Source organism: Anguilla rostrata, chromosome 16 (genome assembly GCF_018555375.3).
Source record: "Anguilla rostrata isolate EN2019 chromosome 16, ASM1855537v3, whole genome shotgun sequence".
Classification (NCBI taxonomy): Eukaryota; Metazoa; Chordata; class Actinopteri; order Anguilliformes; family Anguillidae; genus Anguilla; species Anguilla rostrata.
This window is the reverse complement of record NC_057948.1, coordinates 644,128-716,216: the sequence shown is the minus strand read 5'-3', so window position 1 is coordinate 716,216 and position 72,089 is coordinate 644,128. Positions and strand designations below refer to the sequence as shown.

At 44.2% G+C, this 72,089-nt stretch overlaps 2 protein-coding genes across 2 annotated transcripts in view; one reads left to right on the top strand and one right to left on the bottom strand.

The window, feature by feature from the left end:
* Positions 1-17,616: 17,616 nt before the first annotated feature.
* Positions 17,617-58,073, top strand: LOC135242329 (muscarinic acetylcholine receptor M4-like). The gene is made up of 2 exons (XM_064313359.1): positions 17,617-17,972; positions 55,228-58,073. Exons 1-2 carry the CDS (start codon positions 17,918-17,920, stop codon positions 56,718-56,720), a joined length of 1,548 nt encoding a protein of 515 aa, XP_064169429.1. The 5' UTR covers positions 17,617-17,917; the 3' UTR covers positions 56,721-58,073.
* An 8,744-nt stretch (positions 58,074-66,817) lies between these two features.
* The window catches only part of LOC135242111 (midkine-B-like), a 17,837-nt gene continuing 12,565 nt past the window's right edge, over positions 66,818-72,089 (bottom strand). Inside the window, exons 2-5 of the mRNA XM_064313029.1 lie at positions 71,489-71,571; positions 69,899-70,120; positions 69,193-69,354; positions 66,818-67,480 (exon numbers count right to left, since the gene is read on the bottom strand). Of these exons, the coding sequence (XP_064169099.1) occupies positions 67,452-67,480; positions 69,193-69,354; positions 69,899-70,120; positions 71,489-71,570 (495 nt within the window). The 5' untranslated portion in view covers position 71,571 and the 3' untranslated portion in view covers positions 66,818-67,451. The remainder of the gene's footprint in view (positions 67,481-69,192; positions 69,355-69,898; positions 70,121-71,488; positions 71,572-72,089) is intronic.

The window sequence follows — 72,089 nt, the reverse complement described above, 5'->3', positions numbered from 1 at the left end:
CTCCTCCGTTTTTAGGACCACATACCTGATCACACGTGATCATACCCCATCACCCTTCATCACCTCATTCCATTGCCCACCTCCACCTGTCTGTAATAAAGTTATTGGAATTGGAATCCTGGTCAATGCTTGTTCTTACCGACACCCCGTGGCGATGTGACACAATGTGACAGTAAACCTAGGGATCCGAGGAGCAGGTGCTGTCTGGATAACATAAATTATTATTTTTCCTTACATTGCTGCTGTGGGGGTTTAGGCCAGGGTTGTCTGTAAAGCATATTGTGACAACTGCTGTAAAACATGCTATACAAATAAAATTTGATTGATTAATTGATACCAAATACACTCATATTAAAAATGATCCAATTGAAAGTACTGCAATGGCAGCTTTGTTTAATGCAGCTAATATTCCCAATAACATTATCATGAATGACTATCCACAAAATAAGGCAATCACATACTAAGGCTATTCCTGCTCTGTTCTTTCTGATTTAAAATACTTTTAATATACATTAAGAATTAAATTCAATTAAAGTTCCTTTTACAGAGACACCATCAAAGATATGTCCAGAAAAATGGGAGAACAGGACAATAGAAAAACACTAGGAAAGGCTGGGCCTGAACCACCAAAAATCAGCAAGACGCGCTAAAAGTGAGAAGAGAAGAAACTCACACCATGAAGACGGTGTTAAGGTGCAGTGCAATTCCAACACAAACAATGTGTGTACATTACTCATACACCACAATTGTCTAAATCCGTTATTACATTAAGAGCAATGTATTACTGGCCATGTAACAATGCTGTCTGTGCGCTCAGGACATTCCTAAAATGCTCAAATTCCCAAGTCATAAGTCTGCCCAGTTTCCTTGTCCCTTTAACCTTAGAATTCTGTTCAGCTTCACTTCCAGGACATTCCGCAATCATTATTGGCCAGCTATTGATAACTATTGGGTAATATTATCAGGAACAGCGTTACCATTTCTCTATGGCCTTGACATAACTTTTTTTTTAACAGTACTTTTTTAAAACACTATTTGGGTAACATTGTTGACATAAAGTATTCCCAAAGCAGAACAAGAATCAACCTGGAACAACCAATGTTCCAAAAATCTATATATATATATATATATATATATATATATATATATATATATCCTTTAATGAAGGAACTGAGGACAGAATAAATTTTAATATTTTGATTTCACAAATATATCGAGCAAGACTGTATTAGATTGGATGCATAACCACAAGGAAATTTTTAATGCATTTATCACCTCTCAGAGGTTATGGATTGTTTTATTCCTCATCCACGTATTTCAGCACAGCTTTAGGAAAAAAATGAATAGTGAAAACTCAGTGTGTAACTCTGTTTTTTTTTTTTAGTTTTTTTTTTTTTTTTTACGAACAGCTAAAACCCCATTTATAAAAGGCAGATATCTAGGGTTTCTAGTTTTATACTGTGTCATTTTTTAAATGTCAATGAAAAATATTGGAATGAAATAGAAATAATCTAGATGTTGAAGAGACGGAACTGGGGTTCATAAAGAGGCTGGAATTCTTAAGCAGTCGGCTGCAGGAACATACAAAGCAGTTCTTATTCTGAACATCTTTTGCACAATGTACACTAGTCCTGTTCTCTTTCTCACACAGTGTACACTGGTCCTGGTCCATCCTTCACACAGTGTACACTGGTCCTGGTCCATCCTTCACACAGTGTACACTGGTCCTGGTCCATCTTTCACACAGTGTACACTGGTCTTGTTCTATCCTTCACACAGTGTACACTGGTCCTGTTCTATCCTTCACACAGTGTACACTGGTCCTGGTCCATCCTTCACACAGTGTACACTGGTCCTGGTCCATCTTTCGCACAGTGTACACTGGTCTTGTTCTATCCTTCACACAGTGTACACTGGTCCTGTTCTCTCTCTCACACAGTGTACACTGGTCCTGTTCTCTCTCTTACACAGCATACACGGGCCCTGGTCCATCTTTCACACAGTGTACACTGCTCCTGTTCTATCCTTCACACAGTGTGCACTGCTCCTCTTCTATCCTTCACACAGTGTACACTGCTCCTGTTCTATCCTTCACACAGTGTACACTGGTCCTGTTCTATCCTTCACACAGCGTACACTGGTCCTGTTCTCTCTCTCACACAGTGTACACTGGTCCTGTTCTCTCTCTCACACAGTGTACACTGGTCCTGTTCTCTTTCTCACACAGTGTACACTGGACCTGTTCTATCCTTCACACTGTGTACACTGGTCCTATTCTATCATTCACACAGTGCACACTGGTCCTATTCTATCATTCACACAGTGCACACTGGTCCTGTTCATCACATTACATGGGTCATAGTTTGGAATCGAAACTCATAATTCACGATCACAAGCCAAAAATGACTTTTTGCAGGGAGGGAATAACTCTCTGAATTATACATGATGGATGTGTCATCAGCTTCCCCTTCAGAAGCTGTCAGCACTTGTTTCCAAAAAGGTGCTTAATATCTTTTTTTGGTTAATGGATATGGATATCTCTGCTGCGATCTGGGGGTGTTATTGCGATTCTGTCACGCTGTGGGAATCGTTTAAAAACACTTCAGCCTTGGGCTGGAGGGAGAGGAAAAGCGGACAGCCCCTGATGAGTTTTTGGAGTGGTGAAGACCGCCTTTTAGAAGTGCTTTTCATGTTGAGGTGATACTGACTGGACATACATGGACTTCCTGTTGAATATGGTGAGCACAAAGGGCCAAACTTACTGCATGTGCATTACAGATACTGAAACTGACATTTCACTCAGAATTCAGAATTCACAGTACAGTGTACAGAGTACAGTGGCAAGGACACCAAAATTGCGAATAGTCAACTTTCAGCATAATACTTTAGCTACTATTACTAGATGACCGTCTACTCTAGACTGTACATGCTGAACTTATAAATGGACCCCCACAGACCCCTGTGGATGCCTATGGCTGAATGTCTGAATGAGCTCATTTTGGCAGTTTCCTGCAGGCTCCCAGTGGTTTTCCTCATTGCTTTCCATAATTATCTTTGGTGGCTCATTTTAAACGGCAAATTTTCTAAGCAGTGGTACTTTGGAAGAGTAATACTACATATTGAAAGGCAATAGATTTAGGTTGAACTATGGGTTAGGGTTAGGTTGAGAGTACAAATGAGGTCCTCTGCTGCCAGATTCACATGTATATGACCGATACAAGCAGGACGCTGTGCGCAGACTGGATCAGTCCCATTCACAAGGCTCATGGTTCACAAGGATGCTTAACACACCAGGAAACTGAAATCCTTTACTGATGTGTTGTTTGAATTCACAAATGGACAAGAAATGTTTTTAAATGATTCTTGCAACAACAAAAAAAATGCCTGTGCTGAAATTGGCTTGCTTTCCGCCTTTGTTTAACGGCAGGTGGGCGGGGTTAACTGGGTGTAAATTATGTAACAAAAACCTTAAGTCCAGTGTCATTTTTGCCACATTTGCATGGGTAAGTCAAGCTAAGCTGAAAATGCCCCTTATCTGGATGCAGAGAAAGCAATATGCTTTTTTCATTTCACTAAAATCAAGAGACCTACAGGAAATGGGTTTCATTTTTTCACTGCAATATTACAATAATCCATACAGTATTTGCAGTGCCCATTTTCACCCAGAATGTGTGCAGAACGCATCGGTAAGTAGGCGTACTATTAGCTAGTGGCAATTCAAAAGTTTTCAAGCTTAAACATGCGGAATCAAAGACTTTCTTTATTTGGGTATAATGTCCACAGTTTGAGACTGCTGTTAGCGTGCAGCAGCTCAGTGTTAAAACATTGTTACACATTGAATGATCTTCAGGTTTAACTATATGATGGTAAAGCCAATTTTTTGTTGCTTTATTTTTTTTTGTGTGGTAGTGTAAGGTGTTCTGCTTTAGATATGTATTCCTGCCTCTCACCCAGTACACGCTAGGATAGTCTCCAGCACCCCCATGGATGGATGAATGGATGGTAGTGTAAGGGTACTGCACTGAAATGGTTTAGATGACTGTCATACGGATATGAATGTTAATGAGCGCAGGATACAAGCCCACACTGCCCTTGTGTCCTGAACAGGTCACGATAATCCAATAGTGTTTATTACAATTTAGTGGTTATAATTTGGTTAAAAAGAGAATTATTAAAAAGACAATCAATGTAAAGTCAAACCAATGATCTTCAGCAGTTCCTTCAAAAACCGGAATGGGATTTGTATGATTGGTGCATGACAAGGAAGGAATCGAAATATGGCTTTTATGTGGAAGCAATTATAGCCTGTGCAACATGCAGAATTTAATTTAATAGGATAGTATGAGATATTACCAAATATATCATAAGTGGCGTGCTGTGTAGATTACAATCAGTTTATTGCCTCTGTGTACCTGTCAGCCTTTTAAAGATGAGACGATGGTGGTGCGGTGTGGTGCGGTGAGATCATGTGATCCTCATCATCTCTGATTATTGCCAGACATCATTTCTTCAGCTGATCCTTTAGTTATGCACAGCGCCTTTATTTCAGGCACAACTGGATTCCAAACCCTCATGATACATATAGTGCAGGTGCAATTCTCTTTTCCTAATTTGACTCAGGAAACATTTATTTTTCTTGTGTGATTTCGCGACTCAGGCAAGGTGGCACACCGTGCACATTGCTCTGTAATACACACGTTGTTAGCGGTAACAATAGGGTGATTCTTTGGAGAGTAATTACCTTCTATCCATAAGTCTTAGGAAATTGCTCATTAGCATCATGCTGACTGCAAGCGTACTGAACTGACAATTTCTTGCTGGGTAAATCTGGGCTTTGTTGAGCTGTTTCAAACGCCCTATCACTGGGATGACACTGATGGGCCATCACACTCAAACGCCCGATCACTGGGATGACACTGACGGGCCATCACACTCAAACGCCCTATCACTGGGATGACACTGACGGGCCATCACACTCAAACGCAGTCTCTGAGAATGATGGTCCATATGTATCTAAACTAAAGGTCATTAGTGGTGTTCCAAGCGCTCAGTTGAGACAAAGGCACCTTTTCGCGGCTGAAACCCAAAATGTGGGGGTGTCGCCATTTTGTGGGTGTTGAATGTCAGTCGGCCAGAAGAGCCCTAAGTGCCTGCATTTGCAGATGAAGCGCAGTCCCAAAACAGCTGATCCTCTCTGCTCAGAATGACATTTCTCTCGGGTATGACACCCCCGTCACCTGCATGGAAACATATGAAAGCCCTGTAACCAACACCAAGCTATGGAAAAAACATTACAAGCAAGTGCTTGTGAGAAATGGTCCATATTGCCAGTGTCTCAGAGTCAGCGTACTGACCTAGGATCAGTCCTGCCTGTCAACTCTCAGAGGATAAGCAGGGAATATGGAAGGGGAAGCCTGATCCTGGATCAGCTCTCCTGCTCAGAATACTGCACGCGCCCCGACTGCAGATGCAAGGGGGAGGCAGACATGGACACATGCGATCAGTTGCTTCATGTGTTTTCTGGATGATCGCCTGCATTCCACAGTGCTGTACCTGTCTCCACCTGTTCCACAGTTCTGTACCTGTCTCCACCTGCTCCACAGTGCTGCACCTGTCTCCACCTGTTCCACAGTGCTGTTCCTGTCTCCACCTGTTCCACAGTGCTGTACCTGTTTCCACCTGCTCCGCAGTGCTATACCTGTCTCCACCTGTTCCAAAGTGCTGTATTTGTCTCCACCTGTTCCACACTGCTGTACCTGTCTCTCCCTGTTCCACAGTGATGTACCTGTCTCCACCTGTTCCACAGTGCTGTACCTGTTTCTCCCTGTTCCACAGTGCTGTACCTGTCTCCACCTTTTCTGCAGTGCTGTATCTGTCTCCACCTGTTCCGCAGTGCTGTACCTGTCTCTCCCTGTATCCACAGTGCTGATACAGTGCTGTATCTGTCTCCACCTGTTCCACAGTGCTGTACCTGTCTCCACCTGTTCCACAGTGATGTACCTGTCTCCACCTGTTCCACAGTGCTGTACCTGTTTCTCCCTGTTCCACAGTGCTGTACCTGTCTCTCCCTGTTCCACAGTGCTGTATATGTCCCCACCTGTTCCACAGTGCTGTACCTGTCTCCACCTGTTCCACAGTGCTGTACCTGTCTCTACCTGCTCCACAGTGCTGTACCTGTCTCTCCCTGTTCCACAGTGCTGTACCTGTCTCCACCTGTTCCACAGTGCTGCACCTGTCTCCACCTGTTCCACAGTGCTGTACCTGTCTCCGCCTGTTCCACAGTGCTGTACCTGTCTCCACCTGTTCCAAAGTACTGTACCTGTTTCCACCTGCTCCGCAGTGTTGTACCTGTCTCCATCTGTTCCACAGTGCTGCACCTGTCTCCACCTGTTCCACAGTGTTGTACCTGTCTCCACCTGTTCCACAGTGCTCTACCTGTCTCCACCGGTTCTACAGTGTGGTACCTGTCTCCACCTGTTCCACAGTGCTGTTCCTGTCTCCACCTGTTCCACAGTGCTGTACCTGTCTCCACCTGTTCCACAGTGCTGTACCTGTCTCCACCGGTTCCACAGTGTGGTACCTGTCTCCACCTGTTCCACAGTGCTGTACCTGTCTCCACCTGTTCCACAGTGCTGTACCTGTCTCCACCTGTTCCACAGTGCTGTTCCTGTCTCCACCTGTTCCACAGTGCTGTAGCTGTTTCCACCTGCTTCACAGTGCTGCATCTGTCTCTACCTGTTCCACTGTGCTGTACCTGTCTCCACCTGCTCCACAGTGCTGTACCTGTCTCCACCTGTTCCACAGTGCTGTACCTGTCTGTCTCCACCTTTTCCACAGTGCTGTACCTATCTCCACCTGATCCACAGTGCTGTACCTGTCTCCACCTGTTCCACAGTACTGTACCTGTCTCCACCTGTTCCACAGTGCTGTACCTGTCTCTACCTGTTTCACAGTGGTCTACCTGTCTCTACCTGTTCCACAGTGGTCTACCTGTCTCCACCTGTTCCACAGTGCTGTACCTGTCTCCACCTGTTCCACAGTGCTGTACCTGTCTCCACATGTTCCACAGTGCTGTGCCTGTCTCCACCTGTTCCACAGTGCTGTACCTGTCTCCACTTGTTCCACAGTGATGTACCTGTTTGTCTCCACCTTTTCCACAGTGCTGTACCTGTTTCTACCTGTTCCACAGTGCTGTACCTGTCTGTCTCCACCTTTTCCACAGTGCTGTACCTGTTTCTACCTGTTCCACAGTGTTGTACCTGTCTCTACCTGCTCCACAGTGCTGTACCTGTCTCCACCTGTTCCACAGTGCTGTATTTGTCTCCACCTGTTCCACAGTGGTCTACCTGTCTCTACCTGTTCCACAGTGCTGTATTTGTCTCCACTTGTTCCACAGTGCTATACCTGTCTCCACAGTTCCACTGGAGCCTATCACAGCATGCAGCTGGTGAGAGGCAGGAATACACCCTGGACAGTTCACCAATCCATCACGGGGCACACACATATCCTTCACTCACACATTCACACCCAAATGAATTTAGACTCTCCAATTAGCCTGCAGTGTGGGAGGAAACTCTCACAGACACGCGGAGAACATGCAAACTGCACACAGAAAGGCCTCGGCCGGGATTCTACTGTAACGCAGTACCTTCTTGCTATGAGGTGACAGTGCTATTCGCTGCATCACCAGGTCGCCCGTATACATAATGAAACCTTATATACAGTGCAGTTTGTAAGCATTTAGACAGTGGCACAGTTTTTAGTTGTTTTGACTTTGTATTTCAGCTGATTTGATTATGTTTCATGTAGGAATTGCAACCCTTTTAATAGTCTCCCCATTTCGGGGGTTCGGAAGGAATTGGACATTTGGCTGCTTAGCAGTTTCTTGGCTTTTTGCTGTTCATTCACAAGAAAGCTAACAACAGGTTCAGGGTTGACTTTAGGTGTGGAAATTGCATTTGGAGTCTGCTGCTGTTGTCTCCCAACCAATCAAGTGTCAGCTCCAATAAAGCAGTCCATGAAGTGGCTGAAAAAAAAACTGAATAAATTGATCAGAGACATAGCCAAATCATTGGGTGTGTCAAAATCAGCTGTTTGGTTCACTGTTAGGAAGTAAGGACACTGGTGAGTGTTCTGACCAGGGAGTCAATGTTCTGACTGGGGAGTCAGTGTTCTGACCAGGGTGGCAGTGTTTTGAATGGGGTGGTATTGTTCTGATGGGGGTGGCAGTGTTCTGACCGGGGTGGCAGTGTTCTGACCGGGGTTGCAGTGTTCTGACTGGGGTTGCAGTTTTCTGACCGGGGTGGCAGTGTTCTGACTGGGGTTGCAGTGTTCTGACCGGGGTTGCAGTGCTCTGACCGGGGTTGCAGTATTCTGACCGGGGGGGGGGGGCCATGTTCTGATGGGGGTGGCAGTGTTCTGACTGGGATGGCAGTGTTCGATGGGTGCAGTGTCGACCGGGGGGGGGGGGTAGTGTTGATGGGTGGCAGTGTTCTGACCGGTCGTGTTGATGGGGGTTGCAGTGTTCTGACCGGGGTGGCAGTGTTTTGATGGGGGTGGCAGTGTTCTGACCGGGGTTGCAGTGTTCTAACTGGGGAGGCTGCTTAGTCTTCAGGCTGCAGTCTCTAAAGAGAAAAAGCAGGATGTTCTCAGGGTACTGGGCTATAGTGTGCTCGGCATTAATTGAATCATGCTGGGTCATTAGCTTCAGTAATTCTTTGGGGACAATTAGCAACACACCCCCAATGTTTCCTCCTTGTGACTTCAACCAGGCCCTAGGCTGCATCTCAAAGGACATATCCAATCCTGAGATCCCCACTTCCCTTGGACCTATGAACCAAAAGAAACGGTTTTGAAACACCATTTCTGTTATTATTACCCTGTTTGAGGTCACAGAAATGTATTTCAACACATTTCCATGATTCAAAATATGGTAAAACTAACCCACATAATATAATGTCTCAATGGCCTTACAAAGGTTTTTTCAAAGGCTTTGAACTTACTGTTTCAGACCCCCTGTATTGGCGGTAGCTTGGCTGCCAGCACTTTCGGGGTTTGAGAATATTTTATTTGGAGTGCGTGGAGGTCCAGGCTGACTGCAGGGGACGGCCGTCGCTGGGCTCTGATCTCCCGCCTTTGAAGTCGCAGTAATGGGACTGAACAGACTCTGGCCTGGGCTCTGCTTCAGTGTGGCTTCTGCCCCTTTCAGATCTCTCATTCCACCAGCATTCTGATTCAGCCTGATCAGAGTCACTCATTCTGAATCAGTCTGATCAGAGTCACTCATTCTGATTCAGTCTGATCAGAGTCACTCATTCTGAATCAGCCTGATCAGAGTCACTCATTCTGAATCAGCCTGATCAGGGTCACTCATTCTGAATCAGTCTGATCAGAGTCACTCATTCTGAATCAGTCTGATCAGAGTCACTCATTCTGATTCAGTCTGATCAGAGTCACTCATTCTGAATCAGCCTGATCAGAGTCACTCATTCTGAATCAGTCTGATCAGAGTCACTCATTCTGATTCAGTCTGATCAGAGTCACTCATTCTGATTCAGTCTAATCAGAGTCACTCATTCTGAATCAGCCTGATCAGAGTCACTCATTCTGAATCAGTCTGATCAGAGTCAGTCATTCTGAATCAGTCTGATCAGAGTCAGTCATTCTGAATCAGTCTGATCAGAGTCAGTCATTCTGAATCAGTCTGATCAGAGTCACTCATTCTGATTCAGTCTGACCAGAGTCACTCATTCTGATTCAGTCTGATCAGAGTCACTCATTCCACCACCATTCTGAATCAGTCTGATCCCAGTCACTCATTCTGAATCCAGGACACCTTCAGAAGCGTTTTCAGCACATCCCAATGGTTTCACCACAAGCATTCTTTAGTGCGGCACTGTAACAAACCCAAAGGAAGAACAGTGATACAAACAGTACAATCCAGGATTCCTCGGTCCCAGCGTTCTCAGCCGAGACCCACAGCCAGCTAGCCGCTGTGTGATGAGTGCGCTTGGTGTATTTCAGAGGTGAACTGGGCTGCAGCTTTTTTCCTGAGGATTTTAGTGTGCTGCCACTGAACAGATGGGAAGTCGATTGGCACCAGTCTCTGTATCTGTGAGTTACACGCCCACCTCCCCCACCTGACAACCTGAAACATGTCCATGCCCTGATTGGACAATGATATCGCTTACGAGCTTTTGTGCAAACCTGTGGGGGTGAGAATCTCACTCACACCGTACTGCGGTCCTTCTCCCAGCTCAGTGAGAATCTCACACGGTACTGCGGTCCTTCTCCCAGCTCAGTGAGAATCTCACTCACACAGTACTGCGGTCCTTCTCCCAGCTCAGTGAGAATCTCACTCACACCGTACTGCGGTCCTTCTCCCAGCTCAGTGAGAATCTCACACCGTACTGCGGTCCTTCTCCCAGCTCAGTGAGAATCTCACTCACACCGTACTGCGGTCCTTCTCCCAGCTCAGTGAGAATTTCACATACACTGTACTGCGGTCCTTCTCCCAGCTCAGTGAGAATCTCACTCACACCGTACTGCAGTCCTTCTCCCAGCTCAGTGAGAATTTCACATACACTGTACTGCGGTTCTTCTCCCAGCTCAGTGAGAATCTCACTCACACTGTACTGCGGTCCTTCTCACAGCTCCACACCCACTTTGGCAGCGCCTCATCGTATCATAGCAACCACAAATGAGATGTCAAGTAAAAAAAAAATACGGTGGGTATAAATGGTTTTAATAGAAGTGCGGACAACAAAACCCAGTCTTGCTACGGAAAATTCCCAAATGAAATCCGAGTGTGAAAAAAACAAAATTCTCAAATTGTGGCAATACAAAAATAAAAATGTGGAAGACCAGAAAGTCACGGTGGCAGTGAATGCTGTCAATTTATAGGTGGATACATTACAAGAAATAAAAAAGTGGTCAACTGATTGTCACAGTTATTACGGACTTTGATATATACAATTGCCAAATAAGTATTTGATCACACATGAAGGTAGTCCAGGGTGCCAGCATAATTATTTGTCTGTATTGTGGAGATACTGATTTGCAATAATTTAATAACTGTGCCATACAGAGAAGAAAATGTTAATTAAATGTGGACAATTAATACAGATGAATGGTAATTTCACTGTGCTTTAATGGAGTCAAACATTAAGCCATCTAGTATCAATGTACACATGAATTGGCATTAACTAATGAAACTTGAATTAATGATGTACAAATACATTAAGAATCAAATTGAGTTAGTAGTTAACAAATACATTAACTAATGTATTAGGTATATGATTATTTATACATTAGAAAAGCATAGTTAGGAAAATGGTGAGCATTGTTGGGCTGAATGGCCTGTTCTCATTATTATTATGTTATATTATGTCATCGGATAAACTTACAATTATTTTACCATTAACAAATACATAAACTGTTTTTTTTATCCCATTATGAATTGGCATTGACTAATGTTGTTGTTAAAATAAATTAATTATGTAAAATACATTAACAGAGCTGTAAATATTAACTTTTCAGTAGTTAGTAGTTAACAACTACATCAGTTAATGCCAATTCATGTCAAATCAAATCAAATCAAATTTATTCATAAAGCACGTTTAAATACAACCCATGTTGACCAAAGTGCTGTACAGGCAGGTAAAATCACAAAGTAAGAACAAATCACAATAAAAACAGAAACACTGACTAAAAATCACAGAGTAAAAAGCATAAAAACACACGTATAGGCACAAATCTACAAATCACAGGCATAGGCGCACTGAAATCATATCAGGAAGATCCAAACACTACAGAACAAAAGTATGTTTTCAGCCTGGACTTGAAGGAATCAATGGAGGGGGCAGATCTAATTGAGTGGGGGATGCTGTTCCATAGTCTAGGGGCAGCAGCAGCAAAGGCGCGGTCACCCCTGAGCTTAAGTTTTGCTCGCGGGACAGCCAGGAGCCCCAAGTCAGACGACCTGAGGGACCTGGAGGTGGAGTAAGGGGTTAAAGGATCTGAGATGTATGAGGGAGCCTGCCAATTTAGGGCTTTAAAAACAAACAGGAGAACCTTAAAATCAACTCTAAAACGGACTAGTAGCCAGTGGAGAGAGGCCAGAATAGGGCTAATATGGTCCCTCTTCCGGGTACCTGTCAGGAGCCTGGCTGCGGCGTTCTGGACCAGTTGCAAGCGGGACAGGGACGACTGACTAATCCCAGTATACAGGGAATTACAGTAATCTAAGCGGGAGGATATGAAGGCATGGATGATTTTCTCAAGATCTTTGAATGACAGAAAAGACTTTTGGCAATGGAACGAAGCTGAAAGAAACTGGCTTTAACTACTGCATTGACCTGCTTGTCAAATTTAAAGGCGGAGTCTAATATCACGCCAAGGTTTTTGACATAGGGTTTGACAAAGGTGGACAGGTTGCCTAGGCTGCTAGTAATCAGTTTGATGGAGTCAGGGGGGCCAAATAGGATCAGTTCAGTCTTGCTCTCATTCAGCTGCAGGAAGTTTTGAGCCATCCAGCACTCAATGTCCTCAAGACAGTCCATGAGACTGTTGAGTTTGCACTGGTCGTTTGGTTTCAGGGGGAGATAAAACTGTGTGTCATCTGTATAAAGATGAAAGAAAATGTACTTTTGAAAAAATTGACCAAGGGGAAGCATGTAAATAGAGAATAGAATGGGACCTAGGATGGAACCCTGTGGGACCCCGCAGGAGGGGCAGGCTGGAGGAGAGGAAGAATTTCTTATGTTGACAGAGAAACTTCTATTGCTGAGGTAGGATATGAACCAGCTCAGGGCAGTGCCACTAACACTAACCCCACATTGGAGACGGTCAATTAAAATGTCATGATCCACTGTATCGAACGCTGCGCTGAGGTCAAGAAGAATCAGGACGGCACAGTCACCGGAGTCAACAGAGAGGAGCAGGTCATTAGCCACTTTCAGCAAGGCAGACACTGTGCTATGGTGAGCCCTAAAACCTGACTGAAGTCTTTCCAGGATGTTATTTTGGTGTAAGTGGGGCAGCAATTGACCGAGAATGACCTTCTCAAGGACCTTAGACAGGAACGGAAGTTTAGAAATCGGTCTGTAGTTACTCGACAAGGCAGGGTCTAACTTTGGTTTTTTCAGGAGGGGCTGGACCACTGCATGCTTGCAGTAGGTTGGAACGATACCTGTGGCTAGAGAGTTGATTATAGATAGGATGATGGGACTGGCTATGTCAAAGACCTCCTGGGGGCAGGTTGCAGAATTCATGGAAGAAACAATCTCTGTAAGGGAGGGTAGCGTAATGGGTTGGAAACAGTTGAATTCAGATGAACAGGCCAGAGAGATAGCTAGGTCATGAGTGGAGGTGGAAATGTTCATTTTGATGTCCTCAACTTTGCTAATGAAAAATGTTTAAAATTCTTCACACTTAATTGGAGGCACATCTAAGCTGGTACTGGGGGCAGGACAGATAACAGAGTTAATGGTACTGAATAGGACTTTGGGATTATGAGAGTTATTAGAGATGAGGTCAGAAAAGTATTTTGTTCTCACAGCCTTAACTGTTTCCTGATATTTGAGAAGATTGTCCCTCAAAATGTCAAAGGAAATATGAAGTTTATCACGCTTCCACTTCCGCTCTGCTTTTCTGCACTCCCTCCTTAGGGCTCTGGTGGTGCCATTAAGTCAAGGGAAACCTTTAGGCTTGGGCTTTTCCAATTTAAGGGAGGAAACAGAATCCAGAATAGAAAAGCAGGTGGTGTTAAATAAAGAGATAAGTTCCTCATATGACATTATGTAAAGTGTTACCGGCCGTCACACAGAATGGAAACAGTGAAATAATCATATTTCTAATTCTTGATTCTAAAGCCAAAGATTTTTTTGTTGATAGTATGAGTCGGCAAACAGGCTACAAAATCAGCTCAGTCTTGCTGGATTTCTGTGCTCACCAGCTGCATTGGATGTGGAGATTAGACACCTTCTCAGGTCAAGATTTTTTTCTGAAACCACAATCTCTGCGTAGAAAGCTGCTCAACATCCTTTTTAATGCACAGGCATCCTTCATACATACGGTGTTGGCATATTTGCCAAACAACCTGCAGGCCTGGCATTGGCATAGCTTTACCTTTCTCTTTTTTCAGGCCTGCGTTTTTGTAGTTCTAGCTTTTTGGGAGGATAATGTTAAAACTATGCTGACCTTCAGTCCCTTTCCAAAAGGTCCAAGAAAGTGCTTTTCAATTTTTAATAGCACTATGTTATAAATTATCCTTCAGGATGAACATTTTTTTGTCACATTTATCAAAATTGTGTGCCTTCATTTTATTTAACTGAAAGAATAAAAGTGTACTGTATGTAATGTGTGTTTTTCAACATGACTGTGGTCATGTTTTTGCTCAAATAAAATGTACCTGCACTAGGTATGTCTCTTGTTTCAGTGGTTAACCGTCTTATGGACATAACAGCAATTGTTGGTTGGTCAAATTCTGACATGCAGTTCAACATTTAAAATAGTAAAATATATCTGAATATAATCAAACGTATGTGTTTTATAAGAGGGAATATTCAAACATAATTTTTGGCCCTAGTATGAACACTCATCACTCATAGAAATTGGGGGTGGTCCTGGATGACCAACTGGACCTCAATGAGCACATCAAGGCAACATCATGGTCCTGCAGATTTCTTCTGTACAACATCAGAAGGATTCGACCATACCTGACTACGTACTCTACCCAGCTGCTCGTCCAGGCTACGGTGACCTCCCGCCTTGATTACTGCAACTCTCTCCTTGCAAGCCTGCCAGCTTGTGCCATACAGCCACTACAGATGATTCAGAATGCCACTGCCGGACTCATCTACAACCTTCCCAAATTGTAGTTTATGAATCCTGTATTGATGCTTATTGCAGTCTATGAATCCTGTATGAATGCTAATTGAAGTCTGCGACCTCTGTATGAATGCTAATTGAAGTCTGCGACCTCTGTATGAATGCTAATTGCAGTCTATGAGCCTTGTATGAATGCTTATTGCAGAGGGAGAGAGAGAGAGAGAGAGAGAGAGAGAGAGAGAGGAAATACTTCATAAAATACTTTTGCACTGGGATCTTCTACATTTTAGAAATGGCCCTTTAAGAATTTAGACATATTGTGAAATCTTAGGGCACACATTTGCTCCATTCCTGTCAACATGAATGATTTTATGTCCAAATACTCGTACAGATTATATGCTTGTTAGTGCAAAGCTAGTTAGACAGCTCATTAATTATTAACTATAGTGGCAAATGATGATGTGGACTAGCAAGTGGAAATTAAACCGCAGTTTTGAAAGTAGAATCTGTAACTATTTAAGTATTTGATTCCCTAGCACAGCAGTAAAGCAGCGGAGTATAGCCTTCATATTGACTTCAAAAACCTCCTGCAACACAAACTATTTTACTTAATAAAACCCAAATGCCATTTTCCTTCAAAACTGTTTGTCTTGTCATTTTATTTTATTTTACCTGTTTGTTTTTGAGGTAAAATAAAATAAAATGAAAAAACCCATGCTTTTGTTCAGTTATGCACACGGTGCTATCTGAACTCTAGCCCTGGAACCCATTCCCTTAGATTAAAACTGAGTTTAAATCTTTTAGAAAGATGTGTTGTTAAGACGTTTAACAGCAGACCTTCTGTACTAGTAAACATGGAAATTCTTTAGTCGTACATTTTGGCGAAGCAAGGGTGCTGTGGCGCCAAGACGTGCCTTGACGTAGAAACCCAGTTCTTTGGGAAGCTTTTCATATTCTTAGCCATAGGTTGCCTATAAGTAGATGGTGACTTTTCAGTATCAGTTCACATGAGTTCACTGGGGCAACTGGCGAATTCACAGTGCTCATAAGAAGCGCGGCCCTGGACACTGTTCTAAAATAGAGCAACTTTGAATCCAGAGTTTTACAGTTGAGCACAGGATCATTTGAAGGGGTGTTAAGAGAAAACGTCATTACTACTTTCTTAACCATTGTTCATTTTGAAGAATAATTTTATGTGTTTTCCGCCATAGTGCCTCACGATTATATGAGCGAAAACGTGGTTCACGGAGCACGCGGCTTTAGAAAGAAATTGCTCGCGAGCGGTGAAGTGGAGCTGTCCATTAGGGGTGCTGAAAACAGTTCTGAAGAAACGGTTCCTCGGACAGCCCGCGAAGATCTTACTTGTGAGTGAACAGCGTGTTTGAAATTATGAGCCAGAAACAGAATTTCGAGCTTTTTGTTTTAAATGCACAATTATCTTCCCGATATTTTCTTTCTGAATTCTTTAGACAGTAGTTGCAATATAGCCGTAGAATTTCAATCTACTGCTATAGGTTTACTCGAATGCAGTCAATCGTTACGTAGCCTAATGATTTTTGTTTTATATCACAATATAGTGACTACTTCTGAATTTTGCATAACCAGGTAGCCTATGTGAGTGTGTAGCATAAGGTTACTACTGTAAAATTCAGAAGTGACGTTCGTTTGGTAAAATGAGTAACCCTACGAACAAAATGTGGTTGTGTCGACGTACTATTAACGTCCTCTATTGGTCTCGTCTCAATTTACGTAGTATTAACGTAAAAACGTTGTGGATACGTAACAGTTACGTCCTTACAACTTTATGTTTGACAATGTAATGGAATAACCTTACCCCGACGTTGTGATTACGTCGCCAGGCAGTCATCCGTCGTAATGTTATAGATGTACGTCGCTGACATGTTGTTTAAACTTCTTTATTACGTTATTTACCTTTCCACAACGTTGCGGATTGCTAAACCCTGACCATACATTTAGATTAAGCAAGTACGTTAATTAATATTATCTATGCGATCCTCCCTCTGCTTTCAACAGCCATGCAAAAGATAACGTTTGGGCTCCATGCCCAGGGATTGGTCTGACTTAAATGTTTCAAATAAGTTTACGTTACCAATGTAGAAAGCAGTCCACACATCGAACGTAGATATAAAAAGTTAGCTACTGTACTGCTCTAATCACTGTCCCACAGCCCACAGAATGGGCTTCTGCTAATATTTCCACTGCGTTGTTGTGTTGCTTGGCAACCATTCAGTAATGTTATAGAGCTATATTAGCCTACTTGGCAGAAGAATGTTATTGTATTTTTTTTTTATTTATTAATAAATGATCACATGTATTGAAAATGTATGACTTTTTTCGGCTATAAGATAAATTATATTTCCACCGTTTTATAAGAGCAACAAGGCATTTGAGGCCGTGCTACATTCTGAATTTAGTCACGAAGGGGTTGCAGACACTCAGCTTTGCGTCGTGTCTAACAAAGTTAGAGCTTCAGCTTTCATGGAAATTATGAATTTTCCTTGAAAGCAACACGCGGTATCGTTCTCTGATACGATGATGAATACACCTGATTGACAAGCTATTTGCTAGCAAGATCATCATAACAAAAAATAATAATAATATATATAATTTTTTTTTTTTAAACAATATTTAATCCTGTTTGGAATATTAGCCCGGATACAATGCCTGTGTGTTCAGAAATTCTGAGCTAGAGGGATCCCGACTGATTGGTCGGATTTACATGACATCACCGGCACTCTGCAGCCTCCGCGCCTGTAAACTGTTTTTAATCAGATACTCGCTGAAGAGGGCACATGCAGCCACATCTGGCTGAATCCAACGCGCCTCCTCCTCCAAAGAAGTTGGTACACCCGCTCCAGGCGTTTCGGTCACCAGTGAATTGAGATGGTCACCTTTTTCACAAAGAATGAATTTATGGTAGATGGCGGTCTACACCAAAACACCAAATAATATGTAAGACTGAGACAAATATCCGGTAAAATGAAGAAAACTGGAAGATCTACGTCTTAGAATAATATTTTTGAAAGGGATTTTTTTACTTGGCTAAGCACCTGGAAAATCATGAAATATGACCGGCACTAACAGTACGGGAGTTGACGGGCTCGCGCCCTGGAACTTCAGTGGTAAGTTACTTTAGATGTTTTCCTTTCACCATTACTCTCATATTGTTTTATACAGTATCTGCCAAATACGTCCCACTGAAAAGGTCTGTTATTTTAATCAAATCCATCGTGCTGAAAATCCGCATAATGTTGTTTTTAGTGCAATTCTCTTTTATTTGTTTCGCGCTTCTTACAGAGGCACTGTCACACACAAAAATGGAAATATGAAATACAAGTGAAAGTGTACTTTAGTCAATGTAGCCGACTTTCAGTTTCATTCATCCATAATTTATCTTAAAAATAGACTTGAATCTAGTGTATTAAACAGGTGCTACCCGTGTAAAGCAAGCTAACAAACAGTAACGAGGTCAATCACCATTATAGAGTGGAACCGGTTGCGCTGTAAGCACACAGAACTGTGAAAGACGGCGTCTATTAAATTTCACCTGCAACGCTGTGGAGAATTGTTTATTATATCAGACAATGTCCAAGGGGCATTTTCGAAAGTACGAATCTTTGGATCACCCCAAATTGAATCCTTAAATATATGATCTGATAATTTTCTATATGTCTCCAGACACATTTCCCCAAGTTCACAACCTATAATATTATTTCACGTGTTTAAGGCCATCCCAATGGATGATTCTGTGGTGATAAAATAAATTGACTATATGTATTCATACTGAAAAAGAACAGCCCGGATTGAACGAAAACATTTTCATTTAAACAATTTCCTCGGAGAATACTTATTTCGCTTACAATGAGTTAATAATACTCCCGCACTTTTACCATATTCGCCCGGCGCTAGTTATAACCTCCTAATAAACGAAAATACACTTTCAAAATTATTCAAAAATAGTTGCACAAGGAGTTTATAATGACCTTATATAGCGATACATTTGCATGCGAAAAGAAAAACAAATTGAATATCTATAATGACCTGCTGCCTATTCTCTGCAGTTTCATCTCTCTAATTGAATTAACCTATTTGCAGGGACACGCAGTAACTTACCTGGATAGCGCCTGGCTGTAAACTGTCAAAAAGCCTGAACTGCTTATAGGCGATTTACTTTATAGCGTGTGGGATGACTATACGTGTAGTGACAAATTGGCATTGTAGAGGTGATTTGATGACCTGCATTGAGTAAGGAGAACGGAACGTCAGCGTACACCCTTCTTATTCCTATCAATATAGATGTTTTAGCCTCAATCGCCTTCTACTATGAACGTGCCTACACTTTCACATGCCTGTAAACTCGTTCTGTCCCTGGAATCATATGATCGGGACACTCACGGAGCGTAAGGAAATGTACAACTACGATTCAAGCCCATTCTGCTGTGTAGGCTATGGAAATGTTTTCACATAAATAAAAAATATATATAAATTAATAAATAAATAAATACATAAATACATAAATAAATACATAAATAAAACAGGAAGACGGGCGAGTCTTTGAAATAGCACCCGGGGACTGATTAAACAACTAAAATATAATTGTATGATTGATGTTCCTCCTGTTAACGGGGCATTTTCTGCTAATAGGCTGGCCACTGCGATTTCACACTTTTTGTCACCGCATATTAATGATTTTATCTTCAAACACATATTAGATTCAACATAAACCTGCAGTTTGTAACCATTTTAATGAATAGCTTGGGGAGCACATCACTGCCTCCTCGTCAAACGTGGTTTACCGCGCGCCAAAAAGCTGGCAAGAACCGTTTCAGTTACTAGTCCCGACAGTTTCCCGCGACACCCCCACATAACAGCGGAGGCTTGTTTTATAGTCCCTCATAAATATTTCTGGTGAAAATGCTTCAAGTTAGGCAGTGTTCACAAAATCACCTTTGAATAGGAATTTGAAGTCAGTTTTTAATGTTTTTAGTTTTACCCTTCAAAACCCTAAAAAGAAACTTCAGAGTGTCCTCCTTTTGGATACAAATCATATCGAATATATATATATATATATATATATATATATATATTATGCATATGACCTAGTAATGAATTTAAACGATGTGTCGTTTGAAAAGCAAATTATGTAATCTAATCTTAAATTCCCGACAACCACCCAACGTTCCCAAAACATTTTTAATGTTGATGACCGAATGCTTCCGGCATCAGGTCGTTTCTACTTGAAACAAAAATGGCAACTGTGCAATTTCATTTCTTTCATTTGATCTTTGTTCAATTCCACACATTTCCTGGCACGTAAACACAAAGCTGTTTTCGTGTCAACAGTTGTTTTGCATTACCTTCCTCTCCAGCCTGACTTAAATTCTGCTGTTGGGGCAGATATCACGCACGGCTGACTGCGCTTGCATGGTGCAATGTCCATTCTTAGCATATCACTGACATATTGTTCAAAATATGAACGTTTCGGCTATTTTGTATGTAACAAAATGAAGTCCACATTGTTATCCAGCCTCTCTATTTCATATTTTTTTTAACTGTCCGATGGCCACTTTCATTGCGTCATGAATCCAGTCCAAGGAATCCGGCGGCTTTTTCACCTCAGGGGACAGAGGCACATTAAGAAGGTTCCGTTTCCTAACTGCAGCTTTGAAAGCAGAGCATTTTCAGCTCATTGAAATGCAAAGCTCTCCCCGCGGAGGCACAATCCCCAGAAACCGAGATGCCTCCTCCGGGATTTCGGTCCGCTGCGTGCCGTCGGGCTCGAAACTGTGCAGAATTAGGGACCCTGAACTAATTACTGCACATAATTGAGTGGGACAGCTCCCAGTGACTGCAGCCCGCCCCTGTAACGGCTCAGTCCCATGGGGCTCTGAGAGGGCCGGGGCTGGGATTGGAACCACGAGCCGCGTGTTCGCCTGTTAGCGGCTGATTAGTAAAACCAGGGGCATGGCGGGAGCTGGGCTCGTTCGCCTGTTAGCGGCTGATTAGTAAAACCAGGGGCATGGCGGGAGCTGGGCTCATTCGCCTGTTAGCGGCTGATTAGTAAAACCAGGGGCATGGCGGGAGCTGGGCTCATTCGCCTGTTAGCGGCTGATTAGTAAAACCAGGGGCATGACGGGAGCTGGGCTCATTCGCCTGTTAGCGGCTGATTAGTAAAACCAGGGGCATGACGGGAGCTGGGCTCGTTCGCCTGTTAGCGGCTGATTAGTAAAACCAGGGGCATGGCGGGAGCTGGGCTCATTCGCCTGTTAGCGGCTGATTAGTAAAACCAGGGGCATGACGGGAGCTGGGCTCGTTCGCCTGTTAGCGGCTGATTAGTAAAACCAGGGGCATGACGGAGCTGGGCTTGTTCGCCTGTAGCGGCCGATTAGTAAAACCAGGGCTTGGCGGAGCTGGGCTCGTTCGCCTGTTAGCGGCTGATTAGTAAAACCAGGGGCATGGCGGGAGCTGGGCTCATTCGCCTGTTAGCGGCTGATTAGTAAAACCAGGGGCATGGCGGGGGCTGGGCTCGTTTGCCTGTTAGCGGCTGATTAGTAAAACCAGGGGCATGGCGGGGGCTGGACTCGTTCGCCTGTTAGCGGCTGATTAGTAAAACCAGGGGCATGGTGGGGGGCCCGTCTCCCCGACAGCATCCTGAGGTAATTGGATGGTGGAGCAGCAAGCTTTGGTCCCCCTCCTGAGTGGTTGCACAATAGACCTGAGAAACCCATCATCCGTCACCGCGTCTCCCGTGCTACAGAGAGCCAGAGCAGAATCAAATGTGACTGAGCTACCGGTGAATAGATGCAGGATGGAGAGCACATATCTGAAAAGGGCTCACAGAAAACTGCTGGGTTTTTAAAATCGGAATCACATGAACTGGTAAAGATGCAAGACGTAGACGCCCCCTCCCCCACCATGCTCAAGACCTGCTTCCCTCTCCACATATACTAAAGGATGCCTTTTGATCTTTGCCCGTTGCCGCAAAGCATTAAGATATTTCGCAGGAAGGAATTAACATAATTCTGCTGAAGCCGGGCTGTTGAAATGAAGTGGAGCGGGTCGCCCTGCGGAGCTGCGATACAGAAACACTGAGAGGGCGGCTCTTAGTGCTGAATGCCGTTACGTAAAGGCTTACAGGAGTGGAGACGGAGCCTGCTTCCCGCTGGCTTCTCGTGTGCTTCCACACAACGTCTCATTGGTTAGGCAGCGTCTCATTGGATAGGCTGCATCTCATTGGATAGGCAGCGTCTCATTGGATAGGCAGCATCTCTTTGGATAGCCAGCATCTCACTGAACAGGGAAAAGTGCAGCCATACTAACCCTGCTGCTTATGCTAAAACTCAGTGCCACGCACGCACACATATATACGCTCACGAACGCACGCACACATATGTACACACGCACGCACACACATGCTTGCATATGTACATACAAACACACAAATACACACACACGCACGCAAGCACACACATCCATATGAGAGGCCGTTTAGGCCATAAATCATACTTCGTCTCACACACACCATAATACTCTCTCACTAACACCACTATACCCTCTTACACACATCATTAAACTCTGTCAGAACATACCATCATAGAGAATAGTAGTGTGTGAGAGACAATGATTGTATGTGTGAGAGACTATAGTAGTATGTGTGAAAGAGCATGATTGTATGTGAGAGAGTTTGATAGTCTATATGACAGAATACTAGTATGTGTGAGAGAGTTTGGTTGTCTGTGTGTGAGAGAATACTAGTATGTGTGAGAGAGAATACTAGTATGCGTATGAGATTATTGTAGTGTGTGTGAGAGAGTATGATTGTATGTGTGAGAGAGAATATTAGTATCTGCATTTATGCTATTGTTGTCTGACTCCAGCTGTATAATAACAGAAGCCCTGTGCTTTGTGGTTTATTGTAATGCTGTTTTATGCTATCATTCCCTTTATGATAGTCAATACCTTTCAGCCCAGGGCTTTGAAAGGTACAGGCAGAGTGCCCTAACGTACACTGAGAGAATGTGTGTCTTCTGCAGCTCCAAGTGGAAGTTTTTAAAAAATAGATAATGCATTATAATAACAGGAGAGAGTAATTGAGTAAATTAGTGGTAGTCTAGTGGTTTGGTATTCAGAGGATGAATCCCAGGTAGGGGACTGTCATTGCATCCTTGAGCAAGGAACTTAGGAGGAACTTGTTTCTGTAAAGACCAAGCTGTATATGGTATGTGTCAGCTCCTCTGTATAAAAGCATCTGCCAGGAAAATAAACGCTGCATGCAAAGCAACATGGTACATACGGGTAGAGGTTTGGTAGCATGGTACATAAGTGTAGAGGTTTGGTGGCATAGTACATAAGGGTAGATGTTTGGTAGCATGGTACATAAGGCTAGAGGTGTGGTAGCATGGTACATAAGGGTAGAGGTTTGGTAGTATGGTACATAACGGTAGAGGTTTGGTAGCATGGCACATAAGTGTAGAGGTTTGGTAGCATGGTACATAAGGTTGGAGGTTTGGTAGCATGGTACATAAGGGTAGAGGTTTGGTAGCATGGTACATAAGGGTAGAGGTTTGGTAGCATGGTACATAAGGGTAGAGGTTTGGTAGCATGGTACATAAGGGTAGAGGTTTGGTAGCATGGTACATAAGGGTAGAGGTTTGGTAGCATGGTACATAAGGGTGAGGTTTTTAGCATGGTACATAGGGTAGAGGTTTCTGTTAGTAGCATGGTACATAAGGTAGAGGTTTGGTAGCATGGTACATAAGTAGAGGTTTGTAGCATGGACATATGGGTAGAGGTTTGGTACATGGCACATATGGGTAGAGGTTTGGTAGCATGGTCATAAGTGGGTGTAGGCAGGTGTTTGGTAGCATTTTGGTACATAAAGATTGGTAGAGGTTGGTAGCATGGTACATATAAGTGGAGAGGTTTGGTAGCATGGTACATAAGGGTAGAGGTTTGGTAGCATGGTACATACGGGTAGAGGTTTGGTAGCATGGTACATAAGGCTAGAGGGTTGGTAGCATGGTACATAAGTGGAGAGGTTTGGTAGAATGGCACATATGGGTAGAGGTTTGGTAGCATGGCACATATGGGTAGAGGTTTGGTAGCATGGCACAGATGGGTAGAGGTTTGGTAGCATGGCACATATGGGTAGAGGTTTGGTAGCATGGCACATATGGGTAGAGGTTTGGTAGCGTGGTACATATGAGTAGAGGTTTGTCCAGCCGCATGTTCATTCCTGTTTGACTGCCTCTCTCGGAGCGCAGGCCTGCCGATGTATCCTTGCCTGAAAGTTGGTCTCGACACATGGTGCGCTGGGTGCTTATCAGTCTAATTCATTATATTTTATGTGCATATAGAAAATTTGGGCACTCACAATAATCACCAACTATAAGACTTGGGGAAAAGCGAGGGACAATGGGCTTCCTGATGCTGTTCTCTGTCTGAAATTGCCTGGAAGAGTAGCCTGCTGCAGCTGCTCAACGGGCTGCTCGATGCTGCTCTCTGTCTGAAATGGCCTGGGAGAGTAGCCTACTGCAGCTGCTCAACGGGCTGCTCGATGCTGCTCTCTGTCTGAAATGGCCTGGGAGAGTAGCCTACTGCAGCTGCTCAACGGGCTGCTCGATGCTGCTCTCTGTCTGAAATGGCCTGGGAGAGTAGCCTGCTGCAGCTGCTCAACGGGCTGCTCGATGCTGCTCTCTGTCTGAAATGGCCTGGGAGAGTAGCCTGCTGCAGCTGCTCCCCATTGTTCTGACTCCTACATTAGACAGGAAGCCTTTGGCTGCAGCTGTGCTGTGGCTAAATGCAGGAGAGTTATGCCCTTGTGATGCCCACGCATTCACAAAAATAACGCACTCAGAATGCACTCCTCACCAGCGCAGCACGATTTATGGCGGGCGTGTGCATGGTGCCACTGGGCTCAATCAATCAATCAATCAATCAATCAATACATGTATTGGCCCCGGAGGGAAATTTGCTTTGCAGGCAGGTATACAAAGGTTAAAACAACACAGACCGCATTTTACACGATAGCCATAAAAGTACAGACACGACAGACATGAAATTAAAAAACGAGCAGGAAACACTTGACCATGAAGTGCATAATCTGGGTATGACCAATTATCAATATTTGTCAATACATATCATTATACAGCGCATTATTAGGTTAAATAAATAAATAAAATGCAATCATAACAAGAATGTCATCAAATTAAGCACATAAGAGCAATGTCATTACTTGTGCGTGATCAGCAGATTAATGGAAGTAGGGATAAAGGAGTTTCTTGTTCTGTTGTACTTAAATCTGGGTACTCTGAATCAACGCCCAGATGGAAGGAGCTCAGATTTACTGTATAAAGGATGGTCGTGGAAATCCAGAATGGTGTTGGATTTACGTACAGTTTGTTTGTGGTATCTGTCTTTCAGTTCTTTCTGCTGTACACCAATGATTTTGCCAGCAACCTTCACTATCTTGCCCAATCTGTTCCTGTTGTTAGTGTTCAGGTTACAAAACCAAGCCACCATATTAAAGGTTAAGACTGATTCCATGAACGACCTATAAAATAGGGTCATCATCATCCTGCATATTAAAAGACTGAAGTTTTCTTAGACAAAGACAGACACTGGCTCTTTTTGCAAACGGCATCTGTATTTTTCTCAAATAGAAGTTTGTGATTGATTACTGTGCCTAATTACTTGTTGCTGCTTACTATTTCAACATCTTGTCCATTGATAACAGTAGGCTTTGTGACTTGAGGCTCTTTCCTAAAATTGATGATCATGTCTTTAGTTTTAGACATGTTAAGTTGGAGGAAAGAGCTGTCGCACCACTTAACAAAATCTTTCACTACAGGCTTGTCCCCATCATGGAGGAGGCTCACAATGACTGAGTCATCAGCAAACTTTATGATGTGTCTATCGTCATACTGACTCCTGCAATCATCTGTATAAAGGATGTACAGAATGGTGGATAATACACATCCCTGAGGAGACCCAGTAGATGAGCAGAGTTTGTCTGACATACATTGACCTTCAAATTTTGACCTCTGTTTGTCAAAAAATCCAAAAATGTTAAAATCCAGTTTATCCTGCCTCACACTGCCAGGGACTGCCTCACACTGCCACGGACTGCCTCACACTGCCACGGACTGCCTCACACTGCCACAGACTGCCTCACACTGCCACGGACTGCCTCACACTGCCAGGGACTGCCTCACACTGCCACGGACTGCCTCACAATGCCAGGGACTGCCTCACACTGCCACAGACTGCCTCACACTGCCAGGGACTGCCTCACACTGCCACAGACTGCCTCACGCTACCACAGACTGCCAGGGACTGCCTCACACTGCCAGGGACTGCCAGGGACTGCCTCACACTGCCAGGGACTGCCTCACACTGCCACAGACTGCCTCACAATGCCAGGGACTGCCTCACACTGCCACAGACTGTCTCACACTGCCACAAACCGCCTCACACTGCCAGGGACTGCCTCACACTGCCAGGGACTGCCTCACACTGCCACGGACTAGCTCACACTGGCAGGGACTGCCTCACACTGCCAGGGACTGCCAGGGACTGCCTCACACTGCCAGGGACTAGCTCACACTGGCAAGGACTGCCTCACACTGCCAGGGACTGCCTCACACTGCCAGGGACTAGCTCACACTGGCAGGGACTGCCCCACACTGCCAGGGACTGCCTCACACTGCCAGGGACTGCCTCACACTGCCAGGGACTGCCTCACACTGCCAGGGACTGCCAGGGACTGCCTCACACTGCCAGGGACTGCCAGGGACTGCCTCACACTGCCAGGGACTAGCTCACACTGCCAGGGACTGCCTCACACTGCCAGGGACTAGCTCACACTGCCAGGGACTGCCTCACACTGCCAGGGACTAGCTCACACTGGCAGGGACTGGCCCACACTGATAGGGACTGGCTCACACTGCCAGGGTCTGGCCCACCCTACCAAGGACTGGCCCACCCTGGCAGGGACTGACCCACATTGATTGGGACTGGCCCACACTGGCTCACACTGGCTGGGACTTGTTCACACTGGCCGGGACTATAGAATACATCACAGCGTTAGCCTGCGCAGCGCACAGTGCAACACAGCGTTAGCCTGCGCAGCGCACAGTGCAACGCAGCATTAGCCTGTGCACCGCCCAGTGGAACACAGCGTTAGCCTGCTGCACACCTGCGTGAAGCCCAGTGGAACACAGTGTTAGCCTGCTGCACACCCAGTGGAACACAGTGTTAGCCTGCTGCACACCCAGTGGAACACAGTGTTAGCCTGCTGCACACCCAGTGGAACACAGTGTTAGCCTGCTGCACACCCAGTGGAACACAATGTTAGCCTGCTGCACACCCAGTGGAACACAATGTTAGCCTGCTGCACACCCAGTGGAACACAATGTTAGCCTGCTGCACACCCAGTGGAACACAATGTTAGCCTGCTGCACACCCAGTGGAACACAATGTTAGCCTGCTGCACACCCAGTGGAACACAGTGTTAGCCTGCTGCACACCCAGTGGAACACAGTGTTAGCCTGCTGCACACCCAGTGGAACACAGTGTTAGCCTGCTGCACACCCAGGTGGTCGGCACAATGTTTGTCCTGCTTGCCCAGCCCCCCAGTTAGACCGTGTTTCTCTGCTGAACCCAGTTGGAAGCACAGGTGCTCACCGCGTGCTGACGCACCCATGGTAAACAGATGTAGCCTGAGCTGCACACCCAGTGGAACACAGTGTTAGCCTGCTGCACACCCAGTGGAACACAGTGTTAGCCTGCTGCACACCCAGTGGAACACAATGTTAGCCTGCTGCACACCCAGTGGAACACAATGTTAGCCTGCTGCACACCCAGTGGAACACAATGTTAGCCTGCTGCACACCCAGTGGAACACAGTGTTAGCCTGCTGCACACCTGGGCAAAGGTGTCGGCATCTTTATTTTTTTCTTCCTCCGTGCCTTCGCCCCCCCCAGGCGCCTCTCCCCTCCTTCCTTAGCTCTATGCCGCTTTCCTTCTCTGCTAGAAACCCACGTCCTTTTTCCAAAGCACAGAGACTGCTCACCCGACTGAAGTTGGACTGACGTGTGCACGCCATGCTGTATAACGAGATGTCAGCGGAGCATATTGCATCTTTCAGGTTCTGATTTTTGAAAACCGAGAGCGTGTTTCTGTGGCGGAACAAAGCGGATTCAGTGCGGGGAATTCGGGAAAGAGCTGAGCAGCATCTGAGTGCCGGAGGAATTAGAGAGAAGTGTGTGGCAAATTAGAGAGAAGTTTGTAGCAAATTTGAGAGAAGTGTGTTGCAAATTAGAGAGAAGTTTGGCACATTAGAGAGAAGTGTGTGGCAAATTATTGAGAAGTGCGTGGCAAATTAGAGAGAAGTGTGTGGGAAATTAGAGAGAAGTTTGTAGCAAATTTGAGAGAAGGGTGTTGCACATTAGAGAGAAGTGTGTGGCAAATTATTGAGAAGTTTGGCACATTAGAGAGAAGTGTGTGGCAAATTATTGAGAAGTTTGGCACATTAGAGAGAAGTGTGTGGCAAATTAGTGAGAAGTGCGTGGCAAATTAGAGAGAAGTGTGTGGCAAATTAGAGAGAAGTGTGTGGCAAATTAGAGAGAAGTGTGGCAAATTTGACGCATTCAACTTTTTCGATGCCTTGAAGCCGTTCTCTTTAAACCTTCGCTGAATTAAAAACCTCAGCTTCTGTTTTACAGAGTTTTAAATTAATGTAGTCATTTTGCCCCCCTAATGAAATAACAAGGAACCAATCATGACACATTTATTCAAAACAGGGATTAAGAGGTTTAATTAGCTGCCTGACTAAGCCCTTTCTTGTGGGGAGGTGAGGGCACAAGGCTCGACTCAGGCCTGGAAACTGGCAGCACGTTGTTTCTGTCATACTGTACTGTTGCATATAACTTTAAAATGGTCTGTAGGTTCTCAGTCAAAATGTGAAATCTGAATATGATTCAATTGCAATGACATAACTGCAAAACATAACTGACAAAGCTCAAATTTTATCAGCTGTTTTGTGTGTGCGTGTGTGTGTGTGTGTGTGCATGTGTGTGTGCACATGCTTGTATATGTGTGTGTGTGTGTTTGCATGCATATATGCATGTGCGTGTATGTCCATGTGTGCGTGTGTGCATATGCAAGCATGCAGTGTACTTGGTCTTTTATGATTTTGCTCAACGGCCCTATGGGAGTGAAACACACAGTTGGATATTTTGGCAGAACATCAAAGGGGAAGGATTCCCCCAGGCTCTTAATGCCTGGGCCCCAGAACAGGCATCTGTGTGGCAGCAAAACTTGCCAAAGCGCAGAGATCAACAGAGTGATAGCACCCAGCCCAGCACCCAACCCAGCACCCAGTCCAGCATTCAGCCCAGCACCCAGCCCTAGCACCCAGCCCAACACCCAGCCCAGCACCCAGTCCAGCACCCAGCCCAGCACCCAGCACCCAACCCAGCACCCAGCCCAACACTCAGCACCCAACCCAGCACCCAGCCCAGCACCCAGTCCAGCACCCAGCCCAGCACTCAACACCCAACCCAACACCCAGTCCAGCACCCAGCCCAGCACCCAACCCAGCACCCAGCCCAGCACCCAGTCCAGCACCCAACTCAACACCCAACCCAGCACCCAGCCCAGCACCCAGTCCAGCACCCAGCTCAACACCCAACCCAGCACCCAGCCCAGCACCCAACCCAGCACCCAGCCCAGCACTCAGCACCAAACTCAGCACCCAATCCAGCACAGCCCAGCACCCAACCCAGCACCCAGTCCAGCACCCAGTCCAGCACCCAACTGAACACCCAACCCAGCACCCAGCCCAGCACCCAACCCAGCACCCAGTCCAGCACCTAGCCCAGCACTCAGCACCCAACCCAGCACCCAGTCCAGCACCCGGCCCAGCACTCAGCACCCAACCCAGCACTCAGCCCAGCACCCAGCCTAGCACACAGCCCAGCACCTAGCCTGGCACCCAGTCCTCCTCGCACGTGGAGAGCAAGTACACACTCAGAAGAGATCTGTCTCAAAGGCGTCACACTGACTGTAATAACACCTGAATCTGTCTCAAAGTCATCGCACTGACTGTGTAATAACACCTGAATCTGTCTCAAAGGCATCGCACTGACTGTAATAACACCTGAATCTGTCTCAAAGCAATCGCACTGTCTGTGTAATAACACCTGAATCTATCTCAAAGGAATCGCACTGTCTGTGTAATAACACCTGAATCTGTCTCAAAGGCATCGCACTGTCTGTGTAATAACACCTGAATCTGTCTCAAAGGCATCGCACTGTCTGTGTAATAACACCTGAATCTGTCTCAAAGGCATCGCGCTGTCTGTGTAATAACACCTGAATCTGTCTCAAAGGCATCGCGCTGTCTGTGTAATAACACCTGAATCTGTCTCAAAGGCATCGCGCTGTCGTGTATAACCGAACTGCTCAAGCATCGGCTGTCTGGTAAACGAATCTGTCTCAAAGGCATCGCGCTGTCTGTGTAATAACACCTGAATCTGTCTCCAAGGCATCACGCTGACTGTGTAGTAACATTTGAATTGCACATGTGCAACTATTTTGCAAGCCTGGCATTAGATTATTGTTAGTATTTCCAGCAGATAAGCCAATACCTCCAAACGTACGGTCCTTTGATATCGGCCATTTGCTTTTGATTCAAAAGGACTGATGGTCTTTCATTTTAGTCCAGTGTCATCCCTCTCTCCAGCTTTTCTTTCATGAGCACTCAGTTCTGCTCAGAATCATTGATTGTTTAGTGTAGAGATCATAACGGATCAAGCAGTCATTTTAAGGATTTAAAGCCTTTGAACACCAGAAAAATCAATACAGGTTATTAGCAACTACACCACACTGTACCCTTCTCATAGCTAACTGCTGAATCTAATCAGCCATACCACCCTGTACCCTTCTCATAGCTAACTGCTGAAGCTAATCAGCCAAACCACCCTGTACTTTTCTTATGGCTAGCTGCTGAAGCTAAGCAGCCATACCACCCGGTACTCTTCTCATGGCTAACTGCTGAAGCTAAGCAGCCATAAATGTCAAAAATGTGTTCAAAACACTTCATTGTTGCGTAGGGTCAAAGGTCAAGATGCCATCAGTGTTTTGCACAGTGTTTTAGTTCCCCAGTCACCCCACAAATAGCACATTTATCAGGCACTAACTGCATCAGTGTGCCAGTTGGTTGCCATGGTTACTGGTCCCTGGTCACATTGGGACATTTCTAATCCTGTTACACGATTTCATTTTCTATACACGATTCTTACAATCTCTTAGCCCAGTCATTTTTAATCACGCTTTGTCTTTAGATGTATTCACCAATACCTAAGGTCATGGCCCAGGGAGACTGTACCCAGGACCCAGCAGGGGTGCTGAGTGATGTATGGGGGGGGCAGGTTGTACCCAACACTTTAAAGCAGGGGTGCTGAATGATGTATGGGGGGGGGGGGGGCAGGTTGTACCCAACACTTTAAAGCAGGGGTGCTGAGTGATGTACAGAGAGGGCAGGTTGTACATGCTGCTCTTTTTCTGTCGCCTCACACCCCGGCTAAATCTGCTAATTAAACAGAATTAAATCACTTTTTGTACGCACCCACCAACAGCGCTTCACCTGCAGATCAGAACACTCGTTCCCAGACTTGGTCCAGGGGTTTCCCTGTGTTTCGCTGGTTTTGGTTCCAAGCACAATTACAATCACTACAATCACAATCAATCTTAATGTCATAGAATGGAGAATACATTTCCACTGTTCATATTTCACTTTTTTGAAAACACTTACATAAAAAAAGAGATAACACATTTTTTAGATCAAATGGAAGACGTAGGTTAATCAGTAGGCTCCTAACTAGATTGCGGACCACGTGCTTAATTTATTTTATAATTTGTTCCTTAAACTTACTAACACAATGAAGATTTGGCTCATTATCATTTGCTTTGTCTTTGAATTCTTCACTGTCTTCCACGTGGTTAGTTTTAGTGGCCAGGTGTCCACACGTTCACCAGTTAGGAGCCTACTGACTCACCCCAGTCTTTAATTTCACCACTCAAAAATAGTTTATTATTTTCTTGATACACTGCACACTAAGCGCAGCACGAACATGGGGATTTTACTCTTTGTGGCATGAATTGCTATTACAGATATAATGTGTCTTAAGAGGGCAAATAATCCCTCTAAACATGAAAAGCACCTGATTATGTAAAATTAACAGCCTGGTAAAATTGTGGTATTGAAACTGTGGGGGAACAAAAAACCAGCATACACAGGGGGGCCTGGGACTGAGTTTGGGAGGCTGTGAATTTGACTGCAGTACCATGTTTCATATGTGGAAGCATGACATCATCAGCTGTCAGTCATCCGCTTATCAAGAGACGGAGCTTAAATTGCAGGGCAGACGCTGGCATCAAACCCAGGAATGGATGCAACCCACCTAACCCTAACCCTAACCCCAACCCACCTGACTAAACCCTGCTGTAGCACCTGGCACTGAAATTCTCCAAACCCTGCTGTAGCACCTGGCACTGAAATTCTCCAGGTCTGGCCACCAGCCACGGGTGCAAATGCGATTGTCGTCTTATTGGTTACTGTTGCGCCGGCTACCATTCTCTAATTAATTAATATGTTTAGACATCAGAGCCATCTGCTGTTTTCAGTCTCCCGTCTGTCAGAACTGCCAAGCGGCAAAGTGTCACGTCGTTGGTTACCATCCGAAAGCTGTCAGGAGGGACGGGGCTGTTGTACGGGTCAGATGGGCTGCTGAAGCATTGACAAGCGCAGTCATTCGCCTGCTCTTCTTACCCGCTCACATTCTCACCAGCGGCCTTTCCGCTGGCCTTGACTGAGCAGTGCCAGCCATGAGTTAGGCTCATGAAACATTTGGGCAAAACCTCATGTTTTTAAATCATGTTTTATTACAAGGCATCTTTACTTTGAAACATGTTTTTAAACTGAGTATGAGGAAAAGCAACCGTGGAACATGCTGTTTTTTTTGCCAGCAGTTCAATTCCAGCTCTTGAAACCAAAATTATATTAATCTGAAAAAATTAGTGATGCTATTTTTAAGACTTAAATTGCACTTTAATTTGTAAAGTAATAATCCAGCTCGAATTCAGTATAAAAACCCCATTCACTGGTATATTTAATTATGAACTCATTATGTTCATTATGAACAACACCATGCAACACTTTAAAAGCTTACTTCTGTGAAATGTTCTGAAGGGTCAGAGGCATTAATAAAGAGATGGGGGCATTAATAAAGAGATGGGGGGCATTAATAAAGAGGGGGCATTAATAATGAGATGGGGGCATTAATAAAGAGATGGGGCATTAATAATGAGATGGGGGCATTAATAAAGAGATGGAGGGCATTAATAAAGAGATGGAGGGCAGTAATAAAGAGATGGGGGGGCAGTAATAAAGAGATGGGGGCATTAATGAAGAGATGGGGAGGCTGGGCAGTAATGAAGCGATGGGGGTAGGGCTGGGCAGTGGGCTGAATCTGAGGGGGCAGTAATAAAGCGATGGGGGTGAGGCTGGGCAGTGGGCTGAATCTGAGGGGGCAGTAATAAAGCGATGGGGGTAGGGCTGGGCAGTGGGCTGAATCTGAGGGGGCAGTAATAAAGCGATGGGGGTAGGGCTGGGCAGTGGGCTGAATCTGAGGGGGCAGTAATAAAGCGATGGGGTAGGGCTGGGCAGTGGGCTGAATCTGAGGGGGCAGTAATAAAGCGATGGGGGTAGGGCTGGGCAGTGGGCTGAATCTGAGGGGGCAGTAATAAAGCGATGGGGGTAGGGCTGGGCAGTGGGCTGAATCTGAGGGGGCAGTAATAAAGCGATGGGGGTAGGGCTGGGCAGTGGGCTGAATCTGAGGGGGCAGTAATAAAGCGATGGGGGTAGGGCTGGGCAGTGGGCTGAATCTGAGGGGGCAGTAATAAAGCGATGGGGGTAGGGCTGGGCAGTGGGCTGAATCTGAGTGGGCAGTAATTAAGCGATGGGGGTAGGGCTGGGCAGTGGGCTGAATCTGAGGGCAGTAATAAAGCGATGGGGGTAGGGCTGGGCAGTGGGCTGAATCTGAGGGGCAGTAATAAAGCGATGGGGGTAGGGCTGGGCAGTGGGCTGAATCTGAGGGGGCAGTAATCGGTCTAAGCAGCAGGGGGGTCCAGGAAGGATTTTAAAACAGGCGCTTGGAAGCGACGGTTGCCAAGCAGCTGGGCACACAGCGATCGGGCGGCTTCCACGCTGCCAATCAGGCCAAGGGGCGGGAGCTGCTTGAGACGAGTGCCCTGAGCCTACAGAGGGACCCCTGGCTGGCACACCAGGAGGGTATTATTGGCTTCCCACTGGCTTCAGAAGAGCGCGCGTCCTAAACGTGTACACGTAGAAAGGCCACAGCGATATGAACAGCCTTATTGGTTCAGACTAGATACCTTCCCCCTCACAGCTGAAGAGATGCCCTGCCAGTCTCATGCTATGTGCTTTAGGTGCCATAACGTGGAGAAAGGCATCGTCATCCGTTTTTGTCTGCGTAGTGTTAAAGTTCTATGCACGACCGTACAGGCTGCTGTTGCTTACCTGGAATCGGCAGAAAAGATTTTTCAGGAGTCAGTCCAGTACCCTTGAGTTCTTACCACTCTGCAGCCTTGGTAAAATATAAATTAAGAATTAAAGTCAAAGATTCTTGAAGAAATTAGAAAGTAAATATTATTTATTATGTTAAATATATAACATCCATCATAATATCATGCTGCGTAAATTAAACTTGTTTTCTTCATATGGGTAATAGCATTTGATCAAAACCTCAGTTTGGCAAAATGTGCTAATTACCACAATTAGTTTAGCACAGATTTTCTCCATACGTTTCCTTGATGTTCAATGGGACAACTCAACTGAAAGACTCAGTTCATCGCGACAAGGACAACAGATTTTTTCCCCCAACTTTATTGAAACTTCCATGTATTACATCCTTATGGCACATTATGGTACATATTTCAAAATGGTTATTGAATAGGATCTTCAAGTAAGGATGAAAAAAGCAATCAAATGTAAATAACTTTAAAACAAAAAAAAAAAGTAACACCTTTGTCACAATTTTAACACATTTAACAATCAATAATGAATTCTCAGTGGAGAACGGTCTAATTTGGTATTTAATTAGTATTTAATTACTAGAAAGGTAATATTTCCTTACTCCAAACAATGCATGTTCAAAGGTTAAATTAAAAATTAAATTGCATTTCTTGTGTTCATAGTTCATTGCATCAGTCCAAAACTTGCTATAACTGCAGTCTAAAAAAGATGCCAAAGGGTTTCTTTTTTTTTTTTTACAAAAACAGTAACTGGTATTCAATACAGAACTCAATTTAGTATAATACGTGTGTACTGGATAACATCTATGTGGATTTTATTTCTTTTATCTTTTTATTTAACAAATATAATTTTGCAAAACCCCAAGTCCATTTCTAGTGTATGTTCTCATGGAGACCGTTCCAGTAAAAGACAGCAGGCGAGACGGTTAATTAATTTGTTTGCTTTCTTGCTTACTATAGAACACTCAGCATCAACGTCAATATTTTTAGGATCCAGTGATGGTGCAGTACAGTGGTAGCCAACCCTGTTCCAGGGGATCCACCGCCATGTAGGTTCTCATTTCAACCCTAATTTGACACCTGACTCTACAAAGTAGTAGCTCAAAAAGATCTCTAGCTGTTGAATGAGGTTCACTTGGGTTTGGGTTGGAGTGAAAACATACAAGATGGCCGATCTCCAGGAACAGGGGTGGTTACCACTGGTTATAGTACATTATTTTCCTTTAGGAGTCGATAGGACGGAGTGTAGCACAGTGGGTAAGGAACTGGGCTTGTAACCGAAAGGTCGTAGGTTCGATTACCGGGTAGGACACTGCCGTTGCACCATTGAGCAAGGTACTTAACTGAAAATTGCTTCAGTATATATCCAGCTGTACAATGTAATGGATACAATGTAAAATGCTATGTAAAAAGTTGTGTAAGTCGCTCTGGATAAGAGCATCTGCTAAATGCCTGTAATGTAGGAGAAACCTTACTTCCAGCATTGGCCATTGCAGCAAATATATAGGCATACTCATTTAGAGGGACTGGAAAATTCTTGTACGGCAGAATGCGTGTTATTTTTGGTGAAAGTGACGTAATTGGTGTGAGCCCAGCGCGGTGCCTAACATCTAGATTGGCTAAATATTCACATGTGAGAATTATTGGCTTCTAAATGTAGTCAGTGTGGGTAGGCTTGCATTTGATGTTTCCATTTGCCTTAAAGGCATGTGGAGTCCTTTTTAAACACATTTCCCTGAGCTTATTATACAGCAATTTGAGAAGCTGACAATTTGGGCATTTAGGAAGTTAGGCACTCTTTGCATTTTAATTTTCAGAAATTTCCCATAGGCTTATGAATTTTGGTCACCTAGCATTCAGTTCCCACTAGAATATACAGCAAAAACCATACCAACTTTTAAAGGACAGATGATGTGTGATTTGATTTACTGTAAATAAATATAAAGCCTTAGGCACAAAAACTGTTTTTCTGGACATGTTTCCCACAAAGGTCATGACATTGCTCCACTCCTTTGGGAGGTGGTAGAGGGCTGAACTGCACATGTAAAAACCTGCAATGGCTACATTTACATTTAAGAGCTGTTACATTTATGAACTGTTACATTTATGAACTGTTACATTTATGGAGACTATCCCTGCTTCATCATGGAAACCTGTAGCCTACACTGTAGGAGTGTTCATTTGGGTGTCGTAATAAGCTGATCTGGGCAGTGTGGGTAGGTCAAGGTAAAACTGAACCGGGTCTGTCGTGTAATAATTCATGAGCAACAGAAGCTAGTCCTGTGTGTGCAGCTCGCCTTGCAGGACTGTATGATACTGTGAGATGCTGCTTGTTTAAATGTTGTATTTCATTATGTCCGTAGATGCGTCTGTGTGTATTGAATTAGATAGCACAACACACAACTATGTGTGATTCATATTATTTTTAGAGGGGGGAGTAGGGGGTGGTGTCTTTTGGTGGCACAGAGGGCCTAAGTCCAGTCCTCAAGTTTCGCTTCTGCATTCTACATGTTACATAATTACATTTTACAGATTTGTGAATCTATTCTACATATTTATGAAACCATTTACATATTTGTGAAACCCCATTTACAGATTTGTGAATCTATTTTACATGTTTATGAAACCGTTTAGCTATTTGTGAAACCCCATTTACAGATTTGTGGAACCATTTACATATCTGTGACTTTTGCTAAAAAATACCTCCACAATCAACCAACTATTTAGTTTTAAAAGTTGGACAAGTGAACTTTAATAATTACTGAATCTGAATGTGCGGATTATTATTCCAGCTACTAGCCACTAAATGTATAATTAAATACCATTATCCAGTGTTACCTAATGTTAACATAACCTACAGTTAAGTGACCACTGTATCCTAATGTTAACATAACCTACAGTTAAGCGACCAGTGTTTCCTAATGTTAACATAACCTACAGTTAAGCAACCACTGTATCCTAATGTTAACATAACCTACCTTTAAGCGACCAGTGTATCCTAATGTTAACATAACCTACAGTTAAGCGACCACTGTATCCTAATGTTAACATAACCTACATTTAAGCGACCAGTGTATCCTAATGTTAACATAACCTACAGTTAAGCGACCACTGTATCCTAATGTTAACATAACCTACAGTTAAGCGACCAGTGTATCCTAATGTTAACATAACCTACAGTTAAGCGACCAGTGTATCCTAATGTTAACATAACCTAAAGTTAAGCGACCAGTGTATCCTAATGTTAACATAACCTACAGTTAAGCGACCAGTGTATCCTAATGTTAACATAACCTACAGTTAAGCGACCAGTGTATCCTAATGTTAACATAACCTACAGTTAAGCGACCAGTGTATCCTAATGTTAACATAACCTACAGTTAGGCTACCATTTGAAGCATAAGCTTTAGTTCATGGAGGTGAACAACAATTTAGTTTGTTGCGATTTGCATAATTTCATAGTTGCCTTGTTAGTTTGGAATTTCACGTCTGGAATGCGACATTCCTTCCAAACCGGGGGTCTCCAACTTTGGTTCTGGAGAATCGTGATCTGCTGGTTTTGGTTAATCGCTAAAGGAGAGTGAACAGCCCGACAGAACATGGGCAGAGTGGCACACGAGGGGGAGTCAAACTCTCTCGGGGAGCGAGGAATAGTTTGCTGCTGCCTAGTGGCCATGCGCCGGCCTGCAGCAAAAGTGAGAGCCATATTTCAGAACTGTTGCCACACCTTATGTATGGCCTACAATTGTCCAGCTACAAACAGCGATAGTACAAACCATCTGCGACTGGACTTTAAATGCAGCACCGTTTCAGTTGAAAAAGTAGTTGAAGTATACATAAGAATACATAATGAGGAGAAGAGGCCATTCAGCCCATCTAGAACATAAGAACATATGAATACATAATGAGGAGAACAGGTCATTCAGCACATCTAGAACATAAGAACATTAGAATACATAATGAGGAGAACAGGCCATTCAGCCCATCTAGAGCACAATACTACATGAGTACAAGAGACCATTCAGTCCATGTAGAACGTATCCACAGAAGTAATTCAGGTAGAGTACCTTGCTAAAGTTTACATCAGTAGTGTTCCACCTGGAAGCAGAACGTCTGAATTACAAACACAGTTTTCTACCCATAATGCCACATTGCAAACTATGCGGGATTTCCACCAATGCACCCTCTATTTTCCTGAAGAAAACCAACCTGAATCTTTTATAATGCACTTTGTTATACATTAAAAAACCTTAGTCAAGTCCCCCAATTTGTCCGTTTGCCAAGTGCTTCACTGCCATGTCTTAGTTGATCAGTGTATGTATTAAATTATATTCAGAGAACTTGAGATTCATAGAATGATCAGTTGTGTCTCCCCCAGTAGCCTGGCCAGTGGCTACTATCTGCCTGTGATGTTTAAATATTTCTGATGCAAATGGACTGGCAAGGCTAGTGGCCAGTCCATATGCATAGAATGTTGAAATGCAACAAACTCTACTGGGAGCTAAAGTAAATTACCCAGAATGAGTGATGTGCTTGATTTCTTTAGGTTCATTTAGTCTCTATGTAAAATTGCTGTTTTCTGTGGCATTTTGCAGTCAAGGCAGATTTTGAAATTCTGGCAGGCAAGACATTGGAATAATCGATACGTGAGTAATGCAAACAGTGAAGATGCTTCTCAGAGTCTGATTGCAAAACGAAACCTATATTTGCATAGTACATAAGGATGCCATGGATCAATAAATAAAAGATGACTTTATAATTCACTGGTATTATGCATTTTTATTATAGAAACAGAACATGTTTCCCAAAAGACATTTTGATTTGAATTTCAACCCCACTTCTTACCCAGACACTAGTATCAAACTCCCTGACCACTGTGTCAGTTTCTTGAATCAATTTTAAAGAATTTTAGAAGAACTGAGGAATGCAAGTTTGTTAATGCTTTCTTTGTTGGGGTTTGTTGTGGTAGGACCCCAGCGCAGAGTAAAAACAATAGAGGCTCAAAAGGTAGGTTTCACAACAAAAACACAACAAGGAACTCAAGCACTAGAAAAAAAAAAAACTAGAAACAGGAAAACAAGCAGGGGAACTCAAAATCCTCGAAAACACTAAAAACACCGGGAAACAAGAGACCAAGCAGGAAACTTGAAATCCTTGAAAGTACACAAAGCACAAGGAACACACACCCACCCACACCCCCACACACACACACACACACACACACACACACACACACACACACACACACACACACACACACACACACACACACACACACACACACACACACACACACACACACACACACACACACACACACAACAAAGGCAAAAAAAACAAAAAACAGTAGGATCCAGTACTGAGTGACAGAGGAACAAGACTTTTATACACTTGGAGACAATCATAGAAAATGAGTAGGCAGGTGCGGAAAATAACAAGACAACGAGCAGACATGTGTGGAATGTGATAACACAATTATCCCATTACCACAACAATTAGCAATAACCAGACATGAAATGCAGGCAGACCAAACTAAGGGACGCGAGACAGGACAAAACTACGGGGAGGCAGCACAACCGTGACATTCTTTCCCATATGTTTTTAGTTCACTGCAATTAGTCTTGGCCTGTCCTCTATACTGTCACATGATGAAAAGGACTCACATTGCATGCTGGGTAACGTGAACCTGACAGCTACACCCTTCCTGACGGCTCAAGCTCTGTGATTGACATGGCATCTGACTGAACCAAAAGCAACCACTCATCATTTTTATTCATAATCAATTTGAGAGACCATCAGTTTCATCTTGGGAAAAGTTTCTTCTAATATATGTGCGCCAATTCAGAGGTAGTTAGATTGGCTATGATTGAAAACAACTACAAAACATACAATTAAGGCCAAAAGTTTACATACACCTAGACTAAAGATATTCAAACTCAGTTTTTCTCAATTCTGCACATTTCATGTTACATACATTTTTTTTTTGCCAGTCAATCTACTTTATTCACATCAGAGGTCATTTTAAAACAATCGATTAGAGACAGATTTATTTCAGCTTTAATTCATGATATCAGAATTCCAGTAGGTCAAAAGTTTACATACACCAAGATGACTGTCTCTTAAACAAAAAAGATTCTGGAAATTGCGTCCATGTGCTGTGCATCACTTTCTGCGCCCATGTGCTTAACCAACACTGTCTGCGCACATCTGTACTGCATCGCTGTCTGCTCCCATGCGCAATGCAACACTGTCTGAGCCCCTGCACAGTGCACCAATGTTTGCACCCATGCGCGTTGCACCACTGTTTGCACCCATGCGCGGAGCACCACTGTATGCGCCCATGCGCGGAGCACCACTGTTTGCACCCATGCGCGGAGCACCACTGTATGCGCCCATGCGCGGAGCACCACTGTATGCGCCCATGCGCGGAGCACCACTGTATGCGCCCATGCGCGGAGCACCACTGTATGCGCCCATGCGCGTTGCAACGCTGATCTGGAAAATAGAGCCCTTTATCTTAAGTTCATTACAATAGCCTTGTATGTATTTCATTGAAGCCTATTTGACCTCCTTCTGTTTGCACTTTCATCTTGGTCAGCATAGGTTTGTTAAATGCTCCATCTCTGACAAAACATTTACAGTCAATGATTTCATTGTTTCTCATTAATTGATTTTATGATGTTAACAGAAACTTGGATTAAACAGGATGAACACAGAGAGAAATGAGTGAAACCTACCCTACAATTTTTATAACAAGCCTAAACAAAGTGGACAAGGTGGAGGATTGTCTGACCTACAACAGTAATACAAATTGTATTCAGGTCTGTCATGGTGATGTCTCATTCTTTGGATTCATAGCTTCCCATTAAAAAAAAAAGAACTTATTATTTTTGAAGGCTCAGAAAATTGCCCCAATTTATTCCTGTTGGAGCTGTTTCTGAGCATGCAGCACAGGGGTATCAAACGCAGTTCTGATGCAATCAGAAACATAGTCTGGTCTTTATTATTCACGATCATCCCAGACTATCCAAAAATAGGGTGTGGGTCCAAAAATACCGAACATCTGCTCAGAGGGGTTTAGTGAATAAAGGATCTTGCAGTCTCTGATCGTCTCAGCATAAGCTTTGATTTGTTACCCATTCCCATTAAAAATCACTTTCTCTCAGTGAGGCCTGCATCACGCCTGGCTCCAGGGACAGGTCTCTCAGTGAGGCCTGCATCACGCCTGGCTCCAGGGACAGGTCTCTCAGTGAGGTCTATATCATGCCTGGCCCCAGGGGCAGGTCTCTCAGTGATGTCTATATCACGCCTGGCCCCAGGGACAGGTTTACTGCATTCTGTCGTTGTCAATTGAGCCCCATACAGCCACAGGCTTTTGCTTTCAACACACTCTAAACTGTAGTACACATTGGATCGATGAGTTAAACTGTAGTACACATTGGATTAATGAGTTAAACTGTAGTACACATTGGATTAATGAGTTAAACTGTAGTACACATTGTATTGATGAGTTAAACTGTAGTACACATTGTATTGATGAGTTAAACTGTAGTACACTTTGGATTAATGAGGGTATCAGGGAAATCAAGAGGGAGTGCAGAAAGGTGGAATGGATTTAGAGATCATCTACCATGATCACAGACTTTGACACATAGACTTTAGTAATATGAAAGACCTTGTGCTGAAATACAGTGTAGCTGGAAAGATGACCATAGCCAGTTATTTCTGTTATTATACCTGAAAATAAGAATAATTCCAGAGATTCGTTTAGCTCTAATGATTGTATAATTAATCATTTGTCTAATGTATATTTTGATTCATGTATTGTCAGGTGTGACAATTTCAGATTTAGATTTCGGTCTCAATCCTTGATTTAAATGGTACAGTGCCTCAGAATACAATAAAACTTACAATATTTTATTTGATAACTACCAAGGAGCTGATTTGACACTATTGAGTGAAATCATCAACCTGTTCTCTGGGTGTCATTCCTACTAGATTTCTAAAAGAAGCATTTATAATTGTGTCCAATTATATTCTTACAATCATGAATAGCTCACTTGCCACTGGAACTGTTCCAATTTATTTCAAAGCTGCATATATAGCAACTCCAAGCTTCTTTTTCTGGCTAAGGTTCTTGAGGAAATAGTTCTCTTGTTTTAAACAGCTACTTAATATTCTGAGCAAAAATTTCATTCAGAGTTCCGCTCTGACCACAGCATGGAAACTGCCCTTGTTCAGAAAATCAGAAAATGACTTGCAAATAAATGCTGATTCCAATAGATTTTATATTCTGATTCTTTTACACCCTACCGCATGTTTTTACATCATTGATTGAGTGATTTTATTGGAAAGATTAAGAACTGGGGTTGGCGTTGAAGACACTGCTGGTTCAATTCCTATAGACAATTTCCTTGGCAATTAGTTAATGTGTTCCTCTGTTACTCGTATTACTTGTGGAGTCCTCCAGGGATCTATTTCTGGACCAATTTTATATTCAATGCTGCACCTTGGCAAAATTCGTAAGCATGATACTGTATCTCCTTTGGTTGCTATGCAGATGATATGTAGTCGTATTTATCAGCAAAACTGGGTGATTGAAGTAAAATATCCACTCTCCATAATTGTCTCATGGATATCAAATATGGGACGTGCCAGACTTTCTGTCAGCTAAATTCTGATAAGGCTGTGGACACCATCCCCCAGCCTGGCTCCAGGGATAGGTCCCAGTAGTCCTGTTCCAGGCAGGGCAAACTGAGCTGTAATTATTGGCCGTTCAGTAGGGGTCGATTTGGATCATCATGGTCCTCACCCCAGACCTGTTCCCCTTGGGAGACCCTATTGACGACATAGCTCAGGGGATCATGAAACCTCTCGAGCTGCTCCACCCCGACAAGGCCACTATCCAGGAAGTAGGGTGGCGAGTCTTACGCTCTTTGATAGGATGGGAAGCTCAGCTGTTTGGGAGGACCTTAAAGTAGAGCCGCTGTTCCTCCGCATTGAAAGTTGAAAGAGTCAGTTGAGGTGGTTCGGGCATTTGATAAGGATGCCTCCTGGGCGCCTCCCTTTGGAGGTGTTCCGGGCATGGCCACCGGAGAGGAGTCCCAGGGGTAGTCCTAGGACACGCTGGAGGGTTTATATCCAAAGGCTGGCCTGGGATCAGGCGGAGTGGGCGGAGTGTAGCACAGTGGGTAAGGAACTAGACTTGTAACCGAAAGGTCTCAGGTTCGATTCCCGGGTAAGGACACTGCCGTTGTACCCTTGAGCAAGGTACTTAACCTGCATTGCTTCAGCATATATCCAGCTGTATAAATGGATACAATGTAAAAATGCTTTGTAAAAAGTTGTGTAAGTCGCTCTGGATAAGAGCGTCTGCTAAATGCCTGCAATGTAATGTAATGTAATGGATCGCCTGGGGATCCACCGGGATGAGTTAGCGGAAGTCGTTGGGGAGAGAGACATCTGGGCTGCTCTGCTTACCCTGTTGCCACCACAACCCTGACATGGACTAAGCAGTTGGGATCAAATGGATGGATCCCAGTCATGTAACTATAATTTAAGAAACATTTCAGAAATTATATTTGTATTATCATTTGCAGATATAGAGAAAGTAATTCACATATTAATATCATCCAGACTGTACTATTGCAGTGCTGTCTATTCATGTCTAAATGGCCATGCATTATCTCCCCTGCAACTGGTACAAAATGGCACCTGACATTTGTTCTGGTTAATAAAGAGGACAATTATAACCCCAATCGTTGCACTGGCTACCAGATAGACTAGATTTAAGAATGTATTAATAACCTTTAAAGCATTGTGTGGCCAAGCTCCAAGTAAATCTCTTGCTTACATGCCAAATTCTACACTCATCGAATAAAGGCCTTCTTTTTTAACCCAAGAGCAATTTAAAAACAAAAGGCGATGTATGTGCGGGCATAGCCGAGAACACCAGAGCTAGTGAGTATTCTGCTGAGCGTTATTTCCCTTTAAGTCCCTTTAAAAGCCCATTTTTAAAACTTGCTTTTAGTTCCTGTTCTTAACTTATGCCATCAATGTTATCTTAAAGAAGTTATGTGATTGCAACAGGCTTATTTATTTAATATTTTAATACTAATTACGTTTATTATTTTTTTCATTGTTGTTATGTTCTGTTTTGAATGTTAAGCGTGAAAAGTGCTATATAAAAAACAATAATAATAATAATAATAATAATAATAAAATATTCAGTTGTCCTCAGACAGCTGAGATGAGTAGCAGCCTCAACCCACAAATGCAACACAGAAGATGAAATTTAATACTTCATAAATTCATATCTTATGAAGGTTGATTTGAGGGCCAGCTACCATGTGCCATATCATTGTACTTCTGAACTGCGCTAGCTAACTGTCTGGGCATAGCAGTGGGGCTGCAGCAGTACTTTAGCACTTTTGGTCATTGATTCGGCGCAGTTGTTGAACAATAAGCAGCACATGTTGCGCTTGGTATTTGTTCTTAATGGATCTTCCCCTTACTGCATGCCCTGCTCACCCAGATCAGAGCGTGTCTGTCTCGGTGAAGGACATCCTGCTCCAATCAGCTTTCTCTGAAGGGCACAGAGGCGATCCTGCCCCCGGGCCATGCCCACGGAAGGAGGGAGTTACCCAGGGTGCTGTGCGGAGAGGTGGAAGCAGCAACAATCGAGAGAGCTGCAGTTTCAAAATGCTGCAGCCCCGCCTGCCCTTAAAAATAAAATACAGTTTGGAACAGACATGTCTTCAGATGTATTTTTAACTAAAAAGATGCATTTCCATAGAAAAGAGAAACAGCTTCTGAGCCTTTGGGGGGTGGGGGGGCGGGGGGCGGGGGGACAGGGGGATGTATACTGATGTGTGGAGTGCCTGAAGATCTTATTTGCATTTTACTTGAATTTTGCTGGCAGTGTCCACAGACACCAGGACATTACATTACATTACATTACAGGCATTTAGCAGACGCTCTTATCCAGAGCGACGTACAACAAGTGCATTGGTTCACGATGTAGAGGTGCAAAAGAAACACTAGAGTGAAGTAAGGATCGTAGTGCCAGAAGTGACCACATCGATCAGGACTCCAACCCTGTAGAGTAAGCTGTTCAGCAAGCAAGAATCCTACCAAGTACAAACTAGCACTGGAATCACATCTAATCACACCTAATCAGACAAAAACAATCCTGCCAGATACACTAACATAATCATATTATCCTAACTAGGTACAGTGAGCTAAACTATAGGCTAGGGAGGGGTGGGGAGAGGTGCAGCCTGAAGAGATGAGTCTTCAGTCTGCGTTTGAAGGTGGTAAGATTCTCTGCTGTTCTGACCGCCACGGGGAGGTCATTCCACCAGCGAGGGGCCAGGACAGACAGCAGACGGGAGCGGGAAGTACAGACGCGAAGAGGGGGAGGTGCCAAGCGTCCAGAGGTGGCAGAACGGAGAGGTCTGGCTGGTGTGTAGGGTCTGATGATCCTCTGGATGTACCCTGGTGCTGACCCCTTAGCTGCCTGGTATGCAAGCACCAAGGTCTTAAATTTGATGCGAGCCATAACAGGCAGCCAGTGGAGGTCAGTGAGCAGGGGGGTGACATGGGAATGTCTGGGGAGGTTGTAGACCAGACGTGCTGCAGCATTCTGGATGAGCTGCAGGGGTCTGATGGCAGATGCTGGCAGTAGTGAGTTGCAGTAGTCCAGGCGGGACAGGACCATCGCTTGAACCAGGACATGGTTTTGAGTGCAGTGTTTCATTTTGCAATAGATTTGCGGAGTTTTGCAAAAATGGTTAACTCTTTCCAGTTTTGTGTTTAGGACAGAGGGCGCAGAGATCTGGGGGAGCTGGAGCAGCTGCTTGGGGATCATTCAGCTGCTCAAAAGCTGAGCGCAAACAGAAGCACCTTCATCTCTCACACGGAGTCCCAATTCAGGCCAGATTTGTTTCAGTCACAGTGCAGCTTTTCACCAGCAGAGGGCAGCCTTCCAAAATAGTTTTTTATGATTGCTTACAGTTTTTCCCAATTGTTTAAACACGTTTCCTCAATTTCTGAAAACTCTAAACACGGAAAGAGTTAACCATTTTTGCAAAACTCCGCAAATCTATTGCAAAATGAAACACTGCACTCAAAACCATGTTCTCTCTTCTCAAAACTGATTCTTTCCACCAAAACGATTTCATATGAATATCTCTTACAGAGCATCAATTAAACACTGGTGTGATAAATTTAAAACACTACCATCAAAATACTGTTTATATATGTTTTGGCTTCATGAGGCCATGTTACATATTCAAATGTATAAAATTGTGTAGAAATTGTTTCCTTTTTCTCCTTTTTCACAGTTTTTCTCAATTGTTTAAACACGTTTTCTGAAACTATAGCTCAATTTCTCAAAACTCTACACACAAAGCACAGCAACAGTTAACCTTTTGCCAAAACTACACAAATCTCTTGCAAAATGCATTAATGCATTCAAAACCATGTTCTCTCTTCTCAAAACGGACTTTTTCCATCAAAATGATTCACACAGGCCTCATATGAATAGGTCTTATTGAGGCCCTCGCCTTCCCCTTCCTCCTCCTCCTCTTCTTTATCTTCTTCTTGCTCTCACTCTTCCTCTTCCTCTCTGCTGTCCATGCTACTCCATTTTTTCCCCAACACAGTAGAGGTCACCTGAGGCCTCTTTTATGCTCTGACATATGATTTCAGTGTTTTGCCAATTGAGTTTGAACAGGTGAGAAGTGAGACCAATTGGTAATTAGGGTGTGGCATTTTGAAGGCCAGTGTTTTCCAAGTGAACAAAGTGTGCTAAATGATGAGATTTGTGCTTAGAGTTTTGCAAACATGGTTTAGAATTGCTATTTGAGTGAAAACAATGGAATTGTGCTTAGAGTTTAGAAGTCTGGAGTCTTGTTGTTGATACATGAGCTCCAAGTTTTCAGAATTGTGTGCATAGTTCCATTTTCTGTGTGTATACATTGGAGAAAAACTAATCACGATTTTGAAAACAGCTCATTTTGTCAAAACACTACACACAATTCACACAACCACACACACAATTAGCAGAACACCTCAGATCTTTTGCAAAATTAAACACTTCATTCAAAACTATACAATAATTTATAAAAACCCAATTTTGTCACCGTATGGCACACACACGGTTCACACTATCTGATTCTGTTCGAACCAGTTACACACTGCTGTGCTCAATCTAAAACACTTTTAACTTTTCTACTTTTCTAATGATATAGTCTGGGTTTGATTTTTTCAGAGATATTGTTAGAGTAAAGTACATGAATATATTGATCAAACACAACACCTAAGACCAGTACTGCACACTGATGAAAATATTCATTTCTCTCCACATTGTAAAATCAGTCAATACATCCATGCATTTCCAAAGGTTGCCTTTTGCACTGAAAATCAGAACAGAATATATTCTAAACAGAATATAGTACATAAACACAGCAAAAACATTTGTGGAGACAAAAAAGAAAGCATGAATTAAAAAAAACCCTAAGCATCATCTCTTCGCCTAGCTGGATCTGGCCATAGCACTTTGCCCACATCACAGGCTATGTCCTCTCTCGCAAGACAGCGAGGGAAGAATCTTCTTGAAAGGCGAATCCATCCTTGCACAGACCCTGAATCAATTTGGTCGCAGGCCCCCTCCATGGCTTGAATGAGGGGTATCCTGACATAGGGCTGGAGATCATAAACCTTCCAGCGCCATGCCTAAAAAAACTCCTCAATGGGGTTAAGGAAGGGAGAGTATGGTGGGAGGTATCGGAGTGAAAATTGTGGATGCTGATGAAACCAGTTTTGGACCAGAGCAGATCGGTAGAAAGATACACTGTCCCAGATGACAATGTACTGTATCTCATCTGCTCTGCATCCATTTGGTCTTCTGCTGTGATGATGTTGTGCAGTCTGTCTAAAACTGTGAGTATGTGGGCCGTGTTGTAAGGGCCTAAGTTGGCATGGCGGTGGCGGACCCCAGTCTGCGTGATTGCAGCGCACATTGTGACGTTACCACCACGTTGGCCCGGGACATTCAAAATATCTCTGTGGCCAATGATGTTTCTCCCTCTTCTTCTTACTTTTGTCAGGTTAAACCCAGCCTCATCTATGAAGATAAATTTGTTGCTCGAATCTCATCTGATAAATTTGGTCCTCATCTTCTTTGTCCACGTCCTCCTCCAGGTCTACCTCTACCTCTTCCTCTCCCTACCCCTCTTCCTCCACGGGCTCCCCCTCTCTTCCTCACTCTCCCTCATCCTCTTCCTCTTACTGCAATGTTGCCGTCCATTTTTGTTGAAGACAGATAAACTCACCTGTTGCCTTTTTATAGTGCTTACGCCTGATTGGTGAGTTTACAATTAAGCACCTAAGTGTCTGTACACCTGACGGCCGTGTTTGATCAATTGGTTCATAGATGTGGTATTTTGAAAGGCAGTGCCTTGAAATGGCAAATAAGTGACATCATGTTAGAATTCTGTGTCCAATGTAAAGAAGTGTGTTTAGTGTTTTGCAAAAAGTGTGAGGCTGAGAATGTGCTTGTAGGTGTGCAAATCTGGGCTGTGGTTTTGCTCCTTGAGTGTCAGGTTTCACTAGCTGTGTGTTATTTTTAATTTTAGTGCAAAATTCTAAGCAATTGTAACAAACTGTAATATCAACAATCCTGGAGCCCAGGAGCCCTGTCAGTGCTGCATAGATATGTGCCGCTCCGTTCTCCTATACAGAAATAACATTAATTTGTGTGGACAATGCTGGCCATTAACCCCTTAAGTAGTGCCCCCTTTTCAACACAAGCCTGAGAATGACATACCCAAAATAAAATGGTTACTGTTCTTGAACCCCATGACAACAGGCATAATCGTGGTCTCTTCTGAAAGATAACTCTTCAGAATCATTCCAAATATTGCTGAAACAAAGTTACATAAGCTCAAACACAGTGAAAGTGGACGTTTTTTTCCTCACCTAAAAGATGTTTTTTTTTTTTTTTTTGGAATGGCTACAGATGATTGGGGATGTGTCTGATGGGCTTTGAGGCCCAATGCAGCCACAGCTGCAACACTAGACAAATCCTGGCTCACATTTGATGACAATACTGCCAAAAATGAGCATTCTGCATCGTTTTTTTTTTCTGAGCTATGTGTTTCCAAAAATTCCATTTGGAAACTCTAAAATGACACTTAGTAACCCAATGATATTTTGGGTCTTTAGAGGTGTAAAATTCTATATATTGTGCACAGTATGCTTTTGGAGAGGTTTACTGAAAAGTAGCTTGCTTTCCTACAGCATGTCAAACTATCCTCAATACTCTTCAAATATTTTTATTATGATTCTGTATGCCTTATAAGAGCATTCAGTAATAATAAAAATATTTTGAAAATGTATTTAGATCACTCACTGACATAATTTCCTTCATTAAACATGCCCTCTGCTGTGGAGTCAGAGCTGATTTCACTCTCCGCCTCATTCTCCTCCTCCACCTCCTCGAAATGATTTCTTCCAAGACCTCCAAAAAGTCTTTTGTTTAGACTTAGCCACTGCAATATAAATTTGTGTTGTAAAATGACCTTTGTTAGTATAAAGTCTGAAGAACATTGGGACTCAAGTGCATGTTTTCAGCTGCATGCTGAAAAAGTCATGGTTTGTGTACGCAAGAGAAATGTGTGTCCTTTCATGCGAGCCGAGCAACCGATGCATCATTTGTAATGTAATTCCATGATCTAAAATGCTTCTATAATAACTTGCTACTAGCAGTGTACTGGGCAGAGGTTATACCATCCACCTCAAGTCGTTGCGGGTCCCATTGTCTATATGGAGGGACTGCTCAGCCAGTACTGTTCAGAGAAGCTTATAGGTGGGCCTCTTTTGTTCTAGAGAATCTATATAAACTGGAGATATCAAGATTATTTTGTATAAAATACTTTCTGTATGTACGGCAGGACAGACAACAATGATTTCTCTGGAGAATTTTTTAAGCATTGGACATTCTGTCGAGGTTTATCTGACTTACATTTTTGGGACTAGAATGACTGGATTTTGTTTGCTGGATTCTTACCATGGCAAGCACTTCGCCTCCATCGTGATTTGTGTTGTCTGTGGAGTTCCTAAACTCAAAGAAGGTCAGGACACCCTAAGCCAGTTCTGCCACTCCACATTTTACAAAATAAGGAATCATTGTCACTAAAACATTGGCATGGTATAATAGTTTATGTAGATAGAACTGTACGTTTTAATGCTTTCAAATGGTGACCCGACTGAAATTTCACTGTAAACAGAATGAATGCAAATAAACCCACTCCGTTGTGTATTAAGGAGTTGAAGCATTCAGTTTTTAACCATATTTACTTAAATTACATAACCGTTACATGACACTTCATGGATGTGCTTGAGATAATAGTTTGACAAAAAAGCATGCCTTTCAAATTAAATAAAATGAGAAGGTGTTTAGTCTAAGTAAACATCTGTAATTATGCTATATGCTACAGTATTTTTGATCTGGCTCTTCAAGGGGTTTTGTCAAATAATTTGGAGAGTATCTAGTGACCGAAAGTTACTGAATATCATTCTTGGTTCTACTTGATCTACCTTCTATCAAGTATTTTCCCACATAACAGATCAGAGTTAAAACTATAAAAAGTGATGCATTTCATAACCACAAGCTGAGTCATTATGAATGTAGCTGCTAGGACATTCCCAATTAATCAGAAAGGGGATATTTTCAAAAGAACGCCAGCACTTATGCAAGCTAAACTGGCATTTGGGGTCCACTCATATAACACTTATATTAAAGTTCTTCAAAACTGCTTCAGCTTGTTCACATCATGCCTGTACCTCCCTCTTTGAATAAGGCTGGAGAATAAAACATACCTCCTGAACTCCCTCATGCTTTGTTCCGGGTGCCTGTGGTGAACATCTAAAACCTTAATCATGCCTTAAACCATAGGCCTAAAACAAACTCAACAGCCAAATTACTGTTGGTATTTAAATCACCTCGACCCCCCCTTGTTCTTCAGTCGTAAACTGTAGAGTTCTTTCTTGGCCAACCAGGGCCTTCAATTACTCTTTGCTCACCAGTGGTCTTTCTTTGTTTTTAATGATGTTCCAAATGGTTGATTTTTGGTCAGCCTGAGGTTTGGCACATGTCTCTGTCCGACTGTTGGCATTTCATATTTCTCAGCTTCATATTAATAATTGCCCACACTAACACCAATGCGCAGTTTAGAGATTCCAGTTAGCCTAACCTGCATGTCTTTAGACTGAGGGCGGAAAACGGAGTACCCAGAGGAAACCCACACAGACACAGGGGCAACAGGCATACTCCACACAGAAAGGCCCAGGCCAAGAAATGAACTCTGGACCTTCTTGCCACTGTGTCGCCCCTTGTAACATCTACATTTTAAAAATCTGGTTTGTACCTCACATGATTAGTAACTGGCCAACAAATTACATAAAATGAAAATAAAGATTGGCTGAAAAATGTTTCTTTATACTTCCCTTTTGACATGAGTAAACGGACCAAATAAGTGTATCTAAAACATAAAACCACAACTCAACCAATCCCTGAAATGGAGCATTTTTGGCAATAAACTAAAAACAATATGATTTTTCTAAATGGTTGCAGTTTTAAACATCCATGCACAGTATGCTCTTTTGATCTAACTGTGTTTTGTCCTGTAAATATTGCAGATATTTGTGCAGTTATTTTTTGTTGTTACAATTGTACCACACCTCTATTACAGCTTTCTTTGCAATGTACTTCATGGCTGTAACATTGGACTTAGTTAACGTTTGTTTAAACTGTACAGGAACCGTTCGCCTCAAACTTAATGTGGCGTATTGTAGCAAACAAGTGTACGCTCTCTGTAGTGAAATTTCACAGATTTTTGCATTACTTCTAAGAAATTCAGCAATAAGTGAAAATTGTTACAATTCTGCTGGTTTGCCCCTATTCAAAATATATTCTTGACCATGAGAGGTAATGGCATTCCATAACCATCAGTAACCATCATTCCATAACCAAAAGCTGCACCAAAATTACAGTCCACAACCGCATTCTACAAATGAAGTCACTTCTCAGGATTTGACTGCTGAATTTGGATGTGTTAGTCTGAGTGCTGCATGCCAGAACCGCACTGGAGAACTGGTTATGCCTGACACAAGACACTGCGTCTGCACCGTAGTGGTCAACGCAAAGTTTGCTGGTTAAAATGAGCAAATTCAACAGAAAGGGCAACGTACGGCTTCTCTGTCGGTGGCGGATTGTACTGAGGAGAGGGATAAACTCACACCTAAAACATTTTCAAATGAATGAAGGACTCTTTCTAAACATGCCATGGCAGTTGCCACATTGCACTGTAGTAAACGTTGTTATGGTTACAGACAATATATGCAGCCATCATGAGATCCGATAAGGCGAGTGGCTCCTATTATGGTATATACGCAGCGAGCTCTTTTCACTTTGCTCTGCTGTAATATGCACAATACACTACAATACTCACTCTCAAAAGTGAGCATGGGTGTCACTTTCCAAAACTGGCAGTGCTAACATAGCTTATTGGACTTGAAAATGTCAAATTCTAAGTGATTGTTGTTGTTTAGACTTCAATGGCTATGTTCACACTGTCAGTTATAATAATTTAGTACTTTACATAGCTTTCCTACAAAGGCAAAATGTTTTACATGTAATAAAACTCATTTATGGGTCATAAAAGAATACGTTGTGTTCCCCACGCGTCCTCTCTCTATTCTGCAGTGAGTAAGGACTGTCTGACAGAGTCAGTGCATTGTTTCCACAACATGTCGAGTTCTATTTAATGCTCAAGTCTCTCATTTTACCATTAGCATGCACAGGAGGTAAAAGGTATTTAAATTACCGTACAATTGTGTTCTGACACTTAAGCATGACGGTGTTCCTGATACACATAAACAATTAAGCAAAAACACTGTGAAAAGTCAATCTGGATTAACAGGGTGAGACAGTGAATTGTACATTGGATAACGTTCACATTCATTGTCTGTGACATCTTAATCTCTTTAGAAATCTAATGAACAGGCAAGCAGAGAGCCTTTGGTGAGAGGAATGCTTGAAATGTAATTACGAGGAGACATACATTAATTTGGTCTCGGCTTTGCTGTCTAGTTACATCTCTTAACGTATTGGGCATGTGTAAGAAGCACCTGACTGGCTAATCTATAGAATCCAGATTTCACTTACAGTTAGTCCAATTAAAGGGCTACAATGTAAAAAATGTGTATCAGTCTTAATTTCTAATTATAGACATGGTCATGACTTGCAAGTATTTGTTTGTCATTACAAATCCAGCAAGAACAGATATTTTTATAGAGTGGTGAGAGAGAATGGTGAAGAGGAGAGGAAGGCGGTAAGGGAGAATGTATGGCTGACATTCGCTCATACGAGAGCTGATATTCTCCACATCTATGTGAATCCATTTCAATAAATGATCTGATGAAAACATCCCGTTTGTCTCGTTCATTCATCGCCGTTCGTTCATTTTTTGTTTCTTTTCTAAATGACACATCAGTGAAACCCACGCCACCTGCCTGGCTTGTCATTTTAGTGGAATAAAGACGAAAGTAGTCTATGTGGCTCTGAGGAATCATTCTGGAGTATTGCAAGATCTACTGCCAGTTACAAATGAATGTTGTCATGTAGACCTATTTACACTGTCAATGTTTGTTTCAATTATCTCAGTTCACACTGTCATTCTACCACAAGCATGTTTCCAGGAGACAGTCAAGTCTCTGTGTTTTTTATAAAACACATTGCTGTGATGCGTGAGCAGCCATCACACCAAAGCCTAACAATAGCCCAACAATTATTGTAGGCATTGGGTAGGTTATTTATGAACGGATATTTCATTTCTGCAATCACTGAGGGCACAGACGAGCAAGCAAGTCCACTATGCTCACAAGCTAATACTGTTTACAGTTGGGAGAGCAGCTACTCGAATCTCTCTCCGTGAGTTCAGTCAATTTCACCTAGTATGGGCGGCCAGCATACCTCCAAATTCAAATTACCTGCCCATTGTAGTTTTTCAGAAATGAGAAGGGGTAGAAGTGTATGTCATTATATACCAAATTTGCTCATTTTGCTGCCGATGCATCTGCTCAGAGATTGCTTTGGAGAGACTTAATCAGTTATGCCAATCTGTTAACATTGTATAGCAGTGGAAATCTCCTTTAATGTTACCCTTCAATAATAAAAATAAACTTTTTTTATCTTGCGCACAAATTTATATCTTACACATTAGGGATACAAACTGTGTCACTGCTATTAAAAAGACAAATGCAAAATAAATCAAATAACAAATGTCACTTGTCTCCAAGAACATTTCCGCATTCATCATTTTTTTCTTATCTGTATTTGTTCGTGGCTCTTTCCTTATGTTAATCACATCAACAGGATTGCGGATAAAATTTACTGTCAGCGTTCGTTATGTCATACACCTGGGATAGGCACAAAAACAAAGGTCTGCACTTGTGTCATGGATCTCATGTTAGTTTTTGTAGGAACATTTTTAAGGACAAGAGTAAGAATAATTTAAGGAAGGCTTTGTGAACGAGGCCCAATGATTACAGCTGGAGTCACCGTTCCAATCTGCAAATTGTTCCTGTTTCATGGATAAATTGATTCAATGAGTCGAGGTAACCTCAAAATTAATTTGTGAGCTTGTCTTTGTGGCCTTATATTAATACTCTGTTGGATCTTGTTTTTTCCTCTAGCCTCCATGCACAATGCGTCTGGAAGCTCCTACCCACCCAACGGCAGCTGCGGCGGTCACAACAGCAGCGGCCCCTGCGTGGAGGAAGCTGTCGGGGGGGACAGCTCCTACAAGGCGGTGGAGATGGTCTTCATCGCCTTGGTGACGGGGTCGCTCAGCTTCGTCACAGTTGTAGGGAACATCCTGGTGATGCTCTCCATCAAGGTCAACCGCCACCTCCAGACGGTCAACAACTACTTCCTGTTCAGCCTGGCATGTGCAGACCTCATCATCGGGGCGTTCTCCATGAACCTCTACACGGTTTACATCATCGTCGGGTACTGGCCCCTGGGGCCTGTAGTTTGCGATCTGTGGCTGGCGCTGGACTATGTGGTCAGCAACGCCTCGGTGATGAACCTGCTCATCATCAGCTTTGACCGCTACTTCTGCGTCACCAAGCCGCTGACCTACCCGGCCCGGCGCACCACTAAGATGGCCGGGCTGATGATCGCGGCAGCCTGGCTCCTGTCCTTCGTCCTCTGGGCCCCCGCCATCCTCTTCTGGCAGTTCATCGTGGGAGAGCGCACGGTCCCCGCGGGGGAGTGCTACATCCAGTTCCTGTCCAACCCCGCCGTCACCTTCGGCACCGCCATCGCCGCCTTCTACCTGCCCGTGGTCATCATGACCGTGCTCTACATCCACATCTCGCTGGCCAGCCGCAGCCGCGTGAAGAAGCAGAAGCCGGAGGCCAAGAAGGAGAAGTCGCCGAGGACCGGCGGCCTGCTCAAGGCCCACATCCTCCGGCAGAACAACAACGACTCCTCCAAGCCGGGCGCGGAGTCCGTGAGGAACGGCACGCTGGAGGAGTCCGCCTCTGCCAAGGCTGACTCCGGTGCCCAGCCAGAGGAGAAGGACAGCTCCAATGAGTCCAGCACGGCCAGCATCCCCCCCAAAGACGCCAAAGGCAGAGCCGACAGCATGGCCACCTCAGAGAGCGCTGCCCCAGCCCCTGCCCCGGCACCAGCCGCCGACCCCGCCCCCAACCCCTCCCTCCTCAAAATAAACCCCGCCTCCAAGTGGTCCAAGATAAAGATCGTCACTAAGCAGGCTGGGGAGGAGTGCCTGACCGCCATCGAGATCGTCCCGCCCGACGGTGGCGAGAACAGCAGCATCCCTGTGGCCCGGCCGCAGACTGTGGCCCGTAAGTTCGCCAGCATCGCTAGGACACAGGTGAAGAGGAAGCGGCAGATGGCGGCTAGGGAGAAGAAGGTCACCAAAACCATCTTCGCCATCCTGCTGGCCTTCATCATAACCTGGACCCCGTACAACGTCATGGTGCTCATCAACACCTTCTGCCAGTCCTGCGTGCCCGACACGGTCTGGGCCATCGGCTATTGGCTCTGCTACGTCAACAGCACGATCAACCCCGCCTGCTATGCACTCTGCAATGCCACTTTCAAAAAGACATTCAAGAACCTCCTCATGTGTCAGTACAAAAACATTGCCGCTAGATAAGAACGCGTGCTTTAGCTGCTGTCAGCTGGGCATGGGTGCATGTCATGCACTCAGACCAAGGCTCTGCAGAAGAATGTCCAGATGCACACCCCATCCACAGAACCAGTGCATGTGCCATGCAATGGAATAGACTTCCATACTGTAAGATACATCATGAAAAGGCTGATACCAATAGCGGTGGTAGGTTTGCTGCTGGGGCTTCCTGCAGTATTGTTCCAGCAGGTGTATGCGGTGGACTGCTGAAGAAATTATGGATTTATAGAAAAGTCTGGAAAGATATGCGGTGACAATCTTAAAACACAGCACAGTAGAATAGTGCTACACATCAAGGCACTGAAAAGGACAGAAGGAAAGATTGTATGGACTTTCTGACGTAATGTGTATTCATAATTTCTTATTCTGCTGCACAATTAACAACAAGCATGAATTAAATGTTATGAGATGCATCTTTTAGTTGGTTCTATTCCCATTAAACATTGTGGACTCCAGCCCCTGGTGATCACTCCAACTCCTGGGAGTACAGTACCATCAGTTGGAATAAGCTTGCATTGTATGAAGTGAGACCAGGAGCCAGAAGGGTTTTAAAGGGTTTTAAATACTGTGTAGGAAACTACAAATTGCCAAAGCTTGAAGGTATTACGCACATCAATGATTTATTTCAGAATTCGAAGGTTTCATCTGGAAAAATATTAATATGACCAACTGGTGGTGGAGATGGTGGGGGGGTCCATAAATGTTTTAGTTCTCAAGAGAGATTAAATGTTTTAAAAGCTGAAAAGGATCACATTTTTCAAAGCTAGCCCTGCAATTTTAGCTTGTGTTTTATGAATGAGAAGCTAGGAGCGCTTCATGGTCCAACCGAGATTGTGGTTTCCTGAGAGCTGGACCAAAGTATCCCTAGAGGAGGGGTGGAAGTAAACTGTCCCAGTTTATCTGAGCTGTCGGTTTTCCTCACAGATGACGGCGGCATCTTTTCTAATTGCCTGGAGGTGGAGATCACTTTACACAAATGCAGTGCTGCTGGGTGGAACTGCAAGATGTTGTGCATGTGCGCCATTTCATGCAGAATCAGGACACAAAACAGTGTGGTTTTTATATTTCTTTTTAGTACAAAGATTTGTAAATACTAGGCCAGTATATCCATGAACTGTGTTTCCACAAAACAAAATATCAGTTTCTCTGATGCACTGTATTTAATATCTGGATGTTTGTACTTAATCTTGTATTTGTTTATTGTAAAATTCTTAAAGGTGAACTTACCAAAAAATAAATAAATAAATGAACATAAGCATTGTTGCTCCCAGATTAATTTCTAGTTTAATCTTTAAGGTATGGCTTTCTGGCAAGAAAACCATGATGGTGATTGTTTGCTCAGCCATTTAGTCCAATCACAGTCTTTGCCTTCAATAAAACAAAAATAAGTTCATGCTTGTTAAAAATATTTGATAACACTGTCCATGAATGCGCTGTCATAAGAGCTATGGGTTCTCTGTTCATAAACACTAAAGAACACCTTCAAAAGTACTACAAAACATTCCTAAATGCTCGCGTAAAGAACTCCAAGGTATATAATGCTATGTCACCAATTATACAGCAAGTGACATTACTATAACATACCCAGAGACACACAGCATTTGCATTACATACAAACACTTAGCAGACACTTCTCCTGAGGGACTTTCAGAAGTGTACTCAGTGTAACTCTCAGGAACAGGCAGAAGGCACCCAGGCCCATTAATAATAAGTCTCATGTTAACCTAACAAAGAATTTGTGTTGTAACTGAAGAAAGTACCACAAGACAGATAACCTATCTTTACACAACTATAACTATAAAATTATTAAAATGGAAATGAAAGAAATAAGAAGAAAGGTTATTCAGATGGGGACATGATCCAATCTGAAGAGCTGAGTCTTCATTGTTTGTCAGTAGATGAGCAGGGTTTCTGCTGTTCTGACTGCAGTGGAAGATGGGCAGGGTTTCTGCTGTTCTAACTGCAGTGGGAAGATGGGCTGGGTTTCTGCTGTTCTGACTGCACTGGAAGATGGGCAGGGTTTCTGCTGTTCTGACTGCAGTGGAAAGATGGGCAGGATTTCTGCTGTTCTGACTGCAGTGGAAGATGGGCAGGGTTTCTGCTGTTCTGACTGCAGTGGGAAGATGGGCAGGGTTTCTGCTGTTCTGACTGCAGTGGGAAGATGGGCAGGGTTTCTGCTGTTCTGACTGCAGTGGAAGATGGGCAGGGTTTCTGCTGTTCTGACTGCAGTGGGAAGATGGGCAGGGTTTCTGCTGTTCTGACTGCAGTGGGGAGATGGGCTGCGTCTCTGCTGTTCTGACTGCAGTGGGAAGATGGGCTGGGTCTCTGCTGTTCTGACTGCAGTGAGAGGATGGACAGGGTTTCTGCTGTTCTGACTGCAGTGGAAGATGGGCAGGGTTTCTGCTGTTCTGACTGCAGTGGAAGATAGGCTGGGTCTCTGCTGTTCTGACTGCAGTGAGAGGATGGACAGGGTTTCTGCTATTCTGACTGCAGTAGGAAGATGGGCTTGGTTTCTGCTGTTCTGACTGCAGAGGAAGACAGGCATGGTCTCTGCTATTCTGACTGCAGTGGGAAAATGGGCTGGGTTTCTGCTGTTCTGAATGCAGTGGGAAGATGGGCAGGGTTTCTGCTGTTCTGACTGCAGTGGAAGATGGGCTGCATCTCTGCTGTTCTGACTGCAGTGGAAAGATGGGCAGGGTTTCTGCTGTTCTGACTGCAGTGGAAAGATGGACAGGGTTTCTGCTGTTCTGACTGCACTGGAAGATGGGCAGGGTTTCTTCTGTTCTGACTGCAGTGGGAAGATGGGCAGGGTTTCTGCTGTTCTGACTGCAGTGGGAAGATGGGCAGGGTTTCTGCTGTTCTGACTGCAGTGGGGAGATGAGCTGCGTCTCTGCTGTTCTGACTGCAGTGGAAGATGGGCTGGGCTTCTGATATTCTGACTGCATTGAGAAGATGGGCAGGGTTTCTGCTGTTCTGACTGCACTGGAAGATGGGCAGGGTTTCTGCTGTTCTGACTGCAGTGGAAAGATGGGCAGGGTTTCTGCTGTTCTGACTGCAGTGGAAGATAGGCTGGGTCTCTGCTGTTCTGACTGCAGTGAGAGGATGGGCTGGGCTTCTGCTATTCTGACTGCATTGAGAAGATGGACAGGGTTTCTGCTGTTCTGACTACAGTGGAAAGATGGGCAGATGGGCAAGGTTGGCAGGGAAGACAGTGATCGTCAACAGTGTGAAATGCGGAAGAGGTCGAGTAGGACAAGAACAGAGAAGAGAATCTGCCTTTGTGGCATTGAGCTCTTAACTGACTGAAAAGACTGCAGACTCGGTTCAGTGCCCAGCCTGAAGCCAGTCTGCTGAGGATCTCGCTGGTTGGAGAGCTGCTTGAAAACAGCATGTTCAAGAATTTTGGGAAAGAGTCAGGATGGTTCCTGGTGACTGAGGAGTCAAGGGCGGGTTTCTTGTGCAGCGGGGCAATACGAGGTTGTCTGAAGACTGGCAGGACACATCCAGGAAACGGGCACGGGACAGAGAGGAGTTCACTAGAGAGGGACTGCATGGGCAGGGGACAAGGAGGAGTTCACTAGAGAGGGACTGTATGGGCAGGGGACAGAGAGGAGTTCACTAGAGAGGGACTGGATGGGCAGGGGACAGAGAGGAGTTCACTAGAGAGGGACTGCATGGGCAGGGGACATGGAGGAGTTCACTAGAGAGGGACTGCATGGGCAGGGGACAAGGAGGAGTTCACTAGAGAGGGACTGGATGGGCAGGGGACAGAGAGGAGTTCACTAGAGAGAGACTGTATGGGCAGGGGACAGAGAGGAGTTCACTAGAGAGGGACTGTATAGGCAGGGGACAGAGAGGAGTTCACTAGAGAGGGATTGCATGGGCAGGGGATAGAGAGGAGTTCACTAGAGGGACTGGATGGGCAGGGGACAGATAGGAGTTCACTAGAGAGAGACTGCATGGGCTAACAGAATAACAGATCATTCATGAAAAGTGTTACGTAACATGAACCAAATGTATTTTTCCAGTTCTCTTGTCTCATTTGTAGCATGTTAGATGGTAGCTCAATGTCAGTGGACTAAATATATCTATGCTTACACTGTAGTTAGTAAGTACTCTATGACTACGCATGTTCACTAATGCTATAGTTTTTTCAGTACTTACATGTATGTAAGTATTGAGAACTTATAGCTTCACATTCTGCATATTGTAACTGGTGTTGTAACCTTCATAACCGGACTACGATGTTTAAGGATAATATCATAGACCAAATACTGGATTAATGACTGTGTAAGTATAGCCATTATTCATTCACAAATTGCTTATTTGTGCTGACTTGAATATACAAAACAGAACATCCAGAAATGAGAATAAAACAGTAAAACAGTATATTATGTTATTGTACCAAGATAGAGAGACCAAATCCAGTGACTTGAGACAAGTAGGTGAGACAACCAGGTCTGGTAAAGTTGATGTAGTTGATGTAAGTTAAAGTATGATGACTGCATGACAGGCAATGTACAGGCTTACGCCATTAGCCAAGCCTGCAAGATCGGGCGCATTTCATTGGTTGGAAGTGGATGACATCCTCACGATGATTATCAGGACAGTCTGTTAGTTTCCCTCGAAAAAATATGGAAACAGTATACAGGATGTTGTACTGGTTTTCTTAAACGATTGCCTAATGCTCAATAAATACGCACCTCGTAGTTATTGACTTTGGTGAAGTGAAAGTCTTTATTTTCAAGCCGACGGGAGCCAGAAGGAAATAGTAAATACAGTTAATACTTGGAAGAGTTCAGGCTCCACGTGAGCTCCTTTGTGCGAAGTTGGCAGGAGATAAATGCAAATGCTGGCTGTGCATAAATGGACTCTTGTTATCGTGCACAGAAAAACTGCAGTGGGCGCGAAGGGAAGAGCGTATGGATCCTTTGTCCTTACAGAACATCCTTATATCTGTCACAGACTTTCCGCTTGAGGATATGCGAGCGGAGAGAAAAGCCAAATGAAAAAGGCATTGCCCTGTTTCCAGCTGGCGCACTGTTTCACTACTCTGAATGATTCACATGGTTATGTTCCAGGACCTTGCGGTGGTTCATTCCTCAGCAGAGAAGCGCCATATTTGCGTGAGGAAGACGCTCCACTTCAGGGCGTGGCCTGTGGCTTTAATGATGCGGGGGCAGTGGATGCTCACTGACTTCTTGCGTGACCGAATGGTTAAGCATCACTTTGAAAGGCAAGAAGCTACCGTACAGTATATCGCAATCTGAGCACTTGAGAGAAATAAGTTGACAAATACATGATCCTCTGCTTGGTTTCTATCACACCCACTGTACTTGTACACTGTATCAGCTAGGCCCACAATCAGCTAGGCCCACACTCAGCTAGGCCCACACTCAGCTAGGCCCACAATCAGCTAGGCCCCCACTCAGCTAGGCCCACACTCAGCTAACTCAGCTAGGCCCCCACTCAGCTAGGCCCACACTCAGCTAACTCAGCAAGACCCATAATCAGCTAAGCCCACACTTAGTCACTCAGCAAGGCCCACACTCAGCTCACTCAGAAAGGCTAACACTCAGCTCACTCAGCAAGGCTCACACTCAGCTAGGCCCACACTAAGCAAGGCCCACACTCAGCAAGGCCCACAATCAGCTAGGCCCTCACTCAGCAAGGCCCACACTCAGAAAGGCCCACACTCAGCTAGGCCCACAATCAGCTAGGCCCTCACTCAGCAAGGCCACACTCACTCCACAGGCCACACTAGCACTCACTAGCCACACCAGACGCCCACATCAGCTAGGCCCACACTCAGCTAGGCCCACACTCAGCTAGGCCCTCACTCAGCAAGGCCCACACTCAGCTCACTCAGCTAGGCCCACACTCAGCTCACTCAGCTAGGCCCACACTCAGCTACGCCCACAATCAGCTAGGCCCACACTCAGCTAGGCCCACAATCAGCTAGGCCCTCACTCAGCAAGGCCCACACTCAGCTCACTCAGCTAGGCCCACACTCAGCTACACCCACAATCAGCTAGGCCCACACTAAGCAAGGCCCACACTCAGCAAGGCCCACACTCAGCTAGGCCCACACTCAGAAAGGCCCACAATCAGCTAGGCCCACACTCAGCTAGGGCCACACTCAGCAAGGCCCACACTCAGCTAGGCTCACAATCAGCTAGGGCCACAATCAGCTAGGCCCACACTCAGAAAGGCCCACACTCAGCTCACTCAGCTTGGTCCACACTCAGCAAGGCCCACACTCAGCTAGGCCCACACTCAGCTAGGGCCACACTCAGAAGGCCCACATCAGCTAGGCCCACACTCAGCTAGGGCACAACTCAGCTAGGCCCACACTCAGAAAGGCCCACATCAGCCACCTAGCATCTGGCCCACACTCAGCTAGGGCCACACTCAGAAAGGCCCACACTCAGCTAGGCCCACACTAGCAGGCCCACACTCAGCAAGGCCCACAATCAGCTAGGCCCAAACTCAGCAAGGCCCACACTCAGCTAGGCCCACAATCAGCTAGGCCCACAATCAGCTAGGCCCTACACTCAGCAAGGCCCCTCACCACTCAGCTAGGCCACACACTCACAGCTAGGCCCACACTCAGCTACGCCCACAATCAGCTAGGCCCACACTCAGCTAGGCCCACATCAGCTAGGCCCACACTCAGCAGGCCCACACTCAGCTACCACTCAGCTAGGCCCACACTCAGCTAACCCCAATCAGCTAGGCCCACACTAGCCACACTCAGCAAGGCCCACACTCAGCTAGGCCCACAATCAGCTAGGCCCACTCAGATAGGCCCACAATCAGCTAGGCCCTTCACTCAGCAAGGCCCACCTCAGCTCACTAGCTAGGCCCACACTCAGCTACGACCACAATCAGTAGGCCCACACTAAGCAAAGGCACACACTCAGCAAGGCCCACACTCAGCTAGGCCCACACTCAGAAAGGGCACAATCAGCTAGGCCCAATACCCCTCAGCAAGGCCCACACTAGCAGCTCACTCAGCTGGCCCACAACTACAGCTTCCACACCCCCACACTCCTATGGGCCCACACTAGCACAAGGCCCACACTCAGCTAGGCCCACACTCAGCTAGGCCCACACTCAGAAAGGCCCACAATCAGCTAGGCCCACACTCAGCTAGGGACACACTCAGCAAGGCCCACACTCAGCTAGGCCCACAATCAGCTAGGCCCACACTCAGCTAGGCCCACAATCAGCTAGGCCCACACTCAGCTAGGCCCACACTCAGCTAGGCCCACACTCAGCTAGGGCCACACTCAGCAAGGCCCACACTCAGCTAGGCCCACAATCAGCTAGGCCCACAATCAGCTAGGCCCACACTCAGCTAGGGCCACACTCAGCAAGGCCCACACTCAGCTAGGCCCACAATCAGCTAGGGCCACACTCAGCTAGGGCTACACTCAGCAAGGCCCACACTCAGCTAGGCTCACAATCAGCTAGGGCCACAATCAGCTAGGCCCACACTCAGCTAGGCCCACAATCAGCTAGAGCCACACTCAGCTAGGGCCACACTCAGCAAGGCCCACACTCAGCTAGGCTCACAATCAGCTAGGCCTGCACTCAGCTAGGCCCACACTCAGCCAGGCCCATGTAAGGAATTAGATTTAGTTGCAGGGAGGAGAACATGTTTATCCGACTCCATTATCCTCAAATCCTTTATAGTGAAGATGTATGTGAATACTGGATTGCGTATATGATTGACACAATATGATTGTTGGCAATAACCAAGGATAGACAGTTTCAATGATGGAAAAGGTGAACACTTTATTTTACAAAGCAAGACAAAAGACCGCTATGAAAAGAAAAGACATAAAAACTAACAAACTAGGACAAAGAGAATGAACACAAACTGAGTATTGATGAATGCCCAAATATTCTGTACAGCAAAGACTATGATACCAGGAGAACTGTTAAGCAGATTATCCTCAAATGTTTCTTTGGACTTCCCTTAAATCCAATCCTGAGAAAGCTTTCCACACCCCACAGCTCCCTTGGTTTGCCCAAATAAGGTCTGGACACGAATAGGCCGATAACATCTGCCCCACCAAGAAACTGCACTTCCTCCCCTCCTCTGTAGACACAGGAGAAGTATCAAAATCCAGTGACAGTAATAAGATACTTTGTACGATGGCACGTGAGCCTATGATTTTACCTATCAATTCTCCAAATACTTCTCTATGGGAGTCCATTGTGGTGACCCATCTGTGACCCATACACTAATGTAGGTATACCTATGTATAAATTTACTATGCTTTACATACTTGTGATCATAACCCAACATACCATCCCATACCCGTTCAGTGTACTTGTCTATGTATGATATTATTCACAGTCCCCCACATTTATCATATCATCCTTAGTTATTCGCATGTAAATACATATGATGCATTCTTTCAGTCCATGGTAGTAGTTTTGTCTGACCCAGGAGAGCCTGGGCCATTGTCCATGAATTGCAGAGCAGCCATTTATGGCCCCCAATTGAAATTCTTCTGGACCCTCCACCTGGTATGGCCACAGCTCCAAGAGGGTAATATCCTGTCACCTGATTCCTCCAACTCTTCCAGGAGGATAAGCCATTTGAACATTTCTTCCCCTCAATAAATGGGTCAAAAAGACATGCCCATGCAGCTTTCAGCTGCTGTCCCCATCCTGGGGCATTTTATGGCTCCACTCAGGTCCACTCATGTACCGCAGTGCGTGCCATGGAAGAATATGTCCAGTTGTGAGGGGACAACAGAGTTGATTGGGAAAAATGTAAATTTTACCTTACACCCACACTCAGCTAGGGCCACAATCCGCTAGGCCCACCCTCAGCTTGCTCAGCTAGGCCCACACTCAGCTAGGCCCACAATCAGCTGGGCCCGAACTCAGCTAACTAAGCTAGGCCCACACTCAGCTCATTCAGCTGGGCCCACACTCAGCTCACTCAGCTAGGCCAACACTCAGCAAGGCCCACACTCAGCTAGGCCCACAGTCAGCTAGGCCCACAATCAGCTAGGCCCACACTCAGCTAGGCCAACACTCAGCAAGGCCCACAGTCAGCTCACTCAGCTAGGCCCACACTCAGCTCATTCAGCTAGGCCCACACTGAGCTCATTCAGCTAGGCCCACACTGAGCTAGGCCCACAATCAGCTCACTCAGCAAGGCCCACAATCAGCTATGCCCACACTCAGCTAGGCCCACACTGAGCTAGGCCCACAATCAGCTAGGCCCTCACTCAGCTTGGGCCACACTCAGCAAGGCCCACACTCAGCTAGGCCCACACTCAGCTCACTCAGCTAGGCCCACACTCAGCTTGGGCCACACTCAGCTAGGCCCACACTCAGCTTGGGCCACACTCAGCAAGGCCCACAATCAGCTACGCCCACACTCAGACACACAGACACACAGGGACCGAACATTACCTACCAACAAATAACATCTGCAACTTTTAAAGGATCATGATTTGAAGGGATTAAAAATGTATGCACCATAAGTAATTTATATTTATTTCATTTTTAAGTGCGCTCTTTTTTATGGCTTTTGCTTGCACCTCATTGACAACAGTCCTCAGTAGTGCAATATATGCAAATGCAAATCTTTTTACTTAACATTTTCATTTACTTACATTTGGTGGAAAATATCCTAACGGTGTTTAAAGGCGTTCTTCATGCCTTTCTCCTTTTCTCATGGCAATGGTCCCATTTTCTGGGATTCCTATATTTCGTCTTACATATTAAATACAAGTTGAACATAGTTAATTGTGGGAAAGTTAAATTAGTTAACTAACAGGTATAAAAGAAAACCAGCTCCCCTACTGGCTTCGAGGGCCAAATGTGAGCGTCACTGTCATAAAGAAATTGTTTGACAAAGCATTTTGCGGAACGTTGCACCAGTTTACTTGATAAGGGCTAGATGTTGAAACTAGAATTAATTCATTGATTTGTACTTTCTTTCTGTTGAGAAAATCTCTCAAAAAGGGAAAAGGAATTTTTGAGGGGCTGTGTTCATACAGATTGCACAAATTCACAATCAGGTACACTCATAATGCCATCCAATATCACATTTTATTATTGAGCCATAGGTTTCGGGACAAACAAAACATATTGCAATACCAGATGCCTCTACATCACTACCCACAGATTTTTGAAAATACAAATAAAACCCCTAATATTCCTTTAAGCATTCAAACCCTACATCTTCATATGAAGGACCCCTGGGGCTGACTATGACCACACATAATTATGGCCAGCTAATTTTAGTATTGGTGCACATTTCATATCCATTGAAACAATCCCTTTAATTTTGTTAGTGGCAATACCTGGTAAAGGAAAATAAGCACTGGCACTTGTAGTCTAATCGGGCTTGACAAATGTACTTCTTTTAAAAAATCTTCACAATATATTCAGTAACAATAAAGGAGCAACATGCTAGATTACATACTTAATTTTGTGTACAGAAAGAACCCAAAAACAAAAAAAAACTAAACTAAATCAGACTTTTGAAGTACTGTACTGTAAAGGCTTACAACAGTGAATTTGTTTTATTTATTTATTTATTTTGAGGAGACAGTTGTTTTGTGGGGAAGGGACACTGTGACACGCATCCGGGACGTTAGGCAAAAGAGGGACGGAAGAGTGAAGACACATACAGGCGTGACATCGCTGTACTCCCAAGGCTCTTCAGTTCTCCCTCAGTCGACTCTTCTTTCCTGCCAATAGCAAGCCAGAGTTGGGTCAGACTCAAGGACAAACAGCCAATTGCAAGCCAGAGTTGGGTCAGACTCAAGGACAAACAGCCAATAGCAAGCCAGGTTAGGTCAGACTCAAAAATAACCACAAAACAGTGAACATTGCCTAAAGTAAGCCTTACAGAACAGAGAGGACTGAGTTGGAAAAAAAAGAAAGACTATAAAAATTTTCTAAAACAATTACATTATTCATGACAAGAAACACTACGTTTTTAAGCCAATTTTATTCAGTTGAGATGTTAAATGAGCTTTTTATTCTAAAAGCCACAGACTTCTTACGCCCACCACTGGAGGATGTGGTACTAGTCTTTTTGAGATGATGCAGGTTCCATCCAAGTATCATGCTGATTTACTTTTGAACCAAACAGCCATGAACCAGTTTATCAGGATCAGAAGTGAACTTGTATTTTCAGAATGGACAGGTTGTGTCCATTCTGCCCACACCGCCATGCTGCTGCCAGATATGCAGTAGATACTACAAGCATTGTTCCTCATGATTAATTTTCCTGTTGAACTCAATGGAAAAAATATTCAGGAGAAACAATGCTTGTAGTACCTACTGCATATCTGGCAGCAGCATTGTGATTTGAGGCTCATTTGATACCTTGGACCCTTGATGACTTAAAGCCATTTAGCCAACAAATGTGTTCCATATTGTCTGAATCTAGTCCCACCCCCCAATTCCCATAAAGATACATATCCCATAAAGAGCTTTTGTATCGCTTGAGGACAACATGACAATAAGATATCCAAACTCTGATAATGTTGATAGGTCATGGATATCAGGAAGTCATGGCATGCAAAGGATATGCAACCAAATACAAAACATGACTCTTTTATTTGACATTATGTTAATCTGTCTAAAACACTGAAATAGGTGGACTATGTATAAAAAGTGCTGTAATTACTACATGGTGGAACCAAAATGTATAAGAATACCCTTTAATAACAGCGCTGAGTGTGCTTTGACCCTGTGTAAAAATAAAATATTATCAGAAAAAGCCAGAAAAATGCAGGTGGTTTTAATGTTGAGGATGATCGGTGTATGTCCACTACAGGGCAGCGGCTTTGCTGGGCTCTGAGGCCATTTACTGGTTTGATCTCAGTCATTGGAGTGGAGAATGAACACTGATCACTTTCTGAATGCACTGAACATGGCTCTCAGCTAAAAGGAGAATTAACACTGAACACTTTCTGACTGCACTGAACATGGCTTTCAGCTAAAAGGAAAATGAACACTGAACACTTCTGACTGCACTGAACATGGCTTTCAGCTAAAAGGTGAATGGAAACTGAACACTTTCTGAATGCACTGAACATGGCTTTCAGCTAAAAGGAGAATGAACACTGAACACTTTCTGACAGCACTGAACATGGCTCTCAGCTATATTCATTTAATTTTTTTAATTGCTTTAATTGAATTAATATAATAGTATTTATACTGCTTTAATTGTATTAAGTCAATTGTATTGCCACTTTTTCAGTAACTTTAATTGTATCAATTGTATCAATTGCATTAATTGTATTACAAATTGCATTACCAATGTTTGATTAACACAATTTAATTTCTTTAATTGTCTTAATTTAATTGTACTAATAGTGTATAATAGCTTCCATTGTGCTTATTTACTTGTATTAGCACTAATAAGCTTTAATTGAACTATTTGACTGACCTTTGGTCTTTGTCTTGGTCTTTGTAGCGCAAGGCTTGGACACGGTGACGCTAGGCTTGCATTCTGCACCGTACAGCGCTTTCTTCAGGGTTCCGGTCCGGGTCCTGGTGCTGGTAGCACTGTCACACCCCCTCCAGCTGCCAAACTTGTACTTGCAGTCAGCTGAAAGGACAAAGCACAGCTGCTCACTCCACTGACCCCGCCCATCCTCTCCACCAATGAAAACCCATGCAGACTCTTTACAGACACCTACCAAGCAATATTTTGCCGAGCACATTTTTTTTCAATGAACTCCTTCAGTAAAAGATGCAAGACATCCAGGAGCTGATTCAACTGATGGCCTGAAGAAATTTCAAACCCAGTAGTGATCAAACCCAGTAGTGATCAAACCCAGTAGTGATCAATTTGTATGGCTGGTATGCCAAGAGGAAATGCTTTAAAAAACTCAATCAGCAAGAACGTTTTAACAAGACATGCTCATGTGTGTTTGCCTAGGAGTCAGGCTTTTGCAGGATAAGCCCACGTGTGTTTGTCTGTATGTAAGAGTCAGGCTTTTGCAGGATAAGCTCATGTGTGTTTGTCTGTATGTAAGAGTCAGGCTTTTGCAGGATAAGCTCATGTGTGTTTGCCTGTATGTAAGAGTCAGGCTTTAGCTGGATAAGCTCATGTGTGTTTGCCTGTATAAAGAGCAAGGCAGGTCTCTTACCGCCAAACTCCTTCTTCCAGTTGCAGGGCACTCTGCACATGAGGGTCTTGGTGTGGCCATTGCAGGTCCCATTCTGGACACCGGCCCCACAGTCCCCTCTGCTGGTTTGGCCATTGCAGGTCCCATTCCGGACACCGGCCCCACAGTCCCCTTTGTTGGGCACACAGCTGCCATAGCGCCAGTCCGTGCAGCCAGAGGCGCCTTTGCTGCCCTTTACTTTCACTGTCAGAGTAAAACAGAGTATTACAGGGGCCCACAACTAAACAACATACACATTACAGGGGCCCTCAATTAAACAACATACACATTACAGGGGCCCTCAACTAAACAGCATACACATTACAGGGGCCCTCAACTCAACAACATACACATTACAGGGGCCCTCAACTAAACAGCATACACATTACAGGGGCCCTCAACTCAACAACATACACATTAAAGGAGCCCTCAACTAAACAACATACACATTACAGGGGCCCTCAACTAAACAGCATACACATTACAGGGGCCCTCACTAAACATAACAAAGGCCCACTCAAACAACATTACAGGGGCCCTCAACTAAACAGCATACACATTACAGGGGCCCTCAACTCAACAACATACACATTAAAGGAGCCCTCAACTAAACAACATACACATTACAGGGGCCCTCAACTAAACAGCATACACATTACAGGGGCCCTCAACTCAACAACAAACACATTACAGGGGACGTCAACTCAACTACATACACATTACAGGGGAGCTCACCTAAACAACACTTACATTGCATTTATACAACTTATATAGAAGGCTTTACTTCAACATTTGATCTGGGAAACATTTAACTTGTGCTTCAGGGCTTGTCCTCTAGGTGTCTCTGTGGCAGTCTAATAGGAATATTCAGTGGCAAGCAGTCAAAGGAAAACAAAAATTATTAGGTGCTAGTCACAAGGTGAAGTACCTCTATGATTACCACTATGTGCCTTGTTTGCGTGTATGCATGTACTAGTTAGTTTTTTTTCTTCACTCCACCAAACATTTCTCCTTTGTCCTCTCCCTGGCACACCCACTTCCTGTCTCCTAGTGGTGTCAAAAGGTATAGCTATCAAGAGATAGGGGAGAGTTTACAGGCCCTGCTAATTGATGGAACCCTGTTCATTCTGTGGGTTACAACACACCAACCACATAACAACCATAACATAACTACAAAGAAATGTACAGTTCCTCAGTTTACAAACATCCAAAACAGTAAAAAATGTTGGCCAGTGAAACACAGCTAGAATATTAAAGCAAATATGAATTAAATCAATATGCAACCCAAGCAGCTATGATTCATAACCTTCATGAGACAGACTTTAGCAGTAGTTGTCGAATCCGCCCAAACCGATGAGCACTAATGCAGGGGAGCTTGATCACAAGGTCTCCCTGCTCCTGACCCAAATACATGTGAGGAGAAGCGCAATCCTCCAGTGCATATAGAATGTGCATATGGATGGGGAAATCTAATCAAGGCCACTCAGATTTCTAAAGACACAGTGTGCATTTGTAGCCGGAAATGAGCAGAGATGCACAGGCAGCCCTCAGCCTGCTCATGAACTGTTTTACCTTTCTTGCCCTTGGCAGCCTCAGCGGTGGCCATCATCAAGCCCACCACGAGGACCACGGTCACTGAGAACAGAACCCGCATCCTGGAAAAGAGAAAAAAACCAACTTACACAAGAGCCCCACACTGGCACCCCAACTTACACAAGAGCCCCACAATGGCATCTAAACATACAGAACTGCCCCACAATGGCATCTAAACTTACACAACTGCCCCACAATGGCATCTAAACTTACACAACTGCCCCACAATGGCACCCCAACAAATTCCCATCTGCAATATAATATATTATCTAATACTGGAAGATCGGAGGGAGGGAGAACACAAAAATGAGTTTCTGGGTCATGGAGGAGACAAGGTGGTAGTGGAGGAAAAAAGGGTGCACCCAGAGGAGGTGTGGGGGTGTGGCCTGCGGTGTGATATAAAGGAGGTTCATCTTAGGTTAAAATTCGTCCTCACCATACTCACATTAAATAATTCCCTAACATCTATCTAGGGACTTAAAATTCAAGAGAAGAAGCCCGTCCTCCCAGTTATGTAAATGCAGTCGCCAATCCATTCACTGACCATTGCTTGGAAACGCAACATAACTAAAGCACTGCA

Excerpts from the sequence above, each read along its gene's own strand:
- LOC135242329 (XM_064313359.1), top strand. The coding sequence starts at position 17,918 with ATGACCGGCACTAACAGTACGGGAGTTGACGGGCTCGCGCCCTGGAAC. Across the intron at positions 17,973-55,227 it reads CGCGCCCTGGAACTTCAGTG|CCTCCATGCACAATGCGTCT; the intron begins GTAAGTTACTTT and ends TTTTTCCTCTAG.